Genomic DNA, 72,089 nt, shown 5'->3' on the forward strand with positions numbered 1-72,089 from the left:
TGTATTGACCCGATTCTCCATTGCTCAGTCTAACAATGAAAATAAATGTATTTAAAAATGGAAGGCAGTCAGGAGGAGGCAAGATCAGGTGGAACCATTCTAGCCAATGGGTGGGCAGATACCCTTGTGATAACTGCCACAAGTCCAATATGAAGTGTTTTTTCTCCAAGTTACCGGGATGTCACGTGTCCTACTTATATCAGTACACTCGTAACAGCCTAATCATTACCAAGCTTCTATTCGATCCATCAAGCCACATATAGCAACACATTTTTAAAACCGTTTTTTAAATGTTTTAAATGCCACCTACTGGAGAAGACAGATTTTGGCACCCAGTTATCCCTCTCGCTTCGCCTCTTCCTCTGGGACAGGTAACCGGAGAAGGCCTTCATGTCAGGAAGTCCTTGGAGAAAAGACAAGGGTTAGTGTTACAGCAGGCAGGTCTCAGGTAATCAATGCTCTGCTGATCTCTTGATGTTGACTACCATTCACTTACAACACACACAAGGCATGCAGTCTGAGGACCTGTCCATTTAAACAGGCTTTCCGCTACATTAGCATCTTGGAGTTGACAAACTGGACTGGTCCAGATACGACCTAATTGGACAGAAAGGGACACATCTCCCCACACCAATGAGCAAAATCATATGTTTGAATTGGGATAAGAAATGGACTCGCATATGAACCATACAGCCAACATTCAGGCCAAAATTTGACATAAACAATACGCCAGTAAACCACAGTGTCTTTAAAAATCAAACATGATGCACATTGACGCCCATTAACACATTAACATGACGCACAATAACACATTAACACATTAACATGACGCACAATAACACATTAACACATTAACATGACGCACAATAACACATTAACATGACGCACAATAACAAATTAACATGACGCACAATAACACAATAACACATTAACATGACGCACATTAACACATTAACATGACGCACAATAACACATTAACATGACGCACAATAACAAATTAACATGACGCACAATAACACAATAACACATTAACATGACGCCCATTAACACATTAACATGACGCACAATAACACATTAACATGACGCACAATAACACATTAACATGACGCACAATAACACAATAACACATTAACATGACGCACATTAACACATTAACATGACGCACAATAACACATTAACATGATATCTTTTGGGCTGCTTTGTTGTCTGAACGCTGTACTCAGATTATTGCATGGTTTGGTTTTTCCGTACCGTTTTTTAAAATCTGACACAGCGGTTGCATTAAGGAGAAGTATAGCTCTAATTCTTTGTATTTGCATCAACATGTATGATGAGTATTTCTGTAAATTGATGTGGCTCTCTGCAAAATCACCGGATGTTTTAGAATTACTGAACATAATGCGCCAATGTAAAATTAGATTTTTGATATACAGTGGGGCAAAAGAGTAGTTAGTCAGCCACCAATTGTGCAAGTTCTCTCACTTAAAAAGATGAGAGAGGCCTGTAATTTTCATCATAGGTACACTTCAACTATGACAGACAAAATGAGAAAACAAAATCCAGAAAATCACATTGTAGGATTTTTTATGAATTTATTTGCAAATTATGGTGGAAAATAAGTATTTGGTCAATAACAAAAGTTTATCTCAATACTTTGTTATATACCCTTTGTTGGCAATGACAGAGGTCAAACGTTTTCTGTAAGTCTTCACAAGGTTTTCACACACTGTTGCTGGTATTTTGGCCCATTCCTCCATGCAGATCTCCTCTAGAGCAGTGATGTTTTGGGGCTGTTGCTGGGCAACACAGACTTTCAACTCCCTCCAAAGATTTTCTATGGGGTTGAGATCTGGAGACTGGCTAGGCCACTCCAGGACCTTGAAATGCTTCTTACGAAGCCACTCCTTCGTTGCCCGGGCGGTGTGTTTGGGATCATTGTCATGCTGAAAGACCCAGCCACGTTTCATCTTCAATGCCCTTACTGATGGAAGGAGGTTTTCACTCAAAATCTCACGATACATGGCCCCATTCATTCTTTCCTTTACACGGATCAGTCGTCCTTGTCCCTTTGCAGAAAAACAGCCCCAAAGCATGATGTTTCCACCCCCATGCTTCACAGTAGGTATGGTGTTCTTTGGATGCAACTCAGCATTCTTTGTCCTCCAAACACGACGAATTGAGTTTTTACCAAAAAGTTATATTTTGGTTTCATCTGACCATATGACATTCTCCCAATCTTCTTCTGGATCATCCAAATGCTCTCTAGCAAACTTCAGATGGGCCTGGACATGTACTGGCTTAAGCAGGGGAATACGTCTGGCACTGCAGGATTTGAGTCCCTGGCGGCGTAGTGTGTTACTGAAGTCCTATGAGTGTCATCTGATGACGATCATCAAAGGTCAGTGATTAAATTTATCTCTATTTGTGCTTTTTGTGACTCCTCTCTTTGGCTGGAAAAATGGCTGTGTTTTTCTGTGACTTGGTGGTGACCTAACATAATCGTTTGTGGTGCTTTCGCTGTAAAGCCTTTTTGAAATCAGACACTGTGGCTGGATTAACGAGAACACAGATCAACCGGTCTTCAATTTGATAGATTATTTACGTTAAAAATTACCTTAAGTTGTATTACAAAAGTAGTTTGAAATGTTTTGGCAAAGTTTACAGGTAACTTTTGAGATATTTTGTAGTCATGTTGAGCAAGTTGGAACCGGTGTTTTTCTGGATCAAACACACCAAATAAATGGACATTTTGGATATATATTGACGGAATTAATCGAACAAAATGACCATTTGTGATGTTTATGGGACATATTGGAGTGCCAACAAAAGAAGCTTGTCAAAGGTAAGGCATTAATTATATTTTTACTTCTGCGTTTTGTGTCGCGCCTGCAGGGTTGAAAAAGGGTTTCTCTCTTTGTTTACGGAGGTGCTATCCTCAGATAATAGCAGTGTTTGCTTTCGCCGAAAAACCTTTTTGAAATCTGACATGTTGGCTGGATTCACAACAAGTGTAGCTTTAGTTTGCTATCCTGCATGTGTGATTTAATGACAGTTTGATTTTTATAGTCATTTATTTGAATGTGGTCCTCTGCATTTTCCTGGCTTTCGGCCAGGTGGGACGCTAGTATATATATCCCAGAGAGGTTAACATGACGCACATGAACACATTAACACATTAACATGACGCACATGAACACATGAACACATTAACACATTAACACATGACACACATTAAAACATTAACATTAACACATCGACATTAACACATTAACATTAACACATGAACACATTAACATGACACACATTAAAACATTAACATTAACACGTTAACATTAAAACATTAACATTAAAACATTAACATTAAAACATTAACATGAACACATGAACACATTAACATGACACACATTAAAACATTAACATTAACACGTTAACATTAAAACATTAACATTAAAACATTAACATTAAAACATTAACATGAACACATTAACACATTAACATGACACACATTAAAACATTAACATTAACACGTTAACATTAAAACATTAACATTAACACATTAACACATTAACATGACACACATTAACACATTAACATTAACACATTAACATTAAAACATTAACATTAACACATTAACACATTAACATGACACACATTAACACATTAACACATTAACATTAACACATTAACACATTAACATGACACACATTAACACATTAACATTAACACCTGAACACATGAACACATTAACAGATTAACATGACACACATTAACACATTAACATTAACACATCGACATTAACACATTAACACCTGAACACATGAACACATTAACACATTAACATTAACACATTAACATATTAACATTACGCACATTAACACATTAACATGACGCACAATAACACATTAACATGACGCACAATAACACATTAACATGACGCACAATAACACATTAACATGACGCACAATAACACATTAACATGACGCACAATAACACATTAACATGACGCACAATAACACATTAATATTAACACATTAACATGACGCACAATAGCACATTAATATTAACACATTAACATGACACACATTACCACATTAACACATTAACACATTAACACATTAACTTGACACACATTAAAACATTAACATGACGAACATTAACACATTAACCCATTAACACAACGCACATTAACATTTCTTCAGGTCCCCTGGGGGACGGTTGAGCTAATGTAGTCTAATGCGATTAGCGATTAGTAACAAGAACATTGCCCAGGACAAAGACATATCTGATTTTGGCAGAAAGCTTAAATTCTTGTTAATCTAACTGCACTGTCCAATTTACAGTAGCTATTACAATGAAAGAATACCATGCTATTGTTTGAGGAGAATGCACAGTTTTGAACTTAAAGTTATTAATAAACAAATTAGGCACATTTGGGCAATCTTGATAAAACATTTTGAACAGTTACAATGGTTCATTGGATCAGTCTAAAACTTTGCATATACACTGCTGCCATCTAGTGGCCAAATTGCAATCTAAATTGCACCTGGGCTGGTATAATACATTATGGCCTTTCTCTTGAATTTCAAAGATGATGGTATGATGGTACAAAAAAAATACAAAATAGTTGTTTTCTTTTCTTTGAATTATCTTTTACCAGATCTAATATGTTATATTCTCCTGCATTCCTTTCACATTTCCACAAACTTCACAAAGTGTTTCCTTTCAAATGGTACCAAGAATATGCATATCCTTGCTTCAGGGCCTGAGCTACAAGCAGTTAGATTTGGGTATGACATTTTGGGCAAAACTGAACAAAAAGGGGCCGATCCATGAGAGGTTAACACATTAACACAACATGACGCACATTAACACATTAAAACATTAACATGACACACATAAACACATTAAAACATTAACATGACACACATAAACACATTAACATGACGCACATTAACAAATACATCAGTGTGGTATTGATTGTGATATAGTGATTGGATCATCCTCCCCCTGACTTGCTCAGGGGTAGACATGTTGAGTCTACATACAGATGAGAAGGTACGTCATGTATAGTACACATCAAGTACTCCCTCTCTCATTCAGGCATTGGTCTGGGACAGTGGTTCCCAACCCCGGTCTTCCAGGACTGTTATATTACTTATATTACTTATTCCTGCCTTCGTTCTCTTCCTCCTCAACTCAACAGTTATTTACACCAACCTTTCATTCTCCTCTCCCTCCTCAACTCAACAGTTATTTACACCTGCCTTCGTTCTCTTCCTCCTCAACTCAACAGTTATTTACACCAACCTTTCATTCTCCTCTCCCTCCTCAACTCAACAGTTATTTACACCTGCCTTCGTTCTCTTCCTCCTCAACTCAACAGTTATTTACACCTGCCTTCATTCTCCTCTCCCTCCTCAACTCAACAGTTATTTACACCTGCCTTCATTCTCCTCTCCCTCATCAACTCAACAGTTATTTATACCTGCCTTTCATTCTCCTCTCCCTCCTCAACTCAACAGTTATTTACACCAGCCTTTCATTCTCCTTTCCCTCCTCAACTCAACAGTTATTTACACCAGCCTTTCATTCTCCTTTCCCTCCTCAACTCAACAGTTATTTACACCAGCCTTTCATTCTCCTTTCCCTCCTCAACTCAACAGTTATTTACACCAGCCTTTATTCTCCTCAACTCAACAGTTATTTACACCAACCTTTCATTCTCCTCTCCCTCCTCAACTCAACAGTTATTTACACCAGCCTTTCATTCTCCTTTCCCTCCTCAACTCAACAGTTATTTACACCAGCCTTCATTCTCCTCTTCCTCCTCCCTCTGCATTCCTTGATTTATCTTTGCCATCCATTCGGACCACTTGAGCATAAACTCTGGCCATCACTGTCCACCACAGGAAAGTAAACACTTCTGTCTATTGAGTCATGTAACGTGTCATAAGATATAGCAACTATTGAGTCTCAAATTGGGTCATAAGATGTAGCAGCTATGGAGTCTCATATTGGGTCATAAGATGTAGCAACTATTGAGTCTCATATTGGGTCATAAGATGTAGCAGCTATTGAGTCTCATATTGGGTCATAAGATGTAGCAGCTATGGAGTCTCATATTGGGTCATAAGATGTAGCAGCTATGGAGTCTCATATTGGGTCATAAGATGTAGCAGCTATTGAGTCTCATATTGGGTCATAAGATGTAGCAGCTATGGAGTCTCATATTGGGTCATAAGATGTAGCAGCTATTGCAGTCGTGACTCTCTGAGAACAAAGTAGCACTACCATTTGACTGTTGTGTCTGGGGGGTTGTTGATATTAGGTAACCTCTCCTGCTGTTACGTCAAGAGTGACCCATATGCACGCAAAGCCTTGTGTCCAGACCCCAAACAGAACAAGACAAAGGAAGAGGGAGTGAGTTAAAGTATAGAGCTATACTAGAGGGAGTTAGAGGGAAAGAGGGGGGCTAGGTATGCGAGATGAGAGAGAAAGGAGAAAGGGAGAGAGATGGTAAACTGAGCATTAAAGACGTTTATTTATACTACTATCTCCAAAGGGGCTCCTTTTCAGCTCCTTGTTGTTGGGTCACAAGCAGGCACAGACTTGTATGGAGGCTGTTTCGATGAGTGCAGTGCAGTGTCTATTCACCCAGGGTCGCTGGGGACTATGGATGTTTCCATTAGGACAGCTGGGCTCTAAATGTAAACTGTCTTTTTCCTCCAGGAGGGGAGAACACCCAGGGACAGACGGGGTCAGGAATTACAGAGAGTGATACCTTGCACTGCTGCTATCAGCCAGCTCTCTCTGTATACCCCACCATGGGAAACACGTGGTATATGGGATGGCAGACCGTAGCCTGGTCCCAGACCTGTTTGTGCTGTATAGCCAACTCGTCTTATGGTCACAGATCTGGGAGCAGGTGACATAGGCATACCTGGATTCAAATAGTATTTGGTTTACTTTCAAAAGCGTTGAGCTGTTTCCATTGTACTATAAAAAGGGCCGGGATTCAATCTGATCGCCACTTTTCGGCTTCACACCATTTAAAGGCAATTTAAACAACATTACCACAGTCTCTGAGATAGCATTCAAAGTAAACTCGGTCTGGATTCATTCCTTTCCAAGGTCAATCAAGTGCAGCTCAATGATTGAAAAGAATACGGTCATGTAGTGACCTCACTGTAACGTCAGCAGCAGCATTCAGCAGGAGGTGGACGATGACGGATTAGAAAACTGTGGAGGATACATGCTGTATTTAGTTGAATATCTTTTTTTAAATGTAGAGAAATAAATAAATACATGTGGGGGGGGGGGGGAGAAACGGCAGAAACCCAAGCTAAGCCAGTCACTATTGTACCCTTTTTGAACTGAGCCAAACTGTGAAATCTTTCACCGTTGATGCCTTATGTATCAGTGATGTGGTTATTTAAGAGAATCAGGTCGGGGTGTTCTCACCGGGGCACCACCACTGTGACCACCACAACTCGCTGCGCCCCATCGACCCACAACACGCCACGTGTGACAACCAACGGCAGTGACACCACCACATGGTGTGACAACCAACGCCAGTGACACCACCACATGGTGTGTTTCTCCCTGGCATGTCATAGAGGGGCCTTGTTTAATCCTAGTATGTCTGGTTTGTGCTGCCAGCCTGGCCTTAAACATCCTGGTTGTGTCAGTGAGTAGGCTGGTACTCTACTTGCACAACCCAGGGCCTGCAGCCTTGCACCACAACATGACTGTTAGATCAATAGGATCGGGACAGTGTGGCTGCAGGACACGAATGGAAACTAATTTATGCAATCAGGCCAAAATCCTTTTCTACAACTACGTCAGTGAAACAAAGCCTGACGCAACAAAAATCGCAAATTAATAAGTCAAACCCAGAATGTCCACATTTACATCCACAACTGAAGGAGAGCGTGTTATGTTTGATGACATTATGCCATACAGCATCATTCAAAACCTCCATTGATAGCAACTGTGAAGCAAATGATGTGCTCTAATTATGTAGATTGTATTGGAAGGTATTTGTTATTTGTATAGATTTTATTTGTGACATCAAACTAACAAAACGTTTTGGAATGTATTTATTTGTTACATCACAGAAGTGTTCAGGTTGACAAAAAGATGTCACAAAGACAAACGTTGAAGCTTATTTGATTTTAATGTACGAACACTGTGGTGGACATTAGAGAAGATGTGTACAGTACGTCAGAAATATAGTTAGCACATCCTGATGTCCACTACAGAGGTCATAAACTAGGATGACCACACCCTGTTAACCATTTGCACTAAAAGAGAGTCGCAAAACCACATTCATGCTGGTTTTCATTGCCAAGATTGCAGTGCCCATACCTGGATTCCCAGGCTAAAAGGAGTCACTGAGGTGAAAAAAGTCTGGAATGACATGCTCTTATTTAGCTCTTATTTCATGTGAAGAAATGATCCCACTGCTCTGAACTCACCAAACTATTCCTGAGATTTACCTACTAGAAACTATTAGAATTTTAAACTCAGAAAAGGGATATTTACAAAATGACACCAATTTACCATAAAATGTGCTAATTGTGATGGTAGCCATTTTGAAGAACGAGGAAGAGAAGATGATCAAGGTGGCACGCCCACATGTGTGATGTCATTGAAGAGTCCATAATGTCCTCTCAAAGGGACAACAGGACCTAACGCAGTGACATGTATTGTCTTAGAGATACGGACCAATAACTAATGTCCATTACAGAGGACAACAAATTAATAGCTTGGTCTCAGGAGGATAGACAGCACAGAAGGTGAACAGCGGGACTGAGGATCCAAACGCTGTCTCCAGGGTAATGTGCACCTGACCAGCCCCAGGTAAAACCTAGAGGCATCACGAGGGCACTATTTTGGGAAGGGCTTTACAGATTTTTCTGATGTGCAAACCGACTTGCCAAAATCTGAAACTGACCCCAATTTAACCCTTAACCCTAATCGTAACCCAACTTTAACCAATTCTGAAATAAAATCTCGGTTTGCATGTCAGAAAATTTGGTATTGCCCTTTCCCATTATTCATTCAGCAGTGGTGAGGAGGTGCAGCTGTTCTGCTCGTTAACCATCCTCCTCCATTACTCCTTCTCAACATAATGCTCAATGAGACGATATTACATTTCACCTTCTTGGACCGTCTCGATTCTAAAATAATCCGGAAAATGTTCCAAACGGCCTCGTAAACAACACACGTTTGGAACATCCTGTATTTACCCTGATGCTTGTGTCACGTTTCTACCAGCTACCACACTCCTCTCCTCTCTTCCATCCCTCCCTTATCAATCTCTGGTGACCAGTACACATCTCTAATTGGACCAATTATATTATTCTTGGCTCTGACACTCCATACTCTCTCTCCCCCACCTTCCCTCCTCTTAGGCTGGTTGCCACTGGTTGTTGTCACATGTCAAAGAAATCACTCCTAATTCCCCGGGAGGGTTTTGTGTATCTACCATTGCCGTGCACAGTTCACCATGCTAAACAGTGCACAGCGCTGCCGTTCACACACCCAACTGTGGTTGGTGTGCTGGTGTTTATGTCATGTAAAGACTAATAAAGGCAGCAATGTAATTGATATAACACAACTGGACTAGTTTTAAGAAGACAGCAAGAGCCCAAAGACCAGTTGTGTTCTTTAGGGCTTGCAACAGAATATGTTTTTAAAACGTTTTACAACTGAAACGATAAAAACGTGTTTCTTTTCCAAGTCCAAGTTTCGTTTCCTGTTTCAGTCAGTTTTCTTCATTATGGTGCATAATGAACATGACCTAAAATGGTAGAGACACTATATATAGCTTTTTATTTTTTCCCCTCTCTACGTTTCTTCCTAGGTTCCTGCCTTCTTAGGAGTGTTTCCTAGACACTGTGTTCTGTCTCTGCATCGCTTGCTCTTTGGGGATTCAGGCTGGTTATCTGTACAGCAATATGTGACAACTGCTGATGGAAAAGGGCTTTATAAAATACATTTGATTGATTGATTGAGTGATTGATTGATTGACATTACACCCTCTACAGCAAGTCAGATATTTCTGAGGCATAATTTGGCACGCCTCTTAAGATGTCTCCACACCCTTTTAACAACATTGTGGTTAGCTTTTACTGTGCCAAGCTATCTAGATATTCTATTCTGTCAGTGTGCTGAAATATACTGTCATCACATCTCTGGAAGGAGGCTTCTATTCCAATAGTCCAATGGTAATGATCTGCTGGAGAGGTGATCCTGCCTACTCAGATGGCTCTCATCGATCTGTTTGTTTACAAACACAGTACCTGAAACACACACACACACACACACACACACACACACACACACTCACGCAAGCAAGCATGCTCGCACCTACACACACATAGGCACACACATACACACCCACAAGCACACACACCCACCTCCCTCTCGTTATGGCCTGCAGTAAACAGACAGGGACAGATGTCCGACCTTGGCATGGTGATTTGTGGTGGGTGGCTGCCACCAAGGCATAATTACTGACTACGTCTTCTCTCCAGGCTCAGCTGTCAAATCCACTAATCTATCCAGGCTATCACTTTCTTTCACATCCACATTAAAGCAGGGATTGTTTCTTTGAACTTTTGCAAATGAAGCCCAGAGCCTCTGTAATGAATGAAACAGCCTGTAAGACTAGAGTATTTCCAGAAGTTTAATCAGGCAGACCACTTGAGACCCAGTTACACACAGGTATTTATTTACAACTTAGAGATCAAGCTATCAATGTTAAACAGCCAAGTAGTCCAGTCAGACTACACCTCTCTGGATCTGTCTTTCACTATATCTACGTGCTCCTCGTTGGGCCCCAAACCCAGAGGCTCCAGTGCAGTAGGACAGTGTACCAGTATAATCCCATCTGCCCTTTTCGGCTATGCAATGTTACCGCGGTCACGGAGATCGCATTTAAAGTAAAAGCTGCAGATGTCAGCTCAATTGGAAATTACCTTTAAATGTCAACCTCGCTGCAACATGGATGTTCCACGGTCTGGACTGCATCCTGGACTTATACTTACATATCAGAGGAGGCTGGTGGGAGGAGCTATAGGAGGACTGGCTCATTGTAATGGCTGGACTGGAATTAATAGAATGATGTCAAACAAATGAACCACATGTTTGACTCTGTTCCATGAATTCCATTCCAGCCATTACAATGAGCCAGTCCTCCTATAACTCCCCCCACCAGCCTCCTCTGAAACATATGGGTTACACCATGGCCAGGCTTGATGCATCTACTGAGACGTTCAACCCTTTGACAGCCAGGTAATATCTCAGAGAATATCTCTCCCACATGTTGTTTATGTAATGGCCTGATACAGTCTCCCTGAGACATCCTTTTGGTAGAGGAGGATCATTTATACACAGGGTTGGCTTTGTGTCCTAACCCTTTGATTTCAGAGGGGACGGTACTCCCCTGGAGGCTTTGGAAATAAGGGATAACAGTTGGTAAGTACATTATACAAAGCCTATGGTGACCCCTGACCTTATTCCAACACATTTCAATGACATTACCATGGGCTTCTGTGGGAAAGCAAAGCAAAGACCAGTCCCCTCAAGGACAGTGGAAAAACCCTCAATCTAAGCTTATGACTGTGAAACATTGTCTGCACATAGGAACCTTTCCCACTGGAAAAGCTTTGTACCAAAATCAACCTGTCTGTATCACCTGTCTGTATTACCTGTCTGTATCAACGTGTCTGTATCAACGTGTCAGTATCACCTGTCTGTATCAACGTGTCTGTATCAACGTGTCTGTATCAACCTGTCTGTATCACCTGTCTGTATCTACCTGTCTGTATTACCTGTCTGTATCAACATGTCTGTATCAACGTGTCTGTATTACCTGTCTGTATCACCTGTCTGTATTACCTGTCTGTATCACCTGTCTGTATTACCTGTCTGTATTACCTGTCTGTATCAACCTGTCTGTATCACCTGTCTGTATCAACGTGTCTGTATTACCTGTCTGTATCAACGTGTCTGTATTACCTGTCTGTATTACCTGCCTGTATTACCTGTCTGTATCAACCTGTCTGTATTACCTGTCTGTATTACCGTGTCTGTATCAACGTGTCTGTATTACCTGTCTGTATTACCTGTCTGTGTTACCTGTCTGTATTACCTGTCTGTATCAACGTGTCTGTATCACCTGTCTGTATTACCTGTCTGTATCAACGTGTCTGTATCAGCTGTCTGTATTACCTGTCTGTATCACCTGTCTGTATCACCTGTCTGTATCACCTGTCTGTATCACCTGTCTGTATCACCTGTCTGTATCACCTGTCTGTATCACCTGCATGTGAGTCTGTATCACCTGCATGTGAGTCTGTATCACCTGTCTGTATCACCTGCATGTGTGTCTGTATCACCTGCATGTGAGTCTGTATCACCTGTCTGTGTTACCTGTCTGTATTACCTGTCTGTATCAACGTGTCTGTATCACCTGTCTGTATTACCTGTCTGTATCAACGTGTCTGTATCAGCTGTCTGTATTACCTGTCTGTATCAACCTGTCTGTATTACCTGTCTGTATCACCTGTCTGTATCACCTGTCTGTATCACCTGTCTGTATTACCTGTCTGTATCAACCTGTCTGTATTACCTGTCTGTATAACCTGTCTGTATCACCTGTCTGTATCACCTGTCTGTATCACCTGTCTGTATCACCTGCATGTGAGTCTGTATCACCTGTCTGTATCACCTGCATGTGTGTCTGTATCACCTGCATGTGAGTCTGTATCACCTGTCTGTATTACCTGTCTGTATCACCTGTCTGTATCACCTGTCTGTATCAACGTGTCTGTATCACCTGTCTGTATTACCTGTCAGTATTACCTGTCTGTATCACTTGTCTGTATCAACGTGTCTGTATCACCTGTCTGTATTGCCTGTCTGTATCAACCTGTCTGTATTACCTGTCTGTATCAACGTGTCTGTATCACCTGTCTGTATCACCTGTCTGTATCACCTGTCTGTATTACCTGTCTGTATTAACCTGTCTGTATTACCTGTCTGTATCACCTGTCTGTATCACCTGTCTGTATCAACGTGTCTGTATCACCTGTCTGTATTACCTGTCTGTATCAACCTGTCTGTATCACCTGTCTGTATCACCTGCCTGTATCAACGTGTCTGTATCAACGTGTCTGTATCAATGTGTCTGTATCAACATGTCTGTATTACCTGTCTGTATCAACATGTCTGTATCAACGTGTCTGTATCACCTGTCTGTATCACCTGTCTGTATCACCTGTCTGTATAACCTGTCTCTATCACCTGTCTGTATCACCTGTCTGTATTACCTGTCTGTATAACCTGTCTCTATCACCTGTCTGTATCACCTGTCTGTATCACCTGTCTGTATTACCTGTCTGTATTAACCTGTCTGTATTACCTGTCTGTATCACCTGTCTGTATCACCTGTCTGTATCAACGTGTCTGTATCACCTGTCTGTATTACCTGTCTGTATCAACCTGTCTGTATTACCTGTCTGTATCACCTGTCTGTATCACCTGCCTGTATCAACGTGTCTGTATCACCTGTCTGTATCAATGTGTCTGTATCAACGTGTCTGTATCAATGTGTCTGTATCAACATGTCTGTATTACCTGTCTGTATCAACATGTCTGTATCAACGTGTCTGTATCACCTGTCTGTATCACCTGTCTGTATCACCTGTCTGTATTACCTGTCTGTATAACGTGTCTCTATCACCTGTCTGTATCACCTGTCTGTATTACCTGTCTGTATCACCTGCATGTGAGTCTGTATTACCTGCATGTGAGTCTGTATCACCTGTCTGTATCACCTGCATGTGTGTCTGTATCACCTGCATGTGAGTCTGTATCACCTGCATGTGAGTCTGTATCACCTGTCTGTATCACCTGCATGTGAGTCTGTATCACCTGCATGTGAGTCTGTATCACCTGCATGTGTGTCTGTATCACCTGCATGTGAGTCTGTATCACCTGTCTGTATCACCTGTCTGTATCACCTGCATGTGAGTCTGTATCACCTGCATGTGTGTCTGTATCACCTGCATGTGAGTCTGTATCACCTGCATGTGTGTCTGTATCACCTGCATGTGAGTCTGTATCACCTGCATGTGAGTCTGTATCACCTGCATGTGTGTCTGTATCACCTGCATGTGAGTCTGTATCACCTGTCTGTATTACCTGTCTGTATCAACCTGTCTGTATTACCTGTCTGTATAACCTGTCTGTATCACCTGTCTGTATTACCTGTCTGTATCACCTGTCTGTATCACCTGCATGTGAGTCTGTATCACCTGCATGTGAGTCTGTATCACCTGTCTGTATCACCTGCATGTGTGTCTGTATCACCTGCATGTGTGTCTGTATCACCTGCATGTGAGTCTGTATCACCTGTCTGTATTACCTGTCTGTATCAACCTGTCTGTATTACCTGTCTGTATAACCTGTCTGTATCACCTGTCTGTATCACCTGTCTGTATCACCTGTCTGTATTACCTGTCTGTATCACCTGTCTGTATCACCTGCATGTGAGTCTGTATCACCTGCATGTGAGTCTGTATCACCTGTCTGTATCACCTGCATGTGTGTCTGTATCACCTGCATGTGAGTCTGTATCACCTGTCTGTATTACCTGTCTGTATCACCTGTCTGTATCACCTGTCTGTCTCAACGTGTCTGTATCACCTGTCTGTATCAACCTGTCGGTATTACCTGTCTGTATCAACGTGTCTGTATCACCTGTCTGTATTACCTGTCTGTATTACCTGTCTGTATCACCTGTCTGTATCAATGTGTCTGTATCAACCTGTCTGTATTACCTGTCTGTATCAACGTGTCTGTATCACCTGTCTGTATCACCTGTCTGTATTACCTGTCTGTATCAACCAGTCTGTATTACCTGTCTGTATCACCTGTCTGTATCACCTGTCTGTATCACCTGTCTGTATCAACCTGTCTGTATTACTTGTCTGTATCACCTGTCTGTATCACCTGTCTGTATCACCTGTATGTCTCAACTGTATGTATCACCTGTATGTATCACCTGTCTGTATCACCTGCATGTGTGTCTGTATCACCTGCATGTGAGTCTGTATCACCTGCATGTGTGTCTGTATCACCTGCATGTGAGTCTGTATCACCTGCATGTGAGTCTGTATCACCTGTCTGTATCACCTGCATGTGAGTCTGTATCACCTGCATGTGAGTCTGTATCACCTGCATGTGTGTCTGTATCACCTGCATGTGAGTCTGTATCACCTGTCTGTATCACCTGTCTGTATCACCTGCATGTGAGTCTGTATCACCTGCATGTGTGTCTGTATCACCTGCATGTGAGTCTGTATCACCTGCATGTGTGTCTGTATCACCTGCATGTGAGTCTGTATCACCTGCATGTGAGTCTGTATCACCTGCATGTGTGTCTGTATCACCTGCATGTGAGTCTGTATCACCTGTCTGTATTACCTGTCTGTATCAACCTGTCTGTATTACCTGTCTGTATAACCTGTCTGTATCACCTGTCTGTATTACCTGTCTGTATCACCTGTCTGTATCACCTGCATGTGAGTCTGTATCACCTGCATGTGAGTCTGTATCACCTGTCTGTATCACCTGCATGTGTGTCTGTATCACCTGCATGTGTGTCTGTATCACCTGCATGTGAGTCTGTATCACCTGTCTGTATTACCTGTCTGTATCAACCTGTCTGTATTACCTGTCTGTATAACCTGTCTGTATCACCTGTCTGTATCACCTGTCTGTATCACCTGTCTGTATTACCTGTCTGTATCACCTGTCTGTATCACCTGCATGTGAGTCTGTATCACCTGCATGTGAGTCTGTATCACCTGTCTGTATCACCTGCATGTGTGTCTGTATCACCTGCATGTGAGTCTGTATCACCTGTCTGTATTACCTGTCTGTATCACCTGTCTGTATCACCTGTCTGTCTCAACGTGTCTGTATCACCTGTCTGTATCAACCTGTCGGTATTACCTGTCTGTATCAACGTGTCTGTATCACCTGTCTGTATTACCTGTCTGTATTACCTGTCTGTATCACCTGTCTGTATCAATGTGTCTGTATCAACCTGTCTGTATTACCTGTCTGTATCAACGTGTCTGTATCACCTGTCTGTATCACCTGTCTGTATTACCTGTCTGTATCAACCAGTCTGTATTACCTGTCTGTATCACCTGTCTGTATCACCTGTCTGTATCACCTGTCTGTATCAACCTGTCTGTATTACTTGTCTGTATCACCTGTCTGTATCACCTGTCTGTATCACCTGCCTGTATCAACGTGTCTGTATCAACGTGTCTGTATCAACGTGTCTGTATCAACATGTCTGTATTACCTGTCTGTATCAACATGTCTGTATCAACGTGTCTGTATCACCTGTGTGTTTCAACGTGTCTGTATCACCTGTCTGTTTCAACGTGTCTGTATCAACGTGTTTGTATTACCTGTCTGTATCAACGTGTCTGTATTACCTGTCTGTATCAACCTGTCTGTATTACCTGTCTGTATCACCTGTCTGTATTACCTGTCTGTATCACCTGCATGTGAGTCTGTATCACCTGCATTTGAGTCTGTATCACCTGCATGTGAGTCTGTATCACCTGTCTGTATCACCTGTCTGTATCACCTGTCTGTATCACCAGCATGTGAGTCTGTATCACCTGCATGTGTGTCTGTATCACCAGCATGTGAGTCTGTATCACCTGCATGTGTGTCTGTATCACCTGCATGTGTGTCTGCATCACCTGTCTGTATCACCTGCATGTGAGTCTGTATCACCTGTCTGTATCACCTGCATGTGTGTCTGTATCACCTGCATGTGAGTCTGTATCACCTGCATGTGTGTCTGTATCACCTGTCTGTATCACCTGCATGTGAGTCTGTATCACCTGTCTGTATCACCTGCATGTGTGTCTGTATCACCTGCATGTGTGTCTGTATCACCTGTCTGTATCACCTGCATGTGTCTGTATCTCCTGTCTGTATCACCTGTCTGTATCACCTGCATGTGTGTCTGTATCACCTGTCTGTATCACCTGTCTGTATCACCTGTCTGTATCACCTGTCTGTATCACCTGCATGTGAGTCTGTATCACCTGTCTGTATCAACTGCATGTGTGTCTGTATCACCTGTCTGTATCACCTGTTTGTATCACCTGTCTGTATCACCTGTCTGTATCACCTGTCTGTATCACCTGTCTGTATCACTTGTCTGTATCACCTGTATGTATCACCTGTCTGTATCACCTGTATGTCTCAACTGTATGTATCACCTGTATGTATCACCTGTCTGTATCACCTGCATGTGTGTCTGTATCACCTGCATGTGAGTCTGTATCACCTGCATGTGTGTCTGTATCACCTGCATGTGAGTCTGTATCACCTGCATGTGAGTCTGTATCACCTGCATGTGTGTCTGTATCACCTGCATGTGTGTCTGTATCACCTGCATGTGTGTCTGTATCACCTGCATGTGAGTCTGTATCACCTGCATGTGTGTCTATATCACCTGCATGTGTGTCTATATCACCTGCATGTGTGAATCTGCATGCTTCAGTCAATTCATAAAGAACACTGAAATTGACTGGATTGACTGGAATTTAAATGGAATTGACCCCAACCCTGGCATGCAGCTACAGACATCATCAATCTAATGTATCTCTGCTCCCTGATGACTACAATCCACCTGTCAGGTCTGGGAAGACGGTTGCTGACACCCAGCACTACTTCCTCTTCCACCCCCACCCTCCTACTACCTCTTCCACCTTCCTACTACCTCTTCCACCTTCCTACTTCCTCTTCCACCCCCACCCTCCTACTACATCTTCCACCCTCCTACTACCTCTTCCACCCCCACCCTCCTACTACCTCTTCCACCCCCACCCTCCTACTACCTCTTCCACCCTCCTACTACCTCTTCCACCCCCACCCTCCTACTACCTCTTCTACCCTCCTACTACCTCTTCCACCCCCACCCTCCTACTACCTCTTCCACCCTCCTACTACCTCTTCCACCCCCACCCTCCTACTACCTCTTCCACCCTCCTACTACCTCTTCCACCCTCCTACGACCTCTTCCACCCCCCTACTACCTCTTCCACCTTCCTACTACCTCTTCCACCCTCCTACTACCTCTTCCACCCCCACCCTCCTACTACCTCTTCCACCCTCCTACTACCTCTTCCACCCTCCTACTACCTCTTCCACCCTCCTACTACCTCGTCCACCTTCCTACTACCTCTTCCACCCTCCTACTACCTCTTCCACCCCCACCCTCCTACTACCTCTTCCACCCTCCTACGACCTCATTCACCTTCCTACTACCTCATTCACCTTCCTACTACCTCATTCACCTTCCTACTACCTCTTCCACCTTCCTACTTCCTCTTCCACCCCCACCCTCCTACTACCTCTTCCACCCTCCTACTACCTCTTCCACCCTCCTACGACCTCTTCCACCCTCCTACTACCTCGTCCACCTTCCTACTACCTCTTCCACCCTCCTACTACCTCTTCCACCCCCACCCTCCTACTACCTCTTCCACCCTCCTACTACCTCTTCCACCCTCCGACTACCTCTTCCACCCTCCTACGACCTCTTCCACCCTCCTACTACCTCGTCCACCTTCCTACTACCTCTTCCACCCTCCTACTACCTCTTCCACCCCCACCCTCCTACTACCTCTTCCACCCTCCTACTACCTCTTCCACCCTCCTACGACCTCATTCACCTTCCTACTACCTCTTCCACCTTCCTACTTCCTCTTCTACCCCCACCCTCCTACAACCTTTTCCACCTTCCTACTTCCTCTTCCACCCCCACCCTCCTACTCCAATACTCCCATTTATGGGCCCTGGTCAGAAGTAGTGCACTATATAGGGGATAGGGTGTCATTTGGGATGTAGATATAGATCCCCTGTAATCACTGTTCCAAGTACATCCTGTGTCAGACTTGGCTGTCTATGCCATCCAATGATGAAATGCTGGTGAACAGAGATGCTTGCTCGGTAGATGAGGTGTTCTAGAAGGGGCTGTTTTAGCTCTGCCATCTAAGGGCACCGTGACACAAGGACAGGGGCTGCATTCCTTGGCAGGGCAGACTGAGAGGGAGGAGGCATGGGGAGAAACAGAGATCTCCCAAACTGCTGACAGACAGACAGACATGCTGACCATCCCCCTTGGGTAGAAGAATCTCTCTCTCTCTAACTACATTATTCCAATTAGGGACCTCTCTCATGTCCCTCATTGTCTGTCCCCAAGAGATAATTACGGGAAGCACTGGAACCAACACGGGGACAAACACTGGGATGGGAAAACTGTCCTTTGTCTCTGGATCTAGTCTCTGTCTCTCTAATGAGTTGCTAGATCACAACCTAAAATAGAGCCTTCCAATGTCCCATGTTGTTGTTGTTGTTGTAGTAGGGGGCAAAAGATCGTGAGACCTGGCATCAGATTAAGGCTCTAAACATGGAGTGTAACATATTGAACTTTGTCATACACTGTCCGATCCAGCTGAGTCTCTTATAGGGAGGTTCCCTGTTACTTTCAAACCCAAGCTCTGAGCAGGACTAGACAGGATGAGACTGGCTCTGAGCAGCACTAGACAGGATGAGACTGGTTCTAAGCAGGACTAGGCAGGATGAGACTAGCTTGGAGCAGCACTAGACAGGATGAGACTGGTTCTAAGCAGGACTAGACAGGATGAGAATGGCTCTGAGCAGGACTAGACAGGATGAGACTGGCTTTGAGCAGGACTAGGCAGGATGAGACTGGTTCTAAGCAGCACTAGACAGAATGAGACTGGTTCTGAGCAGCACTAGACAGGATGAGACTGGCTCTGAGCAGGACTAGGCAGGATGAGACTAGCTTTGAGCAGCACTAGACAGGATGAGACTGGCTCTGAGCAGGACTAGGCAGGATGAGACTAGCTTTGAGCAGCACTAGACAGGATGAGACTGGTTCTGAGCAGCACTAGACAGGATGAGACTAGTTTTGAGCAGCACTAGACAGGATGAGACTGGCTTTGAGCAGGACTAGGCAGGATGAGACTGGTTCTGAGCAGCACTAGACAGGATGAGACTAGTTTTGAGCAGCACTAGACAGGATGAGACTGGCTTTGAGCAGCACTAGACAGGATGAGACTGGTTCTGAGCAGCACTAGACAGGATGAGACTAGCTCTGAGCAGCACTAGACAGGATGAGACTAGTTTTGAGCAGGACTAGACAGGATGAGACTAGCTTTGAGCAGGACTAGGCAGGATGAGACTGGTTCTGAGCAGCACTAGACAGGATGAGACTAGTTTTGAGCAGCACTAGACAGGATGAGACTGGCTTTGAGCAGGACTAGGCAGGATGAGACTGGTTCTAAGCAGCACTAGACAGGATGAGACTAGTTTTGAGCAGCACTAGACAGGATGAGACTGGTTCTGAGCAGCACTAGACAGGATGAGACTAGCTCTGAGCAGCACTAGACAGGATGAGACTAGCTCTGAGCAGCACTAGACAGGATGAGACTAGCTTTGAGCAGGACTAGGCAGGATGAGACTGGTTCTGAGCAGCACTAGACAGGATGAGACTGGTTCTGAGCAGCACTAGACAGGATGAGACTGGTTCTGAGCAGCACTAGACAGGATGAGACTAGTTTTGAGCAGCACTAGACAGGATGAGACTGGCTTTGAGCAGGACTAGGCAGGATGAGACTGGTTCTAAGCAGCACTAGACAGGATGAGACTAGTTTTGAGCAGCACTAGACAGGATGAGACTGGTTCTGAGCAGCACTAGACAGGATGAGACTAGCTCTGAGCAGCACTAGACAGGATGAGACTAGCTCTGAGCAGCACTAGACAGGATGAGACTAGTTCTGCCCAAAACCTTCTCCCGTAGCCGGACAGATATGTTTGAAGGGAGAGAGAAGAGGGTGTGGAGGAAGTGGATGCTTTTTTCGCCTCAATGTACTTGAATAAAAACACAGGAAACCCCTAGCAAATTGAGGAAATGATTTAGGGCCCGCTTCCTGCCTGTCTGCTGACTTTTCCCTCTACAGATCTTGTCAATACGGAGCAATCATATATGGGGATACCCAACACACACTCACAGGCACACCTACATTTAGGCCTACACACTCAATGCATCCTCTGGCAAGGCCTTAAACAACCTCTGTTATAAAACAGCGGTTCCCTTCGGCACCAAGGTTGCCTCTCCATTGGGATATTATTGGCCCTTTTCTCTAGCAAACCTCTTGAATTTCACTGCCCTTATATAAGTGTTCACTTTGGCTGACTTTTTATTTTCCTGAAAAGAGTGCCTCCTCTTTGGCTGGTGGCCATGTCTTGGACCTCTCAACTCTTGAGCCGGCGGCTGCAGACTCCTGGCATTGAGCTTCCCCATGGTGCCGTGAATAGATTGGATCTTTGACAGACACACATTCAGAGTGGAGTGGTATGCACTGGACTGGTCAAGGGAAGTGATCATTTGTTAGCTGTTGCATTGATAGTGAAAGAACGCAAAAAGAGCCATGGAAATGCGCTTTTGTGTTTCTTCTTATGAAGCCTCTGAAACGAATAGGCGTGCAACACAGTCCTCTTTTTGTTTCCATTAAGATGCAAGATAAAGACAGACACCACTGCAATATCATCAGGTACATGCACATGTGTTATCATAATGAACTAAATTAATTAATATTACTAAATGGGGAAATTGGCTGTAAAGTGAACTCAGATTGAAAAGTCATACAGTGAGGTTGTTACCAAATCCTGTGTGTGTGTGAGAGAGAGAGAGAGAAGGGGCACAGCTACCATCTTTCCTCTCCATCTTTGAAAAACTCAATTTCATCGGGATGCATTCCCACAATACAGATATGAGCATGTGTAGACAACAACAGAACGATACTTCCTGATCAAACATCCTATACAGCCTCTAGCAAGTACTGGAACACTGTTCTTCTTTAACATATCTAATGACTTAACTATTAAAAATATTAATGGTCCCCAATGGAGAAGAAGAATGGAGCCGGCGGGACAGGTACTCTGGAAAAGCACCACAAAGACTGAGAGCAAGAGTAGGAGGGAGAGAGGAGGAGAGAAAGAGAGGAGAGGAGAGAGGAGGAGGGAGAGAGGAGGAGAGGAGGGAGAGAGGGGGAGAGAAAGAGGAGAGGAGGGAGAGAGGGGGAGAGAAAGAGAGGAGAGAAGGGAGAGGGGTGAGAAAGAGAGGAGAGGAGGGAGAGAGGGGGAGAGGAGGAGAGGAGGGAGAGAAAGAAAGGAGAGGAGGGAGAGGGGGAGAGAAAGAGAGGAGAGGAGAGAGAGGGGGAGAGGAGGAGAGGAGAGGAGGGAGAGAGGGGGAGAGAAAGAGAGGAGAGGAGGGAGAGGGGGAGAGAAAGAGAGGAGAGGAGAGAGAGGGGGAGAGGAGGAGAGGAGAGGAGGGAGAGAGGGGGAGAGAAAGAGAGAAGAGGAGAGAGAGGGGGAGAGAAAGAAAGGAGAGGAGGGAGTGAGGGGGAGAGAAAGAGAGGAGAGGAGGGAGAGAGGGGGAGAGGAGGAGAGGAGGGAGAGAAAGAAAGGAGAGGAGGGAGAGGGGGAGAGAAAGAGAGGAGAGGAGAGAGAGGGGGAGAGAAAGAAAGGAGAGGAGGGAGAGGGGGAGGGAAAGAGAGGAGAGGAGAGAGAGGGGGAGAGAAAGAAAGGAGAGGAGGGAGAGAGGGGGAGAGAAAGAGAGAAGAGGAGAGAGAGGGGGAGAGAAAGAAAGGAGAGGAGGGAGAGAGGGGGAGAGAAAGAGAGGAGAGGAGGGAGAGAGAGAAAGAGAAGAGAGGGGGGAGAGAAAGAGAGAAGAGGGAGAGAAGAGAAAGGGGGAGGAGGGAGAAAGGGAGGAGACAAGTGAGAGAGGGGGTGAGAGCGAGAGAGACTGTTTCTCTACTTTATCTGAAGGATCAGACATCTTATATCTCTCCCATCTCAATCAAGGTGCGTGGTTTCAGGAAGGATGAACTTAAGTGGAACCCGTTAGTGACGCACAACTCAGGGTCAGGAGGCTTGAGCTTGTTTGATGGAGGACCAGTCTCAATGGCAGATCTAACTGTGACGGCCAAGATGCAGGTTTTATTGGACCTTTATTTAGGCAGGGAGTCCCATTGAGACCAAGGTCTCTTTTTCAAGAGTGCACTGCATGACAAGACCACCGGCAATTATCCAAAGTAATTACAGCAATTACACAATAAATGTTAGAGACTGAAGTATCTATCATGTATTGGAACAGTCACAACACGACTCTAGTATTTATTGGACGACATGTCGACACTTCCTGGCAGTTTCCTGCCAGTCCTAGCATGAACTTCTGGTAACACTATGCCTGCCAGTCCTAGCATGAACTTCTGGTAACACTATGCCTGCCAGTCCTAGCATGAACTTCTGGTAACACTATGCCTGCCAGTCCTAGCATGAACTTCTGGTAACACTATGCCTGCCAGTCCTAGCATGAACTTCTGGTAACTCTATGCCTGCCAGTCCTAGCATGAACTTCTGGTAACACTATGCCTGCCAGTCCTAGCATGAACTTCTGGTAACACTATGCCTGCACTTTAAAAAACAAATCCAATGCAGACTTTATCTCAATATCAAATCATTTCTGATTAGCAATTAAGTACCTACCTTCAATTAAATTGGTAAAAAAATTAGCAAAGAGTAATTTCTCAGGCAAGAATTTTGCTAGGACTGTCTGGGAGTGGTTGTAGGGAGGGGAAAAGTGAACATGTGCTGTTATTGGCAGAGAGGTTTGGAACACTTTTTTTTATTGGTCGATTGACTAATTTACCACATGGTGATGTCACCAGGAAGGCCACAACTCCCTCCCACCAAAACAGGCTGAAATGTCAGTTTATTGGATTCTATATATTTTAAACAGTTCTTACACTAAGGGCATTATACATTTCACAACATTATTACAACCTCAGTGTATAAATATATACAAAAAACATAATTGACTACCCTGTGTATTCATGTAGTGTATTCTTCCCTTAGCTCATAGTAACATATCTACTACTGTACATTGCAATGTTTTTACACATTATTTATACACTGGATTCTCAACATAGCTCACTGTAATATCTACTGCTGTACATACTCTTAGTATATATTTGTACACCAAAACCTGAACAACAGTCCAGGACTGATTGTACTTTCAGTTCTGTCAGATGTGTCTCACGTTTGGAAATCAACTAAATCTATTGAATTTATTAGAAAATGTGCTCAAGTTTATCATTATCTGAAGAGGCAATGACACAGGAATGCCCGTCTGTGTGTGTGTGTGTGTCTACCACCTTGTGTGGCCGTTAGCAATGCTAATGACAGGCTAACCTTTGTCAGGTAGATGGAAAGGGGTTTCCCAAACTTCTCAATTAGCTAGTAACAAGCATTTCTGCTGCCCTGTACAGAGCTAGTAGCAAGCATTTCTGCTGCCCTGTTCAGAGCTAGTAACAAGCATTTCTGTTGCCCTGTACAGAGCTAGTAACAAGCATTTCTGCTGCCCTGTTCAGAGCTAGTAACAAGCATTTCTGTTGCCCTGTACAGAGCTAGTAACAAGCATTTCTGTTGCCCTGTTCAGAGCTAGTAGCAAGCATTTCTGCTGCCCTGTTCAGAGCTAGTAGCAAGCATTTCTGCTGCCCTGTTCAGAGCTAGTAACAAGCATTTCTGCTGCCCTGTTCAGAGCTAGTAGCAAGCATTTCTGCTGCCCTGTACAGAGCTAGTAACAAGCATTTCTGTTGCCCTGTACAGAGCTAGTAACAAGCATTTCTGTTGCCCTGTTCAGAGCTAGTAACAAGCATTCTGTTGCCCTGTTCAGAGCTAGTAACAAGCATTTCTGTTGCCCTGTACAGAGCTAGTAACAAGCATTTCTGTTGCCCTGTTCAGAGCTAGTAACAAGCATTTCTGTTGCCCTGTTCAGAGCTAGTAACAAGCATTTCTGTTGCCCTGTTCAGAGCTAGTAACAAGCATTTCTGTTGCCCTGTACAGAGCTAGTAACAAGCATTTCTGTTGCCCTGTTCAGAGCTAGTAACAAGCATTTCTGCTGCCCTGTTCAGAGCTAGTAACAAGCATTTCTGCTGCCCTGTTCAGAGCTAGTAACAAGCATTTCTGCTGCCCTGTTCAGAGCTAGTAACAAGCATTTCTGCTGCCCTGTTCAGAGCTAGTAACAAGCATTTCTGCTGCCCTGTTCAGAGCTAGTAACAAGCATTTCTGATGCCCTGTTCAGAGCTAGTAACAAGCATTTCTGCTGCCCTGTACAGAGCTAGTAACAAGCATTTCTGTTGCCCTGTTCAGAGCTAGTAACAAGCATTTCTGCTGCCCTGTTCAGAGCTAGTAACAAGCATTTCTGCTGCCCTGTTCAGAGCTAGTAACAAGCATTTCTGCTGCCCTGTACAGAGCTAGTAACAAGCATTTCTGCTGCCCTGTACAGAGCTAGTAACAAGCATTTCTGCTGCCCTGTACAGAGCTAGTAACAAGCATTTCTGCTGCCCTGTTCAGAGCTAGTAACAAGCATTTCTGTTGCCCTGTACAGAGCTAGTAACAAGCATTTCTGCTGCCCTGTTCAGAGCTAGTAACAAGCATTTCTGCTGCCCTGCTCAGAGCTAGTAACAAGCATTTCTGCTGCCCTGTACAGAGCTAGTAACAAGCATTTCTGCTGCCCTGTTCAGAGCTAGTAACAAGCATTTCTGCTGCCCTGTACAGAGCTAGTAACAAGCATTTCTGCTGCCCTGTTCAGAGCTAGTAACAAGCATTTCTGCTGCCCTGTTCAGAGCTAGTAACAAGCATTTCTGCTGCCCTGTTCAGAGCTAGTAACACACATTTCTGTTGCACTGTTCAGAGCTAGTAGCAAGCATTTCTGCTGCCCTGGCTATAGCATCTGCTAAACTGTGATTTAATCACGATTCTACAATCATGGAACGGAATCATTATCAACGAATGATAAAACGGGATACTCAAGAAGTTTGGTGCGATAACAGTAATTGACAAGGACACATTTTATTTAAGAATAAAGCCTTTATTTTGTCTTTCCACAGTTCAAGTTTGTCAGAACCACCCAATGACTTGGTGGCATGTAGAGTGAATGAAAGAGGTAGACCATCAGTTCCATCCACCCAGTCATCACCCTGTACAGTTCCATCCACCCAGTCATCACCCTGTACAGTTCCATCCACCCAGTCATCAGCCTGTACAGTTCCATCCACCCAGTCATCAGCCTGTACAGTTCCATCCACCCAGTCATCAGCCTGTACAGTTCCATCCACTGTCATCACCCTGTACAGTTCCATCCACCCAGTCAGCCTGTACAGTTCCATCCACCCAGTCAGCCTGTACAGTTCCATCCACCCAGTCATCAGCCTGTACAGTTCCATCCACCCAGTCAGCCTGTACAGATCCATCCACCCAGTCATCACCCTGTACAGATCCATCCACCCAGTCATCAGCCTGTACAGTTCCATCCACCCAGTCATCAGCCTGTACAGTTCCATCCACCCAGTCAGCCTGTACAGTTCCATCCACCCAGTCAGCCTGTACAGATCCATCCACCCAGTCAGCCTGTACAGTTCCATCCACCCAGTCAGCCTGTACAGATCCATCCACCCAGTACAGTTCCATCCACACTGTATTACTCTATCAGTGTGTTGTGAGGAGCCTCTGTACTATGTGGAATAGTCCCACTCCACTTCTAGATCCTTAAGCTTCACAAACTACAAAGTGACCCATAAAGAACTAACCCAGTCAGTCAGATAGCCATGAACACATTGTGAATGGGCCCATCAAAAGGCCCATCAAGCTAGGTTCTAATGTGTTGTTCACTGCTCTAGTCTGCTTTACGGAACTAAAAAGTGGAACGGAACTATTCCGAGGACGACAGTGGTCCACTTCTAAGATGGCCGACAAGAAGAGAAAAAAAGGTCAAATCACAGCAGCTCTTTATTTGCTTTCCCTTCTTTACTCACATATTATAAATACTCCTCATCCACCAACTTTGATAAGAAGCCCACTACAATGTACGTCAGAGAGGCTGAGAGAAGACCGGGTAGGCTTACCAGTTACAGACCAGGGCTGCGTCTGAAATGGCACCCGGTTCCCTAGAAAGAAGAGACAGGAAATAGGGCATCCTTTTGGGCGCACCCTAAAAACACTAAGGGCAAGTGCCACCACCACCACTGGCGGTCACATGGCAGGATTCTCATAGTCCTGATGGAAGACCTGAGGGCCACTGCATAGCTGAGTCCAGAGGGTTGAGTTCCAGATCAACCCAGAGCCTCCCTACTCCCCAGGGCACTTCTAGAAAGTATGGAGTGGTAACTGTAACCAATATGGTGATTACTTCACCTTGTTATAGTGCTCATACCTCCAAATCGGTCTCAGACCTAGATGATTGTCTAGGGATTGGATGGGGTCGATTTGGGATTCAAGCCTAGATGGCAGGTACCCATTCACAGCCCAGCATGATCTCACACAAGTAGTCTTCCACCATAATGGGTTGCGTTCATTGGGGCATGCAACGGGAAGCTTTTAACATTTTGCAACGTGGAACCGAACATTAGCGTTTCTTATTCGGACCAAGTCCAGGTAGTTCCTCACGGTTTGTTTTCTTCCGTTTGGTGCCTAATGAACACAACCCAGCGCTGGAGAGAGGTACAACATGGTGGGGAAATAAACATGGCCGCCTCCGCTGACTTAAAGCAGGGCATTGAAACCTGAGAGGTGGCTGCAGCAGATCGATTAAACAGATGATTACAGGAGGAGTCAGCAGGCTGCGTTTGCCTCTCTCACACACCGACTGCGTTAAAACCAACGAGAACACATCAAATCAGCCGCGTAGCACACGACTACACGTCCTCTCTGCCGCCACGTTGCCAACGTTACATTTAAAAAGAGAAAAAAAGTTGTCCAAAATAGTATTTACATCTTCAACACACATAAATGATGTTCCCTGACATACTGTCCGTGTAAGGCATGAGGCTCCGTAGACCTCTCTGTGCTTCAGGGACGAAACACCATACTGACATGCTCCTGTCCGCCACTCGGGAAAAGGAAATTGAGAAAAAATTTAAATTTAAAAAGTTAAAATGGGTCAAACAGCAGCCCCCAACCACATCTAGGAAACCAAGTGATAATAGTCACAATTAATAATGAAAAGACAGCTTTTAAAACGGCTCGGAGGGACTGGAAGATAAATACAGCAGTCTGGAGTTACATTATCATTCCCCAAATTACAAGTCCATGTACTATATGAGAATACACTGTTTACATACTCTTTACAGCACTCTTGGTGACAGAGCCGATGGTTAGGAAAGGGGCGGGGCAGAGGGGCGTATACAGATGGTTAGGAAGGGGCGGGGCAGAGGGGCATATACAGATGGTTAGGAAGGGGCGGGGCAGAGGGGCGTATACAGATGGTTAGGAAGGGGCGGGGCAGAGGGGCGTATACAGATGGGTGAGGGGGTTGTATAATAGGGTCAGCATTGCATTCCCATGCCACCAAAGAGACCTAGGTAGGACTTGCAATTCCTTTTGTACAGGGCCCCCCAGTCACGCTTTCACCTTTGAACTTCCCTCTACAAAGAAAATTAGTGAGTCTGACCCCTCCAGAGCCTCCCAAAACCCTGCCCGACGACAGCAGCTGCCGTCCCATTACTGACCAATCACCAGAAGGCGAGACGAGAAATGTAGGTCACCTCTTCCCCTCATGATACCATTCAGAAAGAGTAAAGACACACCCTTAAATTCATATTTGATGAAAATATACAGTATTACAAACTGTATCAGGAAAAATAAAAATGCATAAATGAAAAATATATATCTTTTCAATTCATTATACAGAGACGTACACATTTCACCCAATTCTTTTTGGCTTTCTGTGTAATTCAGAGTGATGGACATACAGTATGTGTAAAGAGAGATTTTCTTCCTGCTGACAGACACTGTCCAATCAGAAAACTGGTACAGTGAGGAGTTTGAATCAGTTCAGTTTGTAGGAGTAGAGGGAGGGAAAAGGTTTGTTGGACCCGTGGGCGAGTTGACCATCTCCAGTTTGGGTGGACACCATCAACATCTTGAGTTCATATTACAAGCGCTTTCCCACGTGGCCTCTGTGAGCTGTCGTCAGTCTTTGGGGAAAGAAAGTTGGAGTTGTGTGGCAGATCAATTCCAGTCAGCTTTCTGAAAGGCCTTGGATTGGAGGGTGGGTGGAGAAGTCCCGCCTACCTCCTACCCTGGTGGGTGGAGGGGCCTGTCAGTCTGCCAGGATGATCTTGACAAAGCTGGCTACGTCCGTCTCTTTGGAGTCATGCAGGGTGAAAAAGGGGTGTTGCTGTAAAAAAAATATATATGAGAAAACACCATGAGTCAACAATTCCTAAAAATAAACAGGAGTCCAACAGAAAGTACACATTTACACACAAGACTTAAACATATGTGGTGCACACAAGATTTAAATACAAGAATACATCATCATCATGGTTGGACTAAACACTTGGGTAAGCCTGTCCTCTTGTGGACACATAACAAAGAGGAAACAGAGACAGGAAGTGAGCTTCTACAAAGATACTGTGAATGAAGAGAGAAAAACACCGCCTACAATCCAACCACATTACACATATTCACCGGTCACCGATTTAAACAAATGCTGATGAGGATCTAAAACCAACCATTAGTTCTGTGTAGGCGGGTCTCTCGTTGGGTTTCTTTCTTAAGCTGCAGAGAGAAAACCAAAACAAACAACTGAGAAACATACCTCAATACTGGACACTTCTTAAAACATACCTTTAGTAAGAGTCCCCAACACATCGAAGCCTGTTTGGAGGACAACATTCTGATATCTGGGATTTTTGGGAAAGTTTTCCCAGATATCTCAGTTAGGAGATTCCCAGAATCAGAAAGGAATCAGCAGGAAATCCAGAATCCTCCAACCTGGGAAAGTTGCCGTAATTGTGCAACTCTAAGTACACCAAAACACATTTCCACCAGATAAGCTACAGCATGACATTTATAGAGTGGGCCAAGGCGGGACTAGGTCAGGACAACTGGGTCGTCCACAAAAATGGAGGTGGATTCATTTCCAGGTTGTCTTTTTCCCCCAGGTTGCATTCACACTGGGCAGATAAACAGATCTGATCATGTCTGGAGAAGGTTTAAATGCTTTCATTTAACCAGGAAGTCCCACAATCAGTCTCACCAACCACATATGTTGTAGCAGTCAGAGATGCACAGGCTGAAGGGGACCCAGGCCTGGACCCACAGGGAGGGGACAGCAGGACAGTGCCCAGGCCTGGACCCACAGGGAGGGGACAGCAGGGCAGTGCCCAGGCCTGGACCCACAGGGAGGGGACAGCAGGACAGTGTCCAGGCCTGGACCCACAGGGAGGGGACAGCAGGACAGTGCCCAGGCCTGGACCCACAGGGAGGGGACAGCAGGACAGTGCCCAGGCCTGGACCCACAGGGAGGGGACAGCAGGACAGTGCCCAGGCCTGGACCCACAGGGAGGGGACAGCAGGACAGTGCCCAGGCCTGGACCCACAGGGAGGGGACAGCAGGGCAGTGCCACCTGGTGGTGTTTGGTTCAACTGCCTCATCAGTAAGGCCAGATAGGCAGCATCCCAAATAACACCCTATTCCCTATACAGTGCCCTACTTTTGACCAGGACTTTAAACCCTACTCCTATAGGTCCTGGTCAAAGGTAGTGCACTAAATAGTAGGGATGGGCGGTTTACATTTTACATTTTTTTTTTAACTGTTCGAGTTACTCGCAGGATTTTTTTCAGAGAACTCAGAATGGAGAATATATCTATTTTTTGTTCCTTTTAGAACACACAGACCAATATGTGTGCGTATATCTATTCAGTCAATAAAACAATTGCCATTTAAGATTCATTTTTTGAAAGCATAATATCAACTGGTTATATTATATGGTGAAACAGAATCTTGTAAAAGGCAGTAACCTCAGCAGGGGCGCTTGCATGTAGAACTCTGTGGCTTTGCAATGGCATAGCCTGGTTCTGTTCATTTCCTGAGCACTCACAGTCAAGACACCTATTTTAGAGCAAAAAACATGATCTAATATAACAAGAAAACACAACCGATTATTTTTCCAAATGAAAAAAAGGGTTGCCAGTGTGAAGTGATGTGCATCAGGAACTGTTATTCTCAAACAGGGCTCGGTTTGGAACGGGGCTCGGTTTGGAACGGGGCTTGGTTTGGAACGGGGCTCGGTTTGAAACGGGGCTCGGTTTGAAACGGGGCTCGGTTTGGAACGGGGTTCGGTTTGGAACGGGGCTCGGTTTGGAACGGGGCTCGGTTTGGAACGGGGCTCGGTTTGGAACGTTGAAATTTCTTCAGGGTTACAAACCAAAATCTGTCTTTTCAATATAGGCCTACAGATGTTCCATTTAGTTTATTCTGCCTGTTCTTTGGAATTTTCTAAATAGATTAACAACATTGAACACTGCTCACACTGATGAATTACAGCCACAACATCAGTTTGGTTTAGTATGATTAGGCTTAATCATTCTTATGAAAATACACTAGTCTTTTTCAAACTAATGTTTCTGTATATTTTCAGCGTGGAAACATTCCACCAAATAGTTTTACAGTATTTGGGGAGAAAAAAAGGTGACCCCTGGTTAAAAAAATGAGTTCTGATTTCCTTCCTTACTAAACAGAAGATGGTACCATTTGGAATGCAGACAGGGAGAGAGAGATGGGCTCACCACTGGGAGCTGAAGTCCACAAACTCAGGGGAGAAGCGGTCCGAGGGCAGCTGTGGAGAGGGCTCATCCACTACCTGCTTCAGCTGCTGGAAGGGTGTACCCCACGAGTCATAGGGGAACTTCAGAATGGCCAGCTCAATCTGGGGCAGAGGACCAGACAGAGGTTTGTTATCCCACAGAGGGAGGCAGTCAGGAGCTCATCTGTCAACTATGGAGACTGGTATTTACCGTCAAAAAGAAACATGGGACAATACAGTAAAATCATCACTCAGACCAGGGTTGTATTCATTAGGACACACCGTTACAAACTAATGGTGCAACAGAAAACAAATCACATAAATTCAGGTAGCCCCTCTCCGTTTCAGTCCCATTTTCTTGTTTGGTGCCTAATGAACATGACCCTGACTCACCATTGTGCTGTGACTCACCATTGTGATTCCTAGACTCCAGATGTCTGACTTAACGCTGTAGCCTTTCTGGTTGAGGTCGGGGTTTATCCGTTCCGGCTGAAACCGAGGGAATGAAAACACTATCAACACCATTACACAATGACACCAACGCCATCACATAGGATAAGAATACAATTGTAACATATAACAAGGATAAGAATACCACTGTAACATATAACAACGACATCAACACAACAAGCACCAGTCCTATTTCATTCAGGCAGTGCGCTCCCAACCACAACTAGACCAGGGTCGTGTTAAGTATTTGTTGTGTTAGACGTTTTCCATGCGATGCCTACTGAACGTGGCCCAGACGGTGTCAGAGCCACCTCTCCTCTTCTCCCCAGTCCTCCTCACTATCGCTGTTCAACTGCCTCTTCAACACTCTCCTTGTCTTTCTGTTTAGTTTCTCTCTCTGGCATCAGTGGTTTCTTTCATCAGGATTATTCAGAAATGAAAACAAAATACATCATCTGCACAGAGGAAATGGTCACGTTTAGTATCTCAGGAACCACATCAATATGATGTAGCAATCTCCTGAGAGGCACAGCTTGACCACAAAAAAGAACCTGGAATCTGGCCAACCAATGCCTGAAGAAGCCTGGCTGCAACCAGGGTCGTGTTCAGTCGGCACAAAATGGAAACGTAGGAGGTACCACGTTAACTTGTCCGATATGGAAGTTTCATTTGATTTCTTTACGTGTCAAACTTCTCTAAAACAGGGTTTCCTTTAGGAAAATGTGGAGCGGTACATTTGACCGGCAGCATTTTCATTTAAACAGAACATTTGAGAAATGTAGACATTGGGTGTGTAATCTGATTAGGGAGTCCACCCACTGAAATCACGTTCAGATGATGGTTATTCATTTAAACAGAACATTTGAGAAATGTAGACATTGGGTGTGTAATCTGATTAGGGAGTCCACCCACTGAAATCACGTTCAGATGATGGTTATTCATTTTAACAGAACATGCCAGTCCAGGATGCAACGGTGTGCGTCCTTATAACCAAATTCTGATAAACAATTTGAAGATGTTAGAATGACTGTCACATGTCCTTCTCCTCAGCCAACATCAGCAACATCACTCGCCTATGTCAATCTAGTACCCCCCCATAGCAGAAAAGTTGACCTATTCTATTGGTCAATGTCAATAAACCATTATTTCTTCACATTATTAGCACAACAATGAGCACAAGGCAGTAGGTTATACGCAGATGTTTATTCCATAATGCAATTAGCATGAAAACACGGTTGTCAAAAATCACACACAATTTAGACAGAGGGGAGAACTAACGATGCAACAACTAGCACGGGTTGCTAACATGACTAGGATTGTGCCTTTGGCTACTGGACAATGAAAAGAAAGTTGAATATGCTACTGGTTTCAATGGCATATGGAAGTCTGAAATAATTGCCACCACGTTTCTATGGTGGGATTTGACTTTGAAGGAAGGTGAGACATGTCTCCTAACATGAAGTAAAACATTCAGGTTTCAAACAATCACATGTAAGTATGTTGTTTTCAAAATGTTACTGCCTCCAGCTCATTACAAAGTGGTGTGTTGCCTACACATACCGTTGCATATATATATATATATAAAAATGGGAAACACAATTTACCTCAAGTGGACTCCAATCAAGTTGTAGAAACCTCTCAAGGATGATCAATGGAAACAGGATGCACCTGAGCTCAATTTCGAGTCTCGTAGCGAAGGGTCTGAATACTTATGCTAGTAAGGTATTTCTATTTGTAATACATTTGCAAATATTTCTGCAAAAAACTTGTTTTCGATTTGTCATTATAAAAATAAATGAATGGAATCCATTTTTAAATCAGGTCTGAATACTGTACTGAATGCACTGTAAGCATGACCGGTCAAATGCTTTTCCGTCGACTGGTATTTCCATCAATCAACGGGCTAAAACACATTATTCTGCAATAGGACTTTTTATTTTGTCCCTCGGCAGCTACATTTTTTTTGGCTTTTCATAAATACATTTTAAAAAGCCGTCTATTACCGGCTGACAGAAACCCTGTTGCCTACTAAACAAGGCCGAGAAGGTGTCAGAGCGCACCCATTCCTACTCACCGCCATGTAGGGCTTGCAGCCGGCGTCCATGGTCTTGGCCACAGAGTCCACCAGGTGGCCGCTGATGCCGAAGTCACACATCTTCACCTGGCCCTGTGTGTTGATCAGCACGTTGGACGGCTTCACATCTGCACAAAGTTAGAAAAAACAAACATGTTTTTAATCATCAGGAATAGTTTAGTCCCTCCAAGCGTGGCGGAGAGCAAATAATAAGTAATAATAATAATACAAATCAAATAAAGGGCCTTTTCAGATCAACATGAGTAAAGGAGGTGATCGAGTGATGAGTAACCGTGCGCAAGACATGAAGACTTGTGTTAGCTTGGGGAGCTGTGTTTGCCTTGGCTTTAGCTCGGCAGGCTAACGAAAGCGTATCCTTCATTTACCTCGGTGTATCACTGACAGTTTGTTATGCAGGTGCTCCAAAGCCTTGACGATCTGGAGAGAGAGAAGCAGTTACACACACACTGCATTTTAATGACATCACTCCGGATAACCCGAGGGAACTGTGTACCTGTTCCTTATACAGCATCACAACAAGCTGCTGTGGACACGTCTTAAAGATGACCATATAAATCATATCAATAGGAGAGTGGACTTCAGCATTATGCATGTCTTTCTGTTCTGTTCTCTCTCTCTCTGGCATCAGTGGTTTCTTTCATCAGGATTATTCAGAAATTAAAACAAAATACATCATAGCTACGTTATACTGTAGCTATAAGCATTATTCAGTTACCCTGCAGGGTGGTGCTCATTAGGCACCAAACAGGCACCAAACAGAATGAAAAACAGAATGAAAAACTAAAACAGGGAGGGACTATCTGGACCAATAAGAAACTCATTTGTTTTCCATTGCAAATCATTTTTAAATGATCTCCATTGATGAACACGACCAAGGTGTCCACTCACCGCTACAGTGATCTTCCCCAGGATGTCTTCAGGGATGGTCATGCCTTTATCGATCACCTGCTTGTAGAACTTATCCAGAGACGTGTCCATCAGCTCCATGCAGATCCACACGTCTCCCTGGCAACGCAGAGACAACACCTATTACTGTACAACTACCTCTTTAAAATACTCAGCCTGTTTGTTTTCTCTCTCTGGCATCAGTGGTTTCTTTCATCAGGATTATTCAGAAATTAAAACAAAATACATCATCTGCACAGAGGTGAGGGTGACAACAACACACAAAGAAAAACAAATAGGTCCTTCCATGACTAATACAGAGGAGACTACTTTTAATCCTAGTTTGAAAACCCAACTGAATTGAAAATGTATTTGAGGGAAGAAAGAAGTGGCCAAGTGAAAGCCAGCCTAGCCACAGGCTTCCACCATGATGTCGTTTTCACAGGTTAGTTTTTTACATTTATGTTGAGGTTGGACTTTTACCACGTATAGTACTTTAGCACGTAGGGCACACTGACTGGTGTCATCTCGTTAGTCAGCACGTGTTACACCTGTGCTGGTTCCCCCCATCTCGTTAGTCAGCACGTGTTATACCTGGGCTGGTTTCCCCCCCATCTCGTTAGTCAGCACGTGTAACACCTGGGCTGGTCCCCCCCCCCATCTCGTTAGTCATCACGTGTTACACCTGTGCTGGTCCCCCCCATCTCGTTAGTCAGCACGTGTTATACCTGTGCTGGTGCCCCCCCCCCATCTCGTTAGTCAGCACGTGTTACACCTGTGCTGGTCTCCCCCCATCTCGTTAGTCAGCACGTGTTACACCTGTGCTGGTCTCCCCCCATCTCGTTAGTCAGCACGTGTTACACCTGTGCTGGTCTCCCCCCATCTCGTTAGTCAGCATGTGTTACACCTGTGCTGGTCCCCCCCCCATCTCGTTAGTCAGCACGTGTTACACCTGTGCTGGTCCCCCCCCATCTCGTTAGTCCGCACGTGTTATACCTGGGCTGGTTCCCCCCATCTCGTTAGTCAGCACGTGTTACACCTGTGCTGGTCCCCCCCCCCATCTCGTTAGTCAGCACATGCTACAACTGTGCTGGTTCCCCCCCATCTCGTTAGTCAGCACGTGTTACACCTGTGCTGGTCCCCCCCCATCTCGTTAGTCAGCACGTGTTACACCTGTGCTGGTCTCCCCCCCCCCCCCCCATCTCGTTAGTCAGCACGTGTTACACCTGTGCTGGTTCCCATCTCGACACCTTCAGAACACCTCCTAAAACCCACCCATTTCCTTTTGGTTGTTCTCAGTGACTCTTAGTTTCCCTTTCGGTTTGAGTGACAATTGTTGGTTTTCTTGCTGGGGAAAGTAACAACCTGTTAAGTCTTTTCCAACCAGTTGATGAAGGGAATGAAACAAGGACAGGTTTTCTTTATTACCAATTAAAAGTAAGTCCAGATAACTCCATCTTAATTTGACGGTGTGCTGGCTGTTTACACAAGTAACCCAATTCAGAAATTTGGCCAATAATTGGTATTTTGAACAATCAGAACTTTTGCCAATAAATGGGCAAAATACAATAATTGGGCTGCCTGTGTAAACCCAGTTTGTGCTACAGATGTGGTGCTGAGTGACAGTGTCCAGGCAAACCCAGTGTGCTACAGATGTGGTGCTGAGTGACAGTGTCCAGGCAAACCCAGTGTGCTACAGATGTGGTGCTGAGTGACAGTGTCCAAGCAAACCCAGTGTGCTACAGATGTGGTGCTGAGTGACAGTGTCCAGGCAAACCCAGTGTGCTACAGATGTGGTGCTGAGTGACAGTGTCCAAGCAAACCCAGTGTGCTACAGATGTGGTGCTGAGTGACAGTGTCCAGGCAAACCCAGTGTGCTACAGATGTGGTGCTGAGTGACAGTGTCCAAGCAAACCCAGTGTGCTACAGATGTGGTGCTGAGTGACAGTGTCCAGGCAAACCCAGTGTGCTACAGATGTGGTGCTGAGTGACAGTGTCCAAGCAAACCCAGTGTGCTACAGATGTGGTGCTGAGTGACAGTGTCCAGGTAAACCCAGTGTGCTACAGATGTGGTGCTGAGTGACAGTGTCCAGGTAAATTCAGGCTGTGCTACAGATGTGGTGCTGAGTGACAGTGTCCAGGTAAACCCAGGCTGTGCTACAGATGTGGTGCTGAGAGCTGACCTCTCTGAAGAGAGCGCCGTAGAAGGTGACCGTGAAGAAGCAGTCCACGGTCCTCATGGAGATGTCCAGGTCCATCAGCAGTCTCTTCTGCTCCAGGGTGTTCACTGTGGCCCGGATCCTCTGGGGGGGCAGTCACAGAAATACAATCACTAGAAGGAACAAAGCCCTTTGGCTCAGACCAAGGCAATTTGAATGGAAGACTCACAGGAACACTAACTATCTCTTCCATAATGTATCTATTTTATTTTTGTGTGTAAATTACATATAGTTCAGGGGCATTCTTGTTAAAGATTATGACTTCCCGGTGAAAATAAACTTCAAATTTGGTATGACATCTGCATACGACACCATAACCTCATCTATTACTGTTAAACGACCTGTTTTTCTCTCTCTGGCATCAGTGGTTTCTTTCATCAGGATTATTCAGAAATTAAAACAAAATACATCATCTGCACAGAGGTCAGTCATTGTCCCGTTTGGCTTGACAATAAAAACATATTTAACCTTTATTTACCTAGGCAAGTCAGTTAAGAACAAATTCTTATTTGCAATGATGGCCTACCCCAGCCAAACCCTAACCTGGATAAAGCTGGGCCAATTGTGCGCCGCCCTATGGGAGTCCCAATCACGGCCGGTTGTGATAAAGCCTGGAAAGGAACCAGGGTCTGTAGTGACGCCTCTAGCACTGAAATGCAGTGCCTTAGACCGCTGTGCCACTCGGGAGCCCAAAATGACCATAGGAGTTGTCAAAACAGCACAGGTCTGTGTTGGTCAGGAGTGTTGATGTTGAGATAGAGCTGTGTGGCTTGTCTTTAAAAAGTGACACGCACACTTATCTAATCAACATCTCAGATATGTAAATAGAAAATGTCTGTTTTGACTTTTGAAAACATCTTATACACATCTCTGATAAAGTGCCGTTGGAAAGATCTCAGATCCGTAGACTCTTTATACATTTTGTTACGTTACAGCCTTATTCTAAAATGGATTCAGTAATTCAGAAATGATAAATAATGAAATACCTTATTCACATCAAGGGGTCTGAATACTTTCCGAATGCAATGTACAGAAATCTAAAATGTCTGTTTCAGTAGAAGGCAACATTTTGAAACATTCAGATACACATATGCTATGTAGAACAAACACACCTCTGACATAAGGAATCGTGTTGTCTCTATTCATGGCATTTCTATCTGCAACGTTCCATAACATTGGCTCATTAAACATGCACCCTGGAGCACTCCACCCACCTTGACGGCCATGATAAGCCCACTGGGCACATGTCTCATCTTGTCCACCACGCCGTACGCTCCTCTACCCAGCTCCCCAATCTGCTCCAAGTCATCTGCCTTCATAACAAAGTTCTGGCCAGAGGGAGAAACACAGTGGAGAGAGACAGAGGTCTATCAGCCAATCACATCACGTTCAACCAATACATGTAAAAGAGAAAACCCCAGAGTCGTGTTCATTAGGCCCCATCGGAAAACAAAAATACATATTTCTTATTGGACCCAGGTGGTTTAGTTTGGGATTTCTGAGTCAGGTAATGACATCACCATTTTGACACCAAAACCATATACTTATCGTTGACTACAGTACAACTCTCTTCAACACTCTCCCTGTCTTTCTGTTTAGTTTCTCTCTGGCATCAGTGGTTTCTTTCATCAGGATTATTCAGAAATTAAAACAAATACATCATCTGCACAGAGGTGATGGTCACGTTTGTCTGAGATGCACAGCGTGAGAAAAGTCTATCAGTCACATCAAAGTCAACCAGTAAAGGCATTAGAGAAGACGCTACGATCGTGTTCATTAGGACATGCAACAGAAGACATTTTCAAAAAGCTGAGCAACGAAAAACAAAAGTAAGTGCTTCTTATAGGACCAGTCCAGGGGTGTAAACATTAGTCCAAAGTTACAAAACATGAGTTTCTATTGGACAAATTAAGGTCCGGCCCCATTCCGGTTAAGAAACGTTTTCCAACAGAATCGGCGTAATGAATACACCCCAAGCAGCCCCTCCCTGTTTCAGTCCGTTTTCGTCCGTTTGGTGTCTAATGAACATGACCCAAGTAAAACCACAAAAGGTGATAGAAAGTGAAGTACTACAGTCTGAGCACAACGTTCCTCCCTTCCCTACCTTTTCTCCAATGGTAACACAGGCTTTGGAATCCAGATCTCGAGGGGGGCTGAGGAGAGAGGATAGGTTAGTGGGATTAATACCATGCATTCGTTTAAAGATGTGACATCGATATCAAACTTAACACAAAACAACTAATGCTCTTTCTTATTGAACATCCCACTGTACTTTGGCAAGATGCTATGTGAAACCTGGCTGGTAGAATTTAGGGTGTGAAAGAGGAGGTTCATCTGCATATAACCTCATCATCTATTACTGTACAGCTACCTCTCCCTGTTTCTTTTGTTAACTTCTCTCTGGCATCAGGGGTTTTCCTCGTCACCATTATTAAGAAATTAAAACACACACATCACCTGCACTGAGGTCCTCGTCACCATTATTAAGAAATTAAAACACACACATCATCTGCACTGAGGTCCTCGTCACCATTATTAAGAAATTAAAACACACACATCATCTGCACTGAGGTCCTCGTCACGTTTGTGACAAACACACAGCAGTGGCTAATTTCCAGGGCATCTTTTTTGGAGTCGTGCTGCACAGATGATGAGCTCTCACAATATCCGGAGAAGTGTTTAGCCCACCATCTCAGAAACCACGTTAATATGATGTAGCGATCTTCTGAGATGCACAGCGCGACCACGAAAGAGATACCCTGGAATCCGGCCAACCAATGACAGAGAAGAAGCCTTACGCTGCGGCTGCAGGTGGGGGCTGATCAAAGACCTCTTTGGAGAGCTTGAGGCCTGGGTTCTTCTTCTTTCCTATGAGAGGAGAGGAAAGATCAGCCTAGTTATTTAAGAAAACTTATCTATACCATGACCTGTCAATTCTTACTTTCAATAAAGCAGATCAGAGAAACCCCCAGTTGAACCATGTGTTGTGAGAATGCTTGGTTCTGTTTTTGGTGTGGACTTCCGACTTGTACCGTAAGGTGTTAGTGACTGTACAGCTCCATTTGTTATCTACCCAGAGATTACTCAACAATAGAAAACAGGTGAACGACTCGCTCATAAATCAGAACGATGACACAGAGAGCGAGAAAGCAGAAACAGATTACCTCACTCATTTACCCTCAGTTTTGTCTAACCCTATTGTCATACAAGCAGCAATTTAACCGCCTTGGTTTGTCCCAACCAAAGTCTCAACCATAATCAGAGGAATACTCACTGAACAGTGACTCATGTTAGCTCCTGCAGTAGGTCTGCTTCTGCCTACACAATGGAGACCAGAGACCTCTCCCTGTGTGAAATGCACACTACAGTGCATTCCTAAACACTGTTCACAAGCAACAAGTGGGGACTTCTCATCCAGGCTAGGGCAATGGGACCATGCTGGTGTAAAACAACAACCCCAACTGAAGGAACGTGGGATTCAGACGAGGACTGTGCCTCTATAGTCTAAACATGGACCCTTTCCTCCTCTCCTGATCGGCACAACATTGGATGAGTGGGAGTGATGCAGCAGAAAGATATTTAGGATCTGCTCTCATCCGGGGCCCGAGGCAGGTTGATTTCTGCCAGCTATTGGCAGGTACATTTGCAGAGGTCCTGTTAAATACAGAATTCTGTGTTTTCACACAGACAAAAAAGGAAAACGCAAAAGAAAAATCTTGCTACGTTTTGGAAAATGCTGGTTTAAATGCTTTTTTTTTGTGCCTAGACTAATTTTGTGCTTCAGTTGCACTTCACTCAGATGAGAATACATGAAACAGGCATTCTATCAGCAGACAGCATTCTGAACTGACTCTCTGTTTTACTTTTCTCTGGTAAAATGCACGATGAGCTTCCAGCAAAACATCCGGAAATGTAGCTAGCGACATTCTTTCTATGATAAACACTAGAAATTTGATGGCCATGTATCGTTTTTGCTAAAAAAATTATAATAACACAAAAATATATATAGCTAGCTTTTTCATTGTAAGCTCATTTACTTGTGTGGCTGATTGCCAAATAGAGTTGCACTTCTATTGTCATCTGATGAATTAAGCTATTTTCTGCCGAATGTGTTGCACTAATGTATTTTCTGTGAAGGTAAACTATATTTTATGCCCCTGATCACTACTGAAGCAAAATAATATAACAAAATAAAATGCAGGTGAAATGGTTTAAAAAAAGGCAGATTTGATGGACTGCGTTTTGAAGATGCAGCTTTATGAACTCTAAAGCGACCCCATGCATGTCTTCTACACCAGCCACCTTGGCAGGTAGCCAATTACAGGCTCTGCTCCATGTTGGTAGATCTGTGTTGGAAAGAACATGAGGAAATGACGACACTTGAGACCATTGAGATGCATCCTGGTACGTGTCCTGAACAACAACTGTCATTGACCTGGACATGATGATGTTCCCTCTAACCCAGACGGGCCATTAGGCAAGGAAGCACCACATAACCAAAAGTATGTGGAAACCTGCTCACTCCAAAATCATGGGCGTTAATATGGAGTTGGTCCACCCTTTGCTGCTATAACATTCTCCACAATTCTGGGAAGGCTTTGTTACCAAAGCCCCTTATACCACCCACCACTGCGACCTGTATGCTCTAGTCGGCTGGCCCTCGCTACATATTCGTCGCCAGACCCACTGGCTCCAGGTCATCTATAAGTCGATGCTAGGTAAAGCTCCGCCTTATCTCAGCTCACTGGTCGCGATAACAACATCCACCCGTAGCACGCACTCCAGCAAGTACATCTCACTGGTCATCCCCAAAGCCAACACCTACTTTGGCCGCCTTTCCTTCCAGTTCTCTGCTGCCAATGACTGGAACTAATTGCAAAAAAATAAAACAAAAATATCTGAAGCGGGAGACATATTTCCCTCACTAACGTTAAACATCAGCTATCTGAGCAGCTAACCGATCGCTGCAGCCGTACATAGTCCATCTGTAAATAGCCCACCCTAATCTACCTCCCTCATCCACATACTGTTTTTATTCACTTTTCTGCTCTTTTGCACATCAGTATTTCTACTTGCACATCACCATCTGCTCATCTATCACTCCAGTGTTACATTTGCTAAATTGTAATTCCTTTGCACACTGTATATAGACTCTCTTGAGTTATTTGACTGTATGCTTGTTTATTCCATGTGTAACTCTGTTGTTTGTGTCGCACTGCTTTGCTTTATCTTGGCCAGGTCACACAGTTGTAAATGAGAACTTGTTCTCAACTAGCCTACCTAATTAAATGTGGGGCGGCAGGGTAGCCTAGTGGTTAGAGCGTTGGACTAGTAACCGGAAGGTTGCCTGAACAGGCCGTTAACCCACTGTTCCTAGGCCGTCATTGAAAATAAGAATTTGTTCTTAACCGACTTGCCTAGTTAAATAAAGGTTATATAGAGATGTTGGAACATTGTTGCAGGGACTTGCCTCCATTCAGCCAAAAGTTCATTAGTGAGGTTGGACATTTTCCACTTCACAATAACAGTACTTACAGTTGACCGAGGCAGCTCTAACAGGGCAGAAATCTGACAAACTGACTGGCATCCTATGACAGTGGCAACTTGCTGACCACATCAGATGTCGCGTGCGCGAGTGTCGCAAAATACATTTAGAAATCCATGTTATTCAATTATTGCGCCAAGGAGCGTCTGCATTGCCAAGGGCTAAAACAGAAGTAATTCCTATTTCTGACGCAGATTGCACTGCAAGTCCTGCCTCTCCCATTGGTTTATAGAAGCAGGTACCCACGTGCCATCTCCTCATTGTGGGTGATTGAAAGACTAAATGTTTTGCCGGTTGTCGTGGTAATACTATGAAAGTGTATATGCCAATCACCATATAAATTCAAAGATGAAAAAGCCTGGAAGGAGGAGAGATGACTAGAAACGATTCGGATGGCCGTTTTATGTAGAGGACCTTGTGCATTTCAGGTAAAATAACAACTCAATGTTTATATCCCTGGCCAAATTATCTAGCAACAGCAAGCTAGCTAAATAGGACAAATTAGCTAGCTTTTTGACCTGTCCCCAAATTAATGTCATTGGTTCAGAGTTTGTTTTAATATTTTAATCTGTGTGTTGTGATGGCGTTTGGTGTAGGGGGACAAAATAAATGTATGCACGATAGCAGGCGCGCAGCCGGTTTGGGTTCCGTGTAAGGCCATTTTACTGCCAACGTTTGTCTATGGAGATTGCATGGCTGTGTGCTCGATCTTATACACCTGTCAGCATGGGGTGTGGCTGAAAGAGACCGATCCACTCATTTGAAGGGTTTCCACATACCTTCGTATATAGTGTACATTGGCTCAGAAGTAACCAGACACTTAAACACCACTTGCTGTTTAAAGCTTCCAATGGCTCCCTGTACCACTAACAACTGGGAAAAAGGGCTGCAGAGAGCATCAGAGACACCCTTCATAAACGCAAGGCAGTGCAGCGTTATGCAATGTTTCAAGTGAAGCATTTAGGTTGGGTGTGCTGTGTTGGCTGGGTAATACAGTGCAGCCTAACCGTGGGTGGATTCTCTGCAGTACATACACAGTACATTCAGTACATACACAGTACATACACAGTACATACACAGTACATGCAGTACATGCACAGTACATGCAGTACATGCAGTACATACACAGTACATACACAGGAGGCTAAATGTTAGCAAATAACCTACATATCTGGAGGAAAGCAAGTTCGTATAGACTGGACTGGTAGCATCTCGTGCTCTCCTCAGATGAGCCACTGCAGACATCCAGCTTCCCAATAAGACGAGATTCATTGACTTCCCAGTGAAATACAGTGAGGGGAGATTCATTGACTTCCCAGTGAAACACAGTGAGGGGAGATTCATTGACTTCCCAGTGAAACACAGTGAGGGGAGATTCATTGACTTGTGCTATGCTCACATGCACCCAGCAGAGTAAAAATAGATGTTCATTTCCTCCGTCGAGCTAAAAAAAGAGCATTCAAAACCTTCTTAAAATGACCTAGAACAACAGTATAAAAACAGCCTTTGTCCCAACTGAAGTAGCATGGCCTTACTCGCCTTCATTCACTTTCTCCAAAATATCGCTATTTTTAAAACCAGCCATAGAAAGCTGGTTGCAAATTTGGTTTAATATGTGTTCAGTCTTTTCTGGTGGATTAAACAAATATTGTTAAACTCAACAACAACAAAAAATAACGTTTTTGAAAAATATGTTTAAAAATGGTTTAATATTTGTAAATGATATAAATAGGACGGGTGGAATTGTTAACAAAAATATGGAAATGTCTGCTGTATTCAAAATTACAACCAACTGACTGCAGCATCACTGCAAAAATGGAGGCGGCAAGTGGAAAGGGGAGGAGTTAAGGATTCACAAAACCACGCCGGATTCAAAACTGAGTTTTTACAATTCAAATTATACAACATTTTTGCAACCAATACAACTGATATATATATATATATATATATATATATATATATATATATACACACACACACACACACCCAGTCAAAAGTTGACACCTACACATTCCACACTTTATTTGTACTATTTTCTACATTGTAGAATAATAATGAAAACATCAAAACTATGAAATAACACATATGGAATCATATAGTAACAACAAAAAAGTGTTAAATATCAAATATATTTTGATTTGTTTGAGATTCTTCAAAGTAGTCACCCTTTGCGCACACTTGGCATTCTGTCAACCAGCTTCATGAGGTAGTCACCTGGAATTAATTTCAACACATAGGTGTGCCTTGATAAAAGTGAATGTGGAATTTCTTTATGCGTTTGAGCCAATCAGTTGTGCTGCGACAAGGTAGGGGTGGTACACAGAAGATGGTATTTTACCAACTAGGGCTAAGTCCATACTATGACAAGAACAGGTCAAATAAGCAAAGAGAAACAACAGTCCATCATTACTTTAAGACATGAAGGTCAGTCAATCCAGAACTTCTAAAGTTTCTTCAAGTGCAGTCGCAAAAACCAAGTGCTATGATGAAGCTGGCTCTCATGAGGACAGGAAAGACAGACCCAGCGTTACCTCTGCTGCAGAGGATAAGTTCCTTAGAGTTAAACTGCACCTCAGATTGTAGCCCAAATAAATGCTTCACAGAGATCAAGTAACAGACACATCTCAACATCAACTGTTCAGAGACTGCATGAATCAGGCCTTCATGGTCAAATTGCTGCAAAGACACCACTACTAAAGGACACCAACAAGAAGAGACTTGCTTGGGCCAAGAAACACGAGCAATGGACATTAGACCAGTAGAAACCAAATTTGAGATTTTTGGTTCCAACCGCCATGTCCTTGTGAGATGATCTCCGCATGTGTGGTTCCCACCGTGAAGCATGGAGGAGGTATGATAGTGTCACCAGCAAAGCACTGTCTGTGATTTATTTAGAATTCAAGGCACACTTAACCAGCATGGCTACCACAACATTCTGCAGCGATACACCATCCCATCTGGTTTTCACTTAGTGGGACAATCATTTGTTTTTCAACAGGACAATGACCCAACACACCTCCAGGCTGTTTTTGTATTTATTTTTATTTCACCTTTATTTAACCAGGTAGGCTAGTTGAGAACAAGTTCTCATTTACAACTGCGACCTGGCCAAGATAAAGCAAAGCAGTGCGACACAAACAACAACACAGAGTTACACATGGAAAAAACAAACATACAGTCAATAATACAATAGAGAAAGTCTAAATGCAGTGTGTGAAAATGAGGTAGGATAAGGGGGGTGACGCAATAAATAGGCCATAGTGGCAAAATTATTCCAGTATGGCAAATTAAACACTGGGGTGATAGATGTGCAGAAGATGAGTGGGCAAGTAGCGGTACTGGGGTGCAAAGGAGCAAAATGAATAACAATATGGTGATGAGGTATTTGTATGGGTTATTTACAGACTGGCTATGTACAGGTGCCGTGATCTGTGAGCTGCTCTGACAGCTGGTGCTTAAAGTTAGTGAGGGAGATATGAGTCTCCAGCTTCAGAGATTTTTGCAGTTCGTTCCAGTCATTGGCAGCAGAGAACTGGAAAGAAAGGCGGCCAAAGGAGGAATTGGCTTTGGGGGTGACCAGTGAAATATACCTGCTGGAGCGCGTGCTGCGGGTGGGTGGTGACCAGTGAGCCGAGATAAGGCGGAGCTTTACCTAGCAACAACTTATAAATTACCTGGAGCCAGTGGGTTTGGCGACGTATATGAAGTGAGGGCCAGCCAACGAGAGTATACAGGTCACAGTGGTGGGTAGTATATGGGGCGTTGGTGACAAAACGGATGGCACTGTGATAGTGGTTTGCTGATGTCAAGGGTGTGAACAGAGTGCCCCATGAAGCCGGTGGGGTTATGGTATGGGCAGGCATAAGCTACAGACAACGACAACGACACATTTTATCGATGGCAATTTGAATGTACAATACCGTGGTGAGATCCTGAGTCCCATTGTGAGGCCCATTTTAAAAATGTTTTTAAAGGTATCTGTGACCAACAGATGCTTATCTGTATTCCCAGTCATGTGAAATCCAAATGCATTTCAATTGACTGATTTCCTCACTGTAATTTAGTAAACTCAATGAAATTGTTGTTAATATATATTGTTTTTTATAAAAAATATATATATGGGGGATTGGAAATGATGCAGACAATTACATTGTTAGAAGCCACAATCTGCAATATTAAAGCTGATGCACAGCGCAACATTGTTTTAAGCATGGCAAGAAACTATTTCGTTTGGCTAAATACTGCCCTTAGCTCGTAATGCATAGCTAAAATGCATGGCAGAAACGGATCTTACGTGGCACTCTATTTCAGCTGAACTCCCTGACATACAGTATACCTTGAGTGTCTGAGGTCACATATTTGACTAGTAGACAGCTAGGCCCACATCAGGCCTCATTTCAATGAAGGAGCTATTAAAAATCCTACAACTCTAAGCATTTCAGGCATGGGACTATGCAGTATCCAACACTTTCTTTGTGGGAATGTCTGACGTCGACGAAACCAAGTTGGAAGTTCTCATGTTACAAATGGTAGCCCATATGGACGATGCTTACTGTGTTAACTTCCTCGGGGTGGGGGGGGGGGGGCGGGCAGGTGTGCACTCCCCTCTAGTGCCTGTATCCAGGCAAGAGAGGATGACTCCCAACCAAACAAGACATCCTTTCTGAATAGCTGTCACGTGATCCTTCGGGAAGCATGATGTCATGATGTCTCCTCCAGCTTTCTGAACCCCTGGTACATCCACCTGAACCCTAAACCCAGCCAAATAAGCTTACTGCACGACAACCCTTTGGTTATAGACAGTGGGCTTACACTCCACTATACGAGTTGCTTTGCCATCAGCATCGTGTCAATGTGACATTCTACCTGCTACACAGATCGTTTTGTAAAGCGTTGTAAAATAACCAGTGGTGTGTGTATAGTCAAGGCCATATGTAACCAAAATCAACTTGATTTTTCCATCCAAAATCAACTTTATTTTTCCATTCAATTCACAAGATGGAATGAATGTGCGCGTCAGCCATCGATTCTTGAGTTTGGACGCCACCATCAGACATGACACAAGTCGAGCAATAGAGCAGATTTCCAAGGAAGCCTCCCCTCAACGGCCTGAACCATGCACAACAACAGCCTATAGGCGGTAAACTGAAATAATTGATGCTGACTAATCTAGCTACAGCCGTAGCTGTGGCGTGTGTCTCATGTTACAGGTGATTCACTACCTTCTAGAGGAAAATAACCCCACCCGGCTTTAGTCACAGACAGGTGCACTGGTTTGAAGACTCCTGCACAAGGTATGCTATGTCTTCTGTGTAAAGATGAATACTCAGAATTCTTGGGCAGCCCATTGGATGACGGCGTGAATAGCTGGGTCACGAGCCACCATCAACCCGCTTAAACCAGCAACGATGAAGCTACCAAGTAACAGGTTATTTTTTCACCCTGGACAAGCAGCAGTGCTCTCTCACTGTCAGAGTTTCTGTGCATGTGCACGGGTTCACGTCACACTCCTACAACGTGGTAGGTACGGGACCAAAACAGCAGAGACGTTTAGCCTTGTGCTTCACCGTTCTTAGTTGTTGTCGAAATCGTCCCGATATTGCTGCGTGAAACTCATTTCCATCTCAAATGACTCAAGCAAACAGCAAAGTTATCTTAAAAAGAGAAAAAACATGAATAAAACAACACATCACAATGCCTGTCCCCTGTCTGACCCAAATAACTCTGGGGCATAAGTACATGTACTGATGTGTGGGTAACTCAGTAATGTGTGTAACTGTCAGTAGGACCTTTTTAGGGTTCTATTTGTTATGTAAGATGTGTAGTTCAGTCGTTGAGCTGTTCTTGTCTATTGACGTTCTGGGATTATGTCATGGTATTTTTTGTGGATCCCCAGGAAGAGTAGCTGCTGCTTTAGCAACAGCTAATGGGGGATACGAATAAAATACAAATGAGTTTACCTCTAAACCTAGTCCTGGACTACAACGCACTTTCAATGGAGATAAACCATCCCAGGATGGGACTGGCTGCCAGTCAGAAGGCACACCGGTCAGACCGTGTTAACCCACTGTGCTAAAAGCCTAGCACTGTCTGTAAATCAGTCTGGATAAGAGCGTCTGCTAATTTACTAAAAGGTCAATGTAAAACAAAACAAAAACGGGGTGCTTGAAAATGCAGCTGACATTTCTTGTATGGGCAGGGCAAACACCATTGTAGAAGAGTGCTTTATTTGTTGTAAAAACCATCCTTAAGCAACAGCAACTTGAAATGAACAAACAAGCATTGCAAAGCACTTAAGCCAACTCCACCCAATACCTTAAACAAAGTGAAACTGGCTACAGCGGTCAAGAAAAGTCCAGACACAACGGAAAACCCAGGACTCATCCTACACTTTTACTATAAGCAAACAGGCTGTTGCTGCTCCCGAAAGAAAGGTGAGCACCAATAACGTCAGCATAGCACAACAGTGAAGCAGCTGTACAACCACAGGTTGCAGAAGTCGCCTGAAGTACAAGTCAACACATGCATTCAGGTAGCTAGGCTATAGAGGGGCTGCCTGTGATAGCATAATAGTCAGTGAGCAGGCCTCTCACAATCCTGGTGGTAATGCCAGTAGGATTGTGTAGATCAGCACTTCCCAAATTGGTGCTGGGGACTTCAAGGGGTTGTTTGCCCTAGCACTACACAGCTGATTCAAATAATGAATGCTTGATAATCAGTTGATATTTTGAATCAGCTGTGTAACGGTTAGTGTTAAGGCAAAAACCAAAATGTGTACCCCTTGGGATCCCCAGGACAAGAGTTTTGGAAACGATGGTGTAGCATAATATCACATCATCAACAACATAATGTCCCCATGTGTGACGTAGGTGGGCCTTGATTTATTTTCCACCAGGTGTTTTTATTCAGCATTGCTTGTTGCTAGCTAACTACACATCACTTAGTGTCAGAGGGAGACCAACTGTATGATAGATCAGGCATTTGTAGAAAATGTGCGAGACAAATATAAGTGAACAACTATTGCAAGAATGCGTGAGAGACGACGCACACGGTAATATTAGACCAAGTAACGCTGTCGGAAAAATACATGACTCATGGTTTCCCATCAAAACGACAAGTCGCGAGGCATGGCATGCGTGCTCCCAATAAAATAACGCACGCGATATAGTTAACGTTACATCGATACCGGTGTGGCTAGCTACGCACTTTTCGTTTGGTCGAATAGACAATGGTATAGGTAACGTTAGCTCGGTAGGAAGGTAGCTAACGAACAAGCAACAGTTGCAACTTACAGCCCCAAGTAGCCTAACTAACGTTATCGCGTGTTCACAAATTGTTTACATTTCCAGGAATTGACAGGAAACAACCAACCACGGGGAATCCGCATAAAATGTATGGTTTCTAGCCAGGTTACAGAGAAATGCAATTAGGCACCACATTACAACTTGTACCGTAGCTAGCTGGAGTTAGCTAGCAACTTTGTACAAGGACAGACCCTAACGTTAAGCCGGAAACGAACTGATATTTCAAAAAACGTCTAATGCAATGACGCAATACATAACCCTGACTTCCAGCAATGCATCTTTATCGGAAATTCAGTCTTGTTGCACGATTAACATTATTGTTAAAATTCTTACCTCCTTTCGAAAGAGACATTTCCCCCTTTGCTTTGATGAGGGGGAGGGGAAGCACAAAGACTTTTTTACTCCCTCCCTCCCTGCATCTACCCCGCTCAGAAGCTGCGGCTTGTCCTGCAACTACGATGCAAGTCTGTTTCAATCTTCATGCATGTTGCGTTAGTTTGTCTCCGTGTCGCAGGGCTTCTAGTTTAAAGAAAAGTTATAAACCGAAAGCACATATGAATTTAACTCGATAACGTTACATTACCAAACTGTACACTTTTTAGACAGCGAAGAAGTGGTCGGATTAGTTTTTCATAGCCCGGTGCTCCGGATGTGTGGATATTTTTATTCAGGACCAATGGAATGGTCTAAAATGAGTCAACCCTGTTTATCCGGGGCACCGGGCTATGCAAAACGAACTCGATCAATCTGACATCTGAAAGCTCGAGCGTCAAATGCGTTATGACGTTTTTCCTCCCTGTGTTGTACATAGTTGTGGGATATGTAGTCTCTGCTGTCATTGCCAACAAGTGTGGACATGTCCAAGACCCGTCGATGGTCACAACAATCACAATTGAAAAATATATATATAAATTCTAAGAATGCCATTGTACAATTTGTGGTTTTCAATGGCTTCAAAGCATTTTGATTTCAGGGAGATATCCCCATACACACATCTCTGAAACTGGAAACACTCATCTCCCTCACTAGCTTGAAGCACCAGCTGTCAGAGCAGCTCACAGATGACTGCACCTGTACATAGCCCACCAGTAATTTTGCCCAAACAACTACCTCTTTCCCTACTGTATTTATTTTATTTATTTATTTATTTTGCTCCTTTGCACCCCATTATTTCTACTTTGCACATTCTTCCACTGCAAATCAACCATTCCAGTGTTTGACTTGCTATATTGTATTTACTTTGCCACCATGGCCTTTTTTTGCCTTTACCTCCCTTATCTCACCTCATTTGCTCACATCGTATATAGACTTGTTTCTACTGTATTATTGACTGTATGTTTGTTTTACTCCATGTGTAACTCTGTGTCGTTGTATGTGTCGAACTGCTTTGCTTTATCTTGGCCAGGTCGCAATTGTAAATGAGAACTTGTTCTCAACTTGCCTACCTGGTTAAATAAAGGTGTTCTCAACTTGCCTACCTGGTTAAATAAAGGTGTTCTCAACTTGCCTACCTGGTTAAATAAAGGTGTTCTCAACTTGCCTACCTGGTTAAATAAAGGTGAAATAAATAAATAAAATAAATACAAGGCATGTGAAATTCATTTTGATAGGCCTACCTTGTTTGTTTTTGATTAAAGTTTAATTTATACCATATCTACAGTACTATAAAATACAAGAGCTACAAATAGCTATGAAAAATGTCAATGCTGTTTTGTTGAGTAGCAAAAACACACACACGTCTGCAGCCCCACGATTATAAATATGATGCCAGTTTGCAGGGTTGACATTTTGTATTTTTTAAATTTTTTTTTACATTTATTTCACCTTTATTTAACCAAGTAGGCTAGTTGAGAACACCTTTATTTAACCAAGTAGGCTAGTTGAGAACACCTTTATTTAACCAGGTAGGCTAGTTGAGAACAAGTTCTCATTTACAACTGCGACCTGGCCAAGATAAAGCATAGCAGTATGAGCAGACAACACAGAGTTACACATGGAGTAAACAATTAACAAGTCAATAACACAGTATAAAACAAAGGGGGAGTCTATATACAATGTGTGCAAAAGGCATGAGGAGGTGGGCGAATAATTACAATTTTGCAGATTAACACTGGAGTGATAAATGATCAGATTTGCATTACTTTGTTGCATATGTACGATAGAAATTCGGCTTAAGTCACAATTGTCCTCTGTATCACATTGTGTTCTGCATATTAGGGTGAATCAAGTAAACAGACCAATTACAGACGGGGTAAAATAACATTTTATTCAGGATATAGGAAGAGCACATAGAGAGATATGGTAGCTACATGAACCAGTGACATTCTAAAGACCCGGAAGTATAATTTAGACCAACAATGTCGTCCATAGGTCTGTGCATAATTCATTATATAAGTACTACTCACAACTACACAATCCTTCTAATAGCACTAATACTGCAGGTTGGCTTAAAGATTCAATAGAAATGCTCCTCAATTGCAAAAGAGTAGGGCAACAGCAAAATGGCTTCTAGAGAAACTCTGGTATAGGAATTGTCCAGTCACTGAGTATCAGCATGGCTATAACATTTAGGCCTGTAAACGTATGTGTGTGATTGTGACTAATGGTGGTATGAATGCATGCTTTTAAAATGGCCTGTACTTATGGTGTTGGCAGTGTGCAAAGCGACGAAAGAAGCTTCACTTGATCCTGTGAGGTTTGGTTAGCACCAACAAAGTGAGAGTTCAGCTCATGGAAACAATACCAATAACTGACACTTTGATTTACTAGTAGTATCCTATAGCGATGCAGTTAACATCATACAGTTAAATATGTCATAAAGAATGTGCCTTTCCTCTAATCAGGGGCAATCAAGGAAATATCCAACTATTGACATAATCATATCTCAAACAAATACAGTGCAGTCGTGTTTGCCCCTACCATGTGTGTACGATTTGTGGGGAGGGACAATGTGGAGGAACTGTTATTATCTGTAACTCTTTCATTGACTTCTTTAATAGATGCAGTACAGTTACAGTTGGCTCCATACACCTCTTTTCAGAGCTAAAACAGTTTGGAGACAAACTTAACCACTACTGTAAAAAGTACCATTACCTTATGTAGAACAGAGGTGCCCAGTACCAGGCCAATAAACAGGAGTTGTGATATGAGTGTGTGCATGTGTGACTTTGTCTGCAGGCTAGGGGGGGGACTCTGCAGGGAGGGCGGTTGGCTACGGTCATCACTGTCTGGGCAAGTTCCAAAGTCATACACCCAGACTATTTCTACAATATCTGTTCTTGAAATATAACCTCAACCACACTGCAAACCTTATGCCGTGTACCTTAAATTAAGACCAAAAAGCAAATGTTTTGTTTTCATCATTTTTTTATGATATAGCCAATTTTTACTTCTGCAACTTGACCATCTAATGGGAACCGTTGGTTACTAAGGCAACAACAACCTCTTGGCCTATTTCCTGGCAACGATGAGGCTGTGGTAAAGGGGCTTTACCACGACGTGCAGGTAGAGGGAGCTGTCGATGAGGTATTCAGACGCCCGGCGGTGAAGGTCGGCTTCCACCAGGAAATCCCCGGCCTCCTCAGTGCTCTGGTGGAAGTTGTAGACGTGACGAACCACCATTTTACCCCCCTGCCTCGCCGTCACGATCACCGTCTTCTGGAAGCTCACACCCGCGAAGTCGGGGCTGGAAGTGGCTGGGGTGACGATGATGCGAGGACGACCGGCGTCAGTGCGTGTGGCCTGCATCTCGTTTGTATAGGCGGAGCGCACGCTGAGCGGGAGCCAGCGCGGGGAGAACAGGCCGTTCCAGGTCACCCGCTTGCTGGCGTCGCTGCCGCTGGGGCCCAGCTGGGTCTGGAAGCTGAAGCTGCGGTCGTCGCGCGTGGGGTTATTGATGACCCACGGAGAGCCCCAGGACGGTGACAGGTAGTTGCGTGGCGTGAATATGCTGCAGTTGACGTCAAAGTATTTGGCCAGCTGGACAGGCGAGGCCGAGTGGAACTGGAAGGCCAGGAAGAGCAGGTCACGGATGGACTCGTAGTATTTCAGCATGACTGGTGACTGCTTCTGCAGACGGAACAGGTGCTGCGGGGGGATCATGCCGTAGCGCACCTGCCTCAGGGCATTCTCCACCGTTAGGCCTGCCGGCTGGTTCTGGCCGATCCAGGCTTCCAGGGCCTCGTAGAGCTCCAGCTCGCTCTGCAGGATGAGGTCGGAGCGCTGCATCAGGGACAGCAGCAGGTCGTCGCTGATGGAGCCCCACTCGCCGCTCTGCAACACCGACGACAGGTTCCAGGAGAGGTACTGGAGGCAGCTGTCCCTCAGGTTGGCGTCGCCGATCTGCATGGCATACTGGTACCAGCCAACCACGTGGCCGGTCGGGGAGTCGCTGGACAGGTGCCCTGTCATGTACTGGCTCAGGCCCTGCTGGAGGCTCCACACACGGTACTTGCTAGCCAGCTTGTGCAGAGGGATTGCCTGGTCCAAGCGCACAGAGATGTCACCGCAGTAGAGGTACCTGCAGAGATAAAACAAGGCTAGATCGTTCTGCAGAAACATTGGCAGTCATTACTGAACTTGAAAGGAGGTCACTTTTTAAAATAAAAACATGAAACACCACTAGCCCATTTCTGTTCCTCCCCTATCCTCTTGAGGTGTACACTGATTCTACCCCCCCCCCCCCCCCCCCCCCCCCCCAGTCCCCTCACCTGATGAACTTGTCAAAGACAGCAGCACAGTCGGCAGGCTCTCTCAGGACCAAGGTGCTGGTGTTGTGGCTGAGCAGCAGCTCCTCAAACACCTCGCTCTGCAGCGAGAGCACCAGCGTGTGCGCCTGGATCACCTTCACCTCATCGGTGTTGACCGTCTGCACGCGGAGGGCCACATCACTGCCGTTGCCTTGGGCCAGAAGACCTTCCATGCGCTGCACCATTGCCATGGAGTGATTCAGCGTTGTGGCGCCATTCTCCAGCGCCACCTCCTGCTTCAGCGCGGCTGCAGGAAGAGAAGATGAAGGGATCCCATTCAACACCGGGTCAACTGCAAGTGAAAACACCTCTTTCTCAATTCATCTGTCCTCGATTCCTCACAACCTCATTCTATTCACCGTTCTCTCTATTCTATATGGTATCCTCCCCTTGGACCTTCTCCTCCATTACTGTTGTGAAGGATGTGAGGAATTGCGGAAAGACAAATTGAGATAGAGCCCTTCTTCTCCAGTCATCACTCACTTCGACACTGAATGTTGAGTTGACAGTTGAGCCTTCTGCCAATCAACACCGGTTGAATTACAACCGCTAACCAATCATTAATTATGACAAGCTGTCTACCAGCCTTAACACTCTACACTCTCTCCTTCAAAAGCTTAATTAACAGTGCAGTGATGAGATACACAGCCATTAACTTGAAGAGTTGCTGAGTTCGTCTGCAGTTGAAAAGTGACTGACCTAGTCGCTAATGGGGAAATCCTACCCGTGGTTTGGGTTTAGGGTCAGCATCTTGGAGTGTAAAACACATTGTTAATAGACAGATAATAATGGATGGTAATAGTGTAGGCTATGAAACCAATAGGCTACTTGTCTTTAAGTATAATTATGCCTAGGCTATGCTGTATAAGCACCAGACATGTCGAAAACATTTTTTTATCCCCTGACTAAACTACTTTTTAAAGTTTTTAAATCCATATTTGCAGATTATTACATGAATAGACTGAATCAAATTGCTCGGTGTCTACATCACTGAGGACTTAACATGATCCTCCAACACCAGCACAGTCGTGCCTCTTCTCCCTCAGGAGGCTGATACGATTTGGCATGGCGCCTCAGATCCTTAGGAACTTTTACAGCTGCATCATCGAGAGCATCCTGACTGGTTGTATCACCGTCTGGTATGGCAACTGCAACCCCCTCATCCGGAAGGCCCTACAGAGGGTGGTACGGACGGCCCAGTGCATCACTGGGGGTGAGCACCCAGCCATTCAGGACGTAAATGGTTAAATGGTTAACTACTGCACACACCTACACTGCTGGTAAAAGTAGTATTAATTAGATGTATTACTAACGCTACAGGGTTCCTGTGAGGTTGAACACAAGATGTCTCCTTCTTCACTACAGGGTCCCTGTGAGGTTGAGCACAAGATGTCTCCTTCTTCACTACAGGGTCCCTGTGAGGTTGAACACAAGATGTCTCCTTCTTCACTACAGGGTCCCTGTGAGGTTGAGCACAAGATGTCTCCTTCTTCACTACAGGGTCCCTGTGAGGTTGAACACAAGATGTCTCCTTCTTCACTACAGGGTCTTCTTGAGGATGAACACAAGTGGCACATGCACACTGTAGAGTCACATGAAAGAAGGTCTCAGCACGACAAGCTGCACGCTCACTCTCTTTAACGCTCTCCTTCCTCTGCCTCCATTGACACCAGCTGCTTCCTCCTGTTACTGTAGGTTTAATGAGACACAGGGGGAGAAAGACTCATGCCCCCCCTCCACTCCCTTAGCTGCCTCACCCCCCAGTCTTCATGTCACCACTGTCGGCTAATCATGCACCTCCACTTCAAAGCAACCTTTGTTCAGTTCATTAGACACAACTAGCCTATACCCTACATCTCCCTGACGGCAGCTGATGCTTGTGGGCCACTGACAAATAACTTTGACATTTGCATTTTGCATTTGTGTAATTTGTGTCATTCACCCAGCTCAAACAAAATTGGACTTCTGAAGTTCAATTTGTCTTTTGCAAGCATATTAATTGTGATAGGTAAACATGCCATTTAATTGTGACGTGAATTGTGATTGATTTGTTCCGGCTAATTACTTCCTAGTTTAAATGTGCTGCAATCAAGCATTCCATTTGTTTCCTTTAAAATGCCGGGGTGAATTCATTGCAATAGATTGAAGTGAGAACTTCAGGGGAATTGATACAGCTGAGGAGGATGTTATTAATAAAAGATTACGGATTTTCTCCTCTAGTCAAGCACAGTGGTTTTTAGAAGCTGGTGGGTTGAATCCCCTAAATTAAACATAGAAATGCATGTGTATGAGTACACAAGACAAGCACACAAAACGCATGAGGAAAAAACTGCCATGCAAGATGAAGGTGTTATAGCCTGAAATAAAGTGTAATTCAATTGATGCTTCCCCGGTCAAGTCCTTCAATATAGGAAAGAGCATTTTCTTCAGTCTCTAAAATAGCATCCTCATCGATTGTGACTCACAAAGGCCACACAAAAACAAACATCTCAGGCTCTCCCTGCAAAACATCACAGACAAACAGAGATAGGATGTGGGAAAGTGAACTGGGGGGGACAGTGCTGCTATTCCAATACTCAACCTAGTGCCTCTGGGCTTAAAGAGAGCAACCCACATGCAACGTGTCCCACCAGCGTTTCCTCAACCCACTGAGTGTTGGGGACAACGCTTCAAGTCCAAATCATCCTAAAATATTTAACATTGATTGTGTAGCTCAATAGATGGTTTGGACATGATATTCCTCTAAAACAGAGTTGTATCTCTTTCCTACCCTTCTGTAGGATAAGAAATGTAAATAGAATAGGAAATCAAACGGATGTTGTTGATGTACTGTAGTGAGAGAGGAAAGAGTGACTCAAATAGACAAGCTAAACAGTTGATCACTATGCAGAGCAGTCTGTCACACAGTCACCTTACCTCCTCCAACGGAGATGGGGTGGAAGCAAAGAGCCACGAGCAGGGTTCCCAGATAGACCCGGGCAGGGATTCCTCCTTCATAGGTGTGTGCCATATCTAGTCATATATATCCCCTCTCTCTCTCTCTCTCTCTCTCTCTCTTCTCTGTTCCTTCTTTTTCTTCGTTTCACTCTTTCCGTCTTCCCCTTAGTGCTTAATGTCTTTGTGTGAGTGTGTGCAAGAGGTGGGTTGCCCAGTTGTGGCGCCCTGACTCCCCGTCCCGGACTCTTTATGTAGGACGCCTGGCCTTTTTTCCCCGCCTGGCGCCTCTCACATCGCCTTGCGGACTCCATTGATTGGTGGAATCTGGCAGGGGCCGTTGCCATGACGACGGCTTTGATTTTGAATTTCTCCCTTTTCCATGTTAACATGGCATCGATCTGTGGCCCAATAGGGACTCTCTCTTCATTTTCTGAGTGTAGGTGGATGAGAAAGGGTTATTAAACACTATATTATGGAGTCAATATGAATCAACTATTTTATGATAAAGTACACTGTTATAATATAATTAGGGTATTGTATGTGAGGGTTTTATTTATGTTAATTAGAAGTAATGAGACCAATATATGAAATGTGTAACAATGGCACGATTAAGTAATTAACCACAGAGTTAATTAGTGAGGTAATATCTTCCTGGAGAGCTACTGTCCTATAGGTTTTAACTCCAACCCTGTTCCTGGAGCTATATCATCCTGTAGGGTTTAACTCCAACCCTGTTCCTGAAGAGCTACCCTGCTGTAGGTTTTAACTCCAACCCTGTTCCTGGAGCGATATCATCCTGTAGGGTTTAACTCCAAGCCTGTTCCTGGAGCTATATCATCCTGTAGGTTTTAACTCCAACCCTGTCCCTGGAGCGATATCATCCTGTAGGGTTTAACTCCAACCCTGTTCCTGAAGAGCTACCCTGTTGTAGGTTTTAACTCCAACCCTGTTCCTGGAGCGATATCATCCTGTAGGGTTTAACTCCAACCCTGTTCCTGGAGCGATATCATCCTGTAGGTTTTAACTCCAACCCTGTTCCTGGAGAGATACCGTCCTGTAGGTTTTAACTCCAACCCTGTTCCTGGAGCGATATCATCCTGTAGGTTTTAACTCCAACCCTGTTCCTGGAGAGCTAGCATCATGTAGTCAAAACTTATAGGACGGTATCTCTCCAGGAACAGGGTTGGAGTTAAACCCTACAGGACGGTATCTCTCCAGGAACAGGGTTGGAGTTAAACCCTACAGGACGGTATCTCTCCAGGAACAGGGTTGGAGTTAAACCCTACAGGACGGTAGCTCTCCAGGAACAGGGTTGGAGTTAAAACCTACAGGACGGTATCTCTCCAGGAACATCTGGGACATCTGGGACTTCGTCTACTTCACTCATCTGTTTGTACTCTTTGAAAATAAAATACATTCACATGGATGTACACCACAGGAGGTTGGTAGCACCTTAATTGGGGAGGACGAGCTCGTGGTAATGGCAGGTGCGGAATCAGTGGAATGGTATCAAATACATTAAACACATGGTTTCCAGGTGATTGATGCCATTCCATTCACTCCATTCCAACCATTTTTATGAGCCGTCCTCCCCTCAGCAGCCTCCACTGATGTACACGCCTATCTTCTTGTGGCTTCACTTCTAATGGCTTGATATGAATTCAGTATGGACAATGCTTCATGTCCAAATCGTCCTAAAATATCTAACATTGATTGTGTAGCTCAATAGATGGTTTGGACATGAAGTGTGACACATTTGAGTACTATTGACTTGCATTGGATTTGTGCCACGAATGAAAAACAAAGTTAGCATTTGGAAACAGTGGCCAAGTAAATAAAACCAAAGCATGGCACCGCTACAAAGATTCTAGTGGGCTGGTCGCCACTTCCACCATCACAGACCTTGGTTAGGTACCCCTCATGTAATATTATCGCTCAATTGTTGTATCCTGAACTGCTGTATCCCCCCCCCCCCTCCCCCCTGTTCTTGCTCATGTTTTGTTGCTGTGGTAATCATGTGATTGCTATATCTTATTGATTGACGTTGATAAAAACACCAAATAATAAAACATTCTGAAAAATGTAAATGGTTGCTGTCATCATACTTTGTTCATAGACTGCTTACGGGGTAAGGAAAACAATATGTCACTTGGTCATTTGGGTGAACTATCCCTTTAATGTTTACTTATTGTGTTGAAAAGGATTGAAATGTGGTGAAGAGACAAACCACACTAACAAGCGGTACCTGAGTCAGTGCATGCAGAGTGACTGTGTGTTCTGTGTTCTGTGTCACTGTGTTCTCTGTTCTGTTCCACTGTGTTCTGTGCTCTGTTCCACTGTGTTCTGTTCCACTGTGTTCTGTGTTCTGTTCCACTGTGTTCTGTTCCACTGTGTTCTGTTCCACTGTGTTCTGTTCCACTGTGTTCTGTGTTCTGTTCCACTGTGTTCTGTTCCACTGTGTTCTGTTCCACTGTGTTCTGTGTTCTGTTCCGCTGTGTTCTGTTCCACTGTGTTCTGTTGCAGAGTGTAAAGCGAATGTGCGTGATCCTCAGCGACAAAAGAAACAGCTGGTCAAAGAGTTCACAGGTTGCTGCTGCAGGCAGGGAACATGCTAATTGCTCTTACGGGGAACCATGAAATCAATACCGCGCATACTATCCACTCTGGTGAGTGGTATCAAGCTACATGGTCTCCTAAAAACTCTTACTCAGCCTTATTGACGAGCATGAAGGTTACTGCCTGGTGCATTGTGGTCCCGGCAGAGAGAAGCCGCCCGTGACATTGGCACATGAGAATGTGGTGATGACCTAAAAAGGTCAAAGGAATGTTAAAGTAATTGACCAATGAACAAGGTGTTCAATTGACCCTTTCTCTGCCATGAAGTTTCGAGATCGATTTCCTGTCTCTGGGGTAATGGGGAGCCAATACCCAAATGGTTTCGATGATCTCTTCTTCAGGGAAAGATGAAGAGATGTTCTCAAAGTGTGTTGGACCGCTGACTGAGATGAAAGCAAATGAAGGAGCCTCTCAGACTAATTAAGCCGGTTGATGTTTATTGGGATGAGTCTTATACTTGAGGCAGAACTGAGCGATTATGGCTAGAAGGACCAGCTGCAAAGACAGAATTGGCTATATTGTAAACATTATTGAAAACAAAAAATGTGCTTTTTGGTCTTAATTTAAGGTCAGGCATTATGGTCAGCAGTGTGGTCAGGGTTAAGGTTATGTTAAAAATCAGATGGGATGACTTTGTGGCTGTGCCAGCTAGTGACCACTCTGCAGAGCTGCCTCCAGAGCACGATTCATGACAAACTTTGTGGCTGTGCCAGCTAGTGACTGCTCTGCAGAGCTGCCTCCAGAGCACGATTCATGACAAACTTTGTGGCTGTGCCAGCTAGTGACTGCTCTGCAGAGCTGCCTCCAGAGCACGATTCATGACAAACTTTGTGGCTGTGCCAGCTAGTGACTGCTCTGCAGAGCTGCCTCCAGAGCACGATTCATGACAAAAAAACATAACCTGCACTAATTAGTCTTCAGTCTAATCTCTCGTTGACAGACGTCTATCGAAGCATCTGAACAAATTACGCAAGATTTTAGTTCTGTGTTAAATGAGATTACCTTCAGTTGAGTCAAATCATCTCTGTTGAATAACCACCACATAAGACAGATAAATACATCTGTAGAAAGAATATGGGTTTTGTTCATTATGGTATCCTACGTAGTCCACCAAGGATAGCATAAAACTTTGTTTCAGACGGAATTGGGTTGCTAGTAAGAATGCATCTATGTAGTTGCCTACAGATGTCCTAGGAGATCCATACCTAGCCTGTGTGCTATGAATAGCATGACATGTTCTCTGAGGAGAGCTGGGCAGAGGTACTCTCTAATGAGGTCTGAGACAGGAAGGAAGGAATTGGAATGGCTACTGGAGGACAGGGGACAGGAGACACCGCATCTCCTTGAGAAGAAGTGATAGCTTGCCCTGGTCTTATGTAAATGTGTTGTAAATTAAATCAAATCAAAATTTATTTAAAGTGCATTCAAAATCGCAACACACTTTACATTAAAACAATCAAATTATGAAAGTTTAAGCGAACAGGTAGTATGAAGGATTAATAAAATAACACAACACTGAGGATGTTTAAAACAATTCCTGACTAAAAGACATGCTAAAAAGGTGGGGTTTTAAATTTGATTTAAAAAACCTAAAATGGTACCTGACCCTCTTACCTGACAGGCTGTAACCAACTATAGTTGCCATGGAATGACAATGAAGAAACAAAGAGAGGCTGTATTTGAGATGGTGATACATGATGCAAAGCCATCACTCTACGTACAGTCAATTACAGACACTGACCGATCCCATCCAATAGGTTTAATTCAGGCTGCTTTTTCAGGCACAGTGAGATTCAAAAGGAATATTTCACTACCTGATCTAAACGTGTCGTCTCTCCTCTCTCCTTAATAATTCTGAATAATCGCCTGAGGGCACCCAATACATTTTCTGCCAAACTGTCATCTTTTCTTCTGGAAATGTTTAAGCACTTTCTCGACCAGTGTGTCAAAGTCTGACAGAAGCTGCATTCAAATTTTTGTTAAAGCATTGCAAAGATGTGTCTAATTGTTGCTCTTTTAGACAAATGTTGCTTTTGAATCGAAACAATCAAATACCAGCTAAATGTCTTGCTTCTCTGTTGTGAAAGACATCTGCTTTGATATACATCATATTGGATTAGACAGGGTTTATTAACCAATGTCCAACACTCCTCTGCATATTGGGACGTTCCTGAGCATCCTTAGATTCAGATGTGTTTGACAGGAGAGAATGGGACTATTTATTCTCTGTGCCTTAAAATGTGGCTTCTGAGAAGTTATTTTCCTTGAATCATCTTTTGGACTTGTCACCCAAGCACAGGAGGCTACCGAGGGGAGGACAGCTAATGGAAGGCATGTGTTTAATGGGTTTGATACTATTCCATTATTCCGTTCCAGCCATTACGATGAGCTGTCCTAACCAATTAAGGTGCCACCGGCCACATGTGCACCCAAGGCATCAGTGCTTACAAACTAAGTTCACATTGATTTCCACTTTTAAGGAACATGCGCCAAGGATGACCAATATCTACTCTGTTCTTTGTCTTTTGTTCGTCTTCTCATCCTCTGGCAGTGAGTAGATCAATCCTAAACTGTAAAACTGTTCAGTGTAGGTTCACTGTGAGCCAAAATGCAACAAATCATTATCTTGGTTGCAACTTAGAATTAGAACTCTGGGTGACTTTCAGAGCCTTACCAAGGTAATCTCTTCACCAAGACCAGTTCTAAGAAGAATGTACTGACAGGACAGTGGTCACAAAGTTCAGAATCCAATTGACACCCTGCCAAATCTCTAAAAGCACCCCTGGGGAGGACTGAATGGTAGGATCAATGAGACCACGGGGGGCCTTGCCTGGCCCGATCGCAGCCCTGTTAAACACCTTAGTTTAACGAGTGGTAAATGGCAGTGCCAACACCAGAAATGTGTCCTGAGTGACCTCACGTTGTGTGTTGGGACCACAGGGTATCAACCAGTTGATTGGCTCCCTTGGAGACCTCGAAAACGTCATGCCAATCTAAACACTCAATACTGTACTTAACTGAAAGCACGACCGGCATGTTCCTCTGTGATCTAAAATACAGGCGGTGCATTAAGTGATCTAAATTACAGTGATCTTGTCACGACCTGTCCTTAGTTCCTTTGTTATGTTTCTTGTTTAGGTTGGTCAGGGCGTGAGTTGGGGTGGGCATTCTATGTGTTGTTCTAGTTTTGGTTTTCTATGTGTTTGGCCTGGTATGGTTCTCAATCAGAGGCAGCTGTCAATCGTTGTCTCTGATTGAGAACCATACCTAGGTAGCCTGTTTTTCCCATTTGATTTGTGGGTAGTTGTTTTCTGTTTTGTGTGTTTGCACCTTACAGGACTGTTTCGTTCACTCTCTTTGTTGTTTTGTTATTCTGTGTTCAGTTGATTTATTAAATATTAACATGGACACATACCACGCTGCGCATTGGTCCGATCTTGACTACTCTTCCTCAGAGGACGAGGAGAACCGTTACAGATCTAAAATACAGGCGGTACATTCAGTGATGTAAAATATTATGGTGTTCTTTTGGAGGACAAGCAAATTACACATTTGGTGCACTTTAAAAAGATCTGCATAATATTTTATTTCCTTTTACAAGGAGTAATAAGAGAGAGAAGATCAAACAGTCTGTCCACTGGCCAACATTAAAATGGACGGGATCCATTGATCTGAAAAGAACATTGTGTGATATCAATGAAACATACAGCTCATGTTCTTTCCTTTTCAGTGTCATAATGTTCCCATTCTGTTTCTATTTTCAGTGTCATAATGTTCCCATTCTGTTTCTATTTTCAGTCTCATAATGTTCCCATTCTGTTTCTATTTTCAGTCTCATAATGTTCCCATTCTGTTTCTATTTTCAGTCTCATAATGTTCCCATTCTGTTTCTATTTTCAGTCTCATAATGTTCCCATTCTGTTTCTATTATCAGTGTCATAATGTTCCCATTCTGTTTCTATTGTTGTGATGCAAAACACTAATGAAGTAGGACATGGACCTGACCAACATCCTTTCAGGGATGGAAACATTTTGTCTTTGAAAGGGTTCATAAAGGGTTCTCCGGCTGTCCAGTTTCCAGGACTACTTTTTATTCCAGGTAGAACCTTTTTGCCCAACAAAGAACCCTCAAAGATCCCTTTAAGAAACCTTTGGTGAAAAGGTTCTAATGTGTTGGATCATCTACTTCATTTCTGTTAGCTTTTTGGACCAGAACCCCCAAAATAAGACATGTGTTTTACTATCAATGCTAGGTGATGCAAATCACTTGTGTTAAAGGTGATGCCTGTCTGTGAGTCCTCAGGAGTCACTGATACAACTTTTTTGTGATACATTTAGTTTTAGAACATTTTCAGACATAACAACATAAAACCCTAAAAGAACACCCCATCCACCACCCACTAACCTCCTCCCCTAAAGGTCCCAGATTGCATAGGTTAAATGAAAACAGCATAGTTTTAAAACAGAAATATGAAAATGGGCAAGAATGGACCAATAAATAATGCTTAAATACACATAAAATAGTAACACATGCCAAACAACTGCAACAGTGATCACAGAAAAGTCAGAAAAAAGATATTAGGACAGTGGACCTCAGTAGACCTCAGTAGACCTCAGTGGCCCTCAGTAGACCTCATTGGACCACAGTGGACATCAGTAGACCTCAGTGGCCCTCAGTAGACCTCATTGGACCACAGTAGACCTCAGTAGACCTCAGTGGCCCTCAGTAGACCTCATTGGACCACAGTGGACCTCAGTGGCCCTCAGTGGACCTCAGTGGACCTCAGTGGCCCTCAGTAGACCCCAGTGGCCCTCAGTAGACCTCATTGGGCCACAGTGGACCTCAGTGGACCTCAGTGGCCCTCAGTAGACCCCAGTGGCCCTCAGTGGACCTCATTGGACCTCAATGGCCCTCAGTGGCCCTCAGTAGACCTCAGTGGACCTCAGTAGACCTCATTGGACCGCAGTGGACCTCAGTGGCCCTCAGTAGACCCCAGTGGCCCTCAGTAGACCTCAGTAGACCTCAGTGGACCTCAGTGGACCTCAGTAGACCTCGGTAGACCTCAGTGGCCCTCAGTAGACCTCAGTAGACCTCAGTGGTCCTCAGTAGACCTCAGTAGGCCTCGTGGACCTCAGTGGACCTCGGTGGACCTCGGTAGACCTCAGTGGCCCTCGGTAGACCTCAGTAGACCTCAGTGGCCCTCAGTAGACCTCAGTAGGCCTCAGTGGACCTCAGTAGGCCTCGGTGGACCTCAGTAGACCTCAGTGGACCTCAGTAGACCTCAGTGGACCTCAGTGGGCCTCAGTAGACCTCAGTAGACCTCAGTGGACCTCAGTAGACCTCAGTAGACCTCAGTGGCCCTCAGTAGACCTCAGTAGGCCTCGTGGACCTCAGTGGACCTCGGTAGACCTCGGTAGACCTCGGTAGACCTCAGTGGCCCTCAGTAGACCTCAGTAGACCTCAGTGGACATCAGTAGACCTCAGTGGCCCTCAGTAGACCTCAGTAGACCTCAGTAGACCTCAGTAGACCTCAGTGGACCTCAGTAGACCTCAGTGGTCCTCAGTAGACCTCGGTGGACCTCAATGGACCTCAGTAGACCTCAGTGGTCCTCAGTAGACCTTGGTGGACCTCAGTGGCCCTCAGTAGACCTCAGTGGACCTCAGTGGACCTCAGTGGACCTCAGTAACCTCAGTGGACTTCAGGGCAATGAGTTCTGATGTCTTAGAACTTCCATCTGTCCATGTCAGCAGTGTGGAGGCCTTGGCCTTGTTCATCCTAGCTGTGGACAACTCTAACATCACAATGTCCTGAAACTGTCTGAGTCAGTGTAGCACAAAAAGCTAATGTGGAGGAATTCACAGCTAGGCCAGACAACAATGATTTGATGTTGTTTGTCCACCAGGCCAATTTGGAATCATCATTAAGCAACAATACTACAGGGTGCAGGAGTATGTCTCATTCCAGCATGTCTGTTAATAAAGATGGAACTTTTCCACAGAATACGAACCTACTGATACAACTTATACACACAGAGACCAGAAAAAAGGTTGAAAACGCTCCAAATCAATGGCAGTGACTCGATAGCTTTCCTATCAAATGGTTTCTAATTGACTTAGCCTTTATAGCAGATCGATAACTAACTGAGTCCATCTGTTTGACAATGCTATTTGATTCAATTGAGTCAGTAAAACATTGGGCAGTGTTCAAAATACTCTCAATATTCAATCTAGGACATGTAGCCAGATGTAACAGAGGTGGTTTGTACTACACTGACGTGGCGTGTAACCTTGCCTGAGACCTGAAGACTTCTGTTAGCTGCCCAAGAGAATGTCCACGCTGGCAGACTTCAGCTCAGAGTAACATGGTTGTGTGGTGCGCTGGCAGGCTTCAGCTCAGAGTAACATGGTTGTGTGGTGCGCTGGCAGGCTTCAGGTCAGGGTAACATGGTTGTGTGGTGCGCTGGCAGGCTTCAGCTCAGGGTAACATGGTTGTGTGGTGCGCTGGCAGGCTTCAGCTCAGAGTGACATGGTTGTGTGGTGCGCTGGCAGGCTTCAGCTCAGAGTAACATGGTTGTGTGGTGCACTGGAAGGCTTCAGCTCAGAGTAACATAGCTGTGTGGTGCGCTGGCAGGCTTCAGCTCAGGGTAACATAGCTGTGTGGTGCGCTTGAAATCCGGTTTTGAACACAGTCAGTCACAAAAAAAAGAGATCTGAAGAGATGTGTTGTATTACAGTGATAAAAAGGGCTACATGAGGTCTTCTCATTGAAATAACATAGATGATGTGATAATCAATCTGATGAAGGTCCTGTCATATTGCCAAGTCTTGCTTCATTATCCTGTATCGACATCCCCCACCAGATGGCTCTACAAGACCAACTACGTTTGGTTGGTTCCTTTGTTAGGGGTTATACGCTACTATTCCATAACACAAGGCTCTCCAACCCTGTTCCTGGAGAGATACCCTCCTGTAGGTTATAACTCCAACCCTGTTCCTGGAGAGATACCCTCCTGTAGGTAATAACTCCAACCCTGTTCCTGGAGAGATACCCTCCTGTAGGTTATAACTCCAACCCTGTTCCTGGAGAGATACCCTCCTGTAGGTTATAACTCCAACCCTGTTCCTGGAGAGATACCCTCCTGTAGGTAATAACTCCATCCCTGTTCCTGGAGAGATACCCTCCTGTAGGTTATAACTCCAACCCTGTTCCTGGAGAGATACCCTCCTGTAGGTTATAACTCCAACCATGTTCCTGGAGAGATACCCTCCTGTAGGTAATAACTCCATCCCTGTTCCTGGAGAGATACCCTCCTGTAGGTTATAACTCCAACCCTGTTCCTGGAGAGATACCCTCCTGTAGGTTATAACTCCAACCATGTTCCTGGAGAGATACCCTCCTGTAGGTTATAACTCCAACCATGTTCCTGGAGAGATACCCTCCTGTAGGTAATAACTCCATCCCTGTTCCTGGAGAGATACCCTCCTGTAGGTAATAACTCCATCCCTGTTCCTGGAGAGATACCCTCCTGTAGGTTATAACTCCAACCCTGTTCCTGGAGAGATACCCTCCTGTAGGTAATAACTCCATCCCTGTTCCTGGAGAGATACCCTCCTGTAGGTAATAACTCCATCCCTGTTCCTGGAGAGATACCCTCCTGTAGGTAATAACTCCATCCCTGTTCCTGGAGAGATACCCTCCTGTAGGTAATAACTCCATCCCTGTTCCTGGAGAGATACCCTCCTGTAGGTTATAACTCCATCCCTGTTCCTGGAGAGATACCCTCCTGTAGGTAATAACTCCAACCCTGTTCCTGGAGAGATACCCTCCTGTAGGTAATAACTCCATCCCTGTTCCTGGAGAGATACCCTCCTGTAGGTAATAACTCCATCCCTGTTCCTGGAGAGATACCCTCCTGTAGGTAATAACTCCATCCCTGTTCCTGGAGAGATACCCTCCTGTAGGTAATAACTCCAACCCTGTTCCTGGAGAGATACCCTCCTGTAGGTAATAACTCCAACCCTGTTCCTGGAGAGATACCCTCCTGTAGGTAATAACTCCATCCCTGTTCCTGGAGAGATACCCTCCTGTAGGTAATAACTCCAACCCTGTTCCTGGAGAGATACCCTCCTGTAGGTTATAACTCCATCCCTGTTCCTGGAGAGATACCCTCCTGTAGGTAATAACTCCAACCCTGTTCCTGGAGAGATACCCTCCTGTAGGTTATAACTCCATCCCTGTTCCTGGAGAGATACCCTCCTGTAGGTTATAACTCCATCCCTGTTCCTGGAGAGATACCCTCCTGTAGGTAATAACTCCAACCCTGTTCCTGGAGAGATACCCTCCTGTAGGTAATAACTCCATCCCTGTTCCTGGAGAGATACCCTCCTGTAGGTTATAACTCCATCCCTGTTCCTGGAGAGATACCCTCCTGTAGGTTATAACTCCATCCCTGTTCCTGGAGAGATACCCTCCTGTAGGTTATAACTCCATCCCTGTTCCTGGAGAGATACCCTCCTGTAGGTTATAACTCCATCCCTGTTCCTGGAGAGATACCCTCCTGTAGGTAATAACTCCATCCCTGTTCCTGGAGAGATACCCTCCTGTAGGTAATAACTCCAACCCTGTTCCTGGAGAGATACCCTCCTGTAGGTTATAACGCCATCCCTGTTCCTGGAGAGATATTCTCCTGTAGGTGTTTAACTCCAACCATGTTCCTGGAGAGATACCCTCCTGTAGATTTTAACTCCAACCCTGTTCCTGGAGAGATACCCTCCTGTAGATTTTAAGTCCAACCCTGTTCCTGGAGAGCTAACCTCCTGTAGATTTTAACTCCAACCCTGTTCCTGGAGAGATACCCTCCGATAGATTTGAACTCCAACCCTGTTCCTGGAGAGCTAACCTCCTGTAGATTTTAACTCCAAGCCTGTTGCTGGAGAGAAACCTACAAGAGGGTATTCGCTCCAACCCCAGTTGGAACTAACCTGATTCAGCTTATCAATCAAATAATTAGCTGAGTGAAAACCTCTCCAGGAACAGGGTTGGAGAACCCTGCCATAACAGCATCATAAGAGATGTTCACACCCCCATCCCCTCCAGCTCGGGGTCGATTCGCCAGTGGAAAGAAATAAAGGCAAATATTTTATGCACTTATTATACTAGTACGCTCTCAAAAATATGGGTACGGTTAGGGTTCAGTATTGTTCCCTTGGGTACAAAAAGGTCAAAAGTACACAAAGTATCTTCAGAGGTAAACATACTGTACTGTTCGGTACCTTTTAGGATACATGTGCAGATAATCTAGTATAATGGTACATTTCTATACACAATATTTTGAATATAAGGTGCAATCATCACTGCGTTTTTTTCCATGTTTGTGTGGGCAATGTAGCTGAGGGGGCTCATTAGCATATTGTATGGCCGTGGTTTCCACAGTGTTGTATTTGTGCCACCCGTTAATGGAAGTGTTGTACCAGTTTAGATGGTCTGTGGTTATGTTCAGGTTGATCACTATTATTGTCCAACGGCAGTCCTAACGTCTTTGTAAAGGATTATGTAAAAGTATGTGACAACAAAGAGGTCTTGCTAATATTCATTGTTGTTGAATCAACATTATTTTACATGACATATTGTAAATGCAGAGAGGTTTAGAACATCTAACGTCTTGCTTTTTGCAACTTAAAGGAACAAATGTATTTGTCATTGAGGTGGTACCTTAAGACCGCAAATGTGTACGTTTTTAATGGTACAATTTTGCCACTTGAAAGGAACAAAGGGCTTTGTCACCAGAGTGGCACCCCAATGCAAATTTGTATAATTTCTGTAATATGAACCCCCTTTGCTGCTATAACAGCTTCCACTCTTCTGGGAAGTCTTTCCACTAGATGTTGGAACATTGCTGCAGGGACATGCTTCCATTCAGCCACAAGAGCATTAGTGAGGTTGGGCACTGATGTTGGGAGATTAGGCCAGGCTCGCAGTCGGCGTTCCAATTCATCCCAAAGGTGTTCAATGGGGTTGAGGTCAGAGCTCTGTGCAGGCCAGTCATGTTCTTCCACATCGATTTCGACAAACCATTTCTATATGGACCTCGCTTTGTGCATGGGGGCATTGTCATGCTGAAAGAGGAAAGGTCCTCCCCCAAATTGTTGCCAAAAAGTTGGAAGCACAGAATTATCTAGATTGTAATTGTATGCTGTAGCATTAAGCTTTCCCTTCACTGGAACTAAGGGGCCTAGCCCGAACCATGAAAAACAGCCCAAGACAATTATTCTTCCTCCACCAAACTTTACAGTTGGCACTATGCATTCGGGCAGGTAGCGTTGTCTTGGCATCCACCAAACCCAGATTTGTCCGTCGGACTGCCAGATGGCGTGATTCATCACTCCAGAGAACGCATATCCACTGCTCCAGTGTCCAATGGCTGCGGGCTTTACACCACTCCAGCCGACACTTGGCATTGCGTATGGTGATCTTAGGCTTGTGTGTGGCTGCTCGGCCATGGAAACACATTTCATGACGCTCCCAACTAACAGTTATTGTGCTGACATTGCTTCCGGAGGCAGTTTGGAACTCGTTAGTGAGTGTTGCAATCGAGGACAAACTATTTTTACGCACTACACGCTTTCTGCACTTGGCGGTCCTGTTCTGTGAGCTTCTGCGGTCTACCACTTCACGGCTGAGCCATTGTTGCTCCTAGACCTTTCCACTTCACAATAGCAGCACTTACAGTTGACTGGGGCAACTCTAGAAGGGCAGACATTTTGCGAATTGACTTGTTGTAAAGGTGGCATCCTGACTTACTGAGCTCTTCAGTAAGGCCATTCTACTGCCAATATTTGTCTATGGAGATTGCATGGCTGTGTGAGCCGAATACAACAGGTATAGTAGACCTTACAGTGAGATGCTTACTTACAGACTCTAACCAATAGTGCAAAAAAGGTATTAGGTGAACAATAGGTAAGTAAAGAAATAAAAAGACAGTGAAAAACTGTAGCGAGACTATAAAGGTAGCAAGGCTATATACAGACACCAGTTAGTCAGGCTGATTGAGGTAGTATGTACATGCAGATATGGTTAAAGTGACTGTGCATATATGATGAACAGATGAACAGTATCAGTAGCGTATAAAGAGGGGTTGGCGGGTGGTGGTTAGCTAAGGTGCGGGAACACTGGTTGGTCGGGCCAATTGAGGTAGTATGTACATGAATGTATAGTTATAGTGACTATGCACATATGATAAACAGAGAGTAGCAGCAGCATAAAAGAGGGGTTGTGGGGGCACACAATGCAAATAGTCCGGGTAGCCATTTGATTACCTGTTCAGGAGTCTTATGGCTTGGGGGTGAAAACTGTTGAGAAGCCTTTTTGTCCTAGACTTGACACTCCGGTACCACTTGCCGTGCATTGGTAGAGAGAACAGTCTATGACTTGGGTGGCTGGGGTCTTTTTAGGGCCTTCCTCTGACACCACCTGGTATAGAGGTCCTGGATGGCAG

The 72,089-nt window shown here is 44.3% G+C and overlaps 2 protein-coding genes across 3 annotated transcripts; both read right to left on the reverse strand.

Annotated features, from left to right (window-relative positions):
• Positions 1–26,053: 26,053 nt before the first annotated feature.
• Positions 26,054–50,963, reverse strand: LOC110518132 (dual specificity mitogen-activated protein kinase kinase 6). Its single transcript, XM_036939229.1, has 12 exons — positions 50,626–50,963; positions 40,242–40,311; positions 39,548–39,596; positions 38,658–38,771; positions 37,408–37,527; positions 35,228–35,344; positions 34,705–34,756; positions 34,319–34,446; positions 32,206–32,283; positions 31,778–31,917; positions 29,718–29,763; positions 26,054–29,380 (listed from the first exon to the last, which is right to left on the reverse strand). The coding sequence occupies exons 1-12, from the start codon at positions 50,642–50,644 to the stop codon at positions 29,303–29,305; spliced, it is 1,011 nt and encodes a 336-aa protein (XP_036795124.1). The 5' UTR covers positions 50,645–50,963; the 3' UTR covers positions 26,054–29,302.
• A 1,550-nt stretch (positions 50,964–52,513) lies between these two features.
• On the reverse strand, positions 52,514–58,207 carry LOC110485279 (BTB/POZ domain-containing protein 17-like). 2 transcript variants are annotated; one of them, XM_036939230.1, is made up of 3 exons: positions 57,957–58,207; positions 55,002–55,332; positions 52,514–54,811 (listed from the first exon to the last, which is right to left on the reverse strand). In XM_036939230.1, the coding sequence occupies exons 1-3, from the start codon at positions 58,048–58,050 to the stop codon at positions 53,743–53,745; spliced, it is 1,494 nt and encodes a 497-aa protein (XP_036795125.1). In that variant the 5' UTR covers positions 58,051–58,207; the 3' UTR covers positions 52,514–53,742. The 2 variants fall into 2 exon arrangements, with proteins under 2 accessions (XP_036795125.1, XP_036795126.1); XM_036939231.1 differs by having other exon boundaries at positions 55,002–55,287; positions 57,957–58,206.
• Between the last annotated feature and the right edge of the window lie 13,882 nt (positions 58,208–72,089).

This window comes from Oncorhynchus mykiss, chromosome 12 (assembly GCF_013265735.2).
Source record: "Oncorhynchus mykiss isolate Arlee chromosome 12, USDA_OmykA_1.1, whole genome shotgun sequence".
NCBI lineage: Eukaryota > Metazoa > Chordata > Actinopteri > Salmoniformes > Salmonidae > Oncorhynchus > Oncorhynchus mykiss.

What these genes read in the sequence shown, in the direction of transcription:
- LOC110518132 (XM_036939229.1), bottom strand. An exon ending in GTGTTACCATTGGAGAAAAG is followed by an intron (nt 38,772 to 39,547) that starts GTAGGGAAGGGA and finishes CCCTCTGGCCAG; the next exon opens with AACTTTGTTATGAAGGCAGA. An exon ending in GGAGTCTAGGAATCACAATG is followed by an intron (nt 31,918 to 32,205) that starts GTGAGTCACAGC and finishes CCTCTGCCCCAG; the next exon opens with ATTGAGCTGGCCATTCTGAA.
- LOC110485279 (XM_036939230.1), bottom strand. Translation starts at nt 58,050, where the DNA reads ATGGCACACACCTATGAAGGAGGAATCCCTGCCCGGGTCTATCTGGGA. An exon ending in CCCCATCTCCGTTGGAGGAG is followed by an intron (nt 55,333 to 57,956) that starts GTAAGGTGACTG and finishes TTTCACTTGCAG; the next exon opens with TTGACCCGGTGTTGAATGGG. An exon ending in GTCTTTGACAAGTTCATCAG is followed by an intron (nt 54,812 to 55,001) that starts GTGAGGGGACTG and finishes TTATCTCTGCAG; the next exon opens with GTACCTCTACTGCGGTGACA.